This window comes from Accipiter gentilis, chromosome 10 (assembly GCF_929443795.1).
Source record: "Accipiter gentilis chromosome 10, bAccGen1.1, whole genome shotgun sequence".
Classification (NCBI taxonomy): domain Eukaryota; kingdom Metazoa; phylum Chordata; class Aves; order Accipitriformes; family Accipitridae; genus Astur; species Astur gentilis.
In genome coordinates this window covers 4,015,420-4,070,916 of record NC_064889.1, presented here as the reverse complement: position 1 = coordinate 4,070,916, position 55,497 = coordinate 4,015,420, and the positions used below count along the sequence as shown (strand labels likewise).

The following is a 55,497-nucleotide window of genomic DNA, read 5'->3' as shown; positions in this document are numbered from 1 at the left end:
ATGGGCTGAGGCTGCCAAGTGCCCTGCTTCGAGGCCGTGCCCAAAATCCTCCTGCCGAGATGTTCCCAGGCGAGTCCCGGGAGGTGGCCGGGGCAGCCGAGCCACCGCTCGGAGCGGCTCGCAGGCTGATGAAACCCATCCAAAGGCTCATCAGGAGCCCAGGAATATCACTCTTGCAACATGCCGTGGGTTTGAAAGCCCGTGGCTCCGGTGTTGAAGCCTGGCAGCCGGTCTTGCTCAGCCTCGGCACGTTTGGACGCTCTGACCTTGGGAAGTCCCGGGACCGGGGCAGCCTCGGGGATGCTCCAGACACGCTCCCTGCTCCTTCGGTGAGCAGGACGCGGGCATTGGGTGGTTTGCCTGCTCCCTGCCTGTGGGAAGGCAACAACCCTAAAGTCAGTGACCCATTAAATATCCGAGGCAGCCCCACGGCACGGCTTCTCCCCAGCACCAGGGCATGCACAAGAGTGGAGGAGCCTCCCGGACTGTAAGAAAAGGGCTTTCACAGGAATCCCATGCCTCAGAGCAGAGATCTCTAGGCTGGGGTTCCCCTGTGAGCTTCCCGTCCTTTCACCGCCTCTGCGTCCTGCCATTCCAGCCCGGAGACGCAGCGCCCTGCCCGGGTTTGTTCCCTGGGCGCCCAGCTCCCATCACCTTTGGGGACAGCCCCAGCATTCCCCAAAGCCTGCTTTGGAGGAAGAGGAGGACAGCAGGCAGGGCAGGGAAACTACCTCGCTCGGTGCTTCGCGGTGAGGAATAGACCTGTGGTCTTGAGAAAGGCTTGGATGTGGCAACAAGCGAGCCCAGGGAAGCTGGCAAGCTGCCCTGTGCTCCGGCTAGCAGCGGCCGCGCAGCTCCCGGCCACAGGAGCACCGTGACGAGGACGCACACGCGGGAGCCAGGCCCACGTCGGAGCACCCCTCACCTCCCTGGGCTCTAAAATCAAGGCAGGTCCCTCTGCGGGACCTGCTCCCACCATGCACCAGCACGGCGTCCCTCCGAGGACGGTACCGGAGCTTGTCTCCCAAAGCCTCCGGAGAGCAGGAAAACTCTCTCCTCCTCCCATAGCAGGGAGCAGCCTGGCCAGCACAGCCTCCCAAAGCCCTGAGCCCCCCAGCCAGGGAGGATGAGCCCCTCCAGAGCTCAGTCCATCACCCTGCAAATCAATGGAGCCACCTCCCCATCCTCCTCCAGTGCCGCCCCCAGTACCTCTCCGGTCTTCAATCCCCCTCCATTTGGCCTCAATTCCTAATATCACGCGGGTGGCACACCTTTATTGGCTGGCACAGCATTTGGCTGCTCCCATGCCCAAGCCAGGCTGATTTGGGGCTGCCTGGGATGGGCAGCCAGGGGCTGGGCAAGGATAACGAGTTCCAAGCTTTCCAGCTTCTTGGGGAGCTGGTCCAGTTGGCGTGGCTGTGATGGCTGTTCGCTTGCAGGACCCCGGTGAGATTGGGGTGCCATCCTGCTGGCCAGGGGGTCCCTACATCCCCACGGACAGTGCTTCCCAGCCCCTTCCCGCTACACGGGGAAGCCACAGCTGTCAGGGAAGCTGGCGACGAGCTAAGAAACTGCATCCTTTGAAGGTGAAGATCTTTTAAGGCTTTTCCAGCAGCCATGCCTTACCCCACAGCACTCTCCATGTCGGTGGTTTAGGGTCACAGCAATGCTTGGGAGCTGCCCCAGTGCCAGGTTCTCCACCAGAGAGAGTGGTGCCAAGACCTGCTGCATCCTCCCACAGCAACACCCATCCCCAGGGACCTGCTGTCCCGGTGGGGAAGTGGCTCCGTTACCAGTGTGGACCAGTGGCCAGGCTGGGGAGGGGGCCACAAGGTGCTGTGCGGGGGCTATGGGGGTGCTGTGCCTGCCTCCCTGGGGTGAAGGAGCCGGGGGGGTGGGGTGGGGAAGTGTCTCCGTGGGATCCCCAAGGGATCAGCGAGGACCGGGAAGGGGAAGCACAAGGGGGACAGGGAGAGCACCCCAGGAGGCTGGAGGGGTCCCGGGAGGGTGCTGCCGGAGCCGGCTGCCGGCTGGGCTGGGGCTGTGGGCTCCTGCTGCCGGCGCCTAATGAGCACCATGATGTAATTCTGCATAAGCCTTGCAAGGGATCAGCCCGAGGAAGCTGCAGGTTCTTTGTCGGGTTTGTTTACCTCTTTTTTTTTCTCCTTTTTTTTCCGCTCTGGTTGAGGTCACCCGCTTTGAACCTCAGCAACACGTAGACCTTCCTCCCCTTCTCCTCCCACCCATGGCCGCAGCGTGCCCCCCTGGCTTGCTCCCGAAGAGAAACCCTCGACCACTCTGACGCTTTCCGCACTCACAAGAGCAACTGGGGGTTGCATTTCTTGCTAAACTTGTGGTTCGGCTGCCTCAGAAATGCCACCTATAGCCACAAATGAACTTGATGCGATGACTAAGGAGGCAGCTCTGGCTTGCGCAGCCCCTGAGCTTTTTTTGCTGTCAAAGGAGCTGGGAGAGGACGGGTGGACCGAGGCACTGGCCTCTCCATGGAGCCGATGGAGCTGAACATCCCTTTACCTGGACCAGACCCCGAGGCAGTGGCATAACATGGCACAAAATGTTCTCGCCAGGAACGAAGGCTCCTTTGTCCCAGGCAGGACTGCTGCTCGGTGCAAGGAGAAACAGGCTCGCAAGGGTTCAGAGCAAGCAGCAGTTGGTTCCTTCCTCTATGGGCTCTGAGATCGTGGAGGATGGAGGTGGCCTCTGCCAGCTGGGCTGGAGGGTTTTCAGCTCCTTGGCTGCCTTCAGGGCACTGGGGATGGTGATACCTCCTTTGGGAAGGCAGGCAGAGAGGCACGGAGGAGGTGGGAGCATCTCTGGCACTTCCCAACCAGCAGCAGGATCACGGGTACCTTCTGCACCCCAACAGCCCGGCTTACACAGCCGGGGCAAACAGGGGATGGTACCTTGCGTGGAGCCACTGATCGGGAACCATGGGACACAGGGACAGAGGCAGAAGTTGTTCGGGCAGAATACGGCCCCTGGGGGCTGACCAACAGCCTGGGCATTACGGTCCCCAGCCCAGGAGCTGCTCCCCACTAACAACAGACCATCCCAGACCCATCTGCCCTGTTCCCACCTCTAACCTGCCTTTGCCCATCTGCTCCTGCCCTTTCCCTTCCACCGGCAGTAATTGGTGAGACTAGGGGGTGAAGATGCCCAGGAACTGATCCGGCTGAAAGATCAGATGGCAAGAGGGGAAAAAAAGGGGCTGATTTCCAGCTCCGGCTCAGTTTGCAGCCAGCGCAGCAGACCCGTGAGGTGGGACTCATTCAATGGGTCGGGTTGGGTTGGGTTGGGTTGGGTTTGGTTTGGAAGTATGCCATGGGGGTGGCATGTTTCCTGCTGCGTATACCTAAAGCTCAGGAATGGTTAATTTATTTATTTCTATGTGGTTCCCAGTGTGAGAATGGCTCTGAGGCTCTGCAAAGTCCAGACTCTGCTCTCCAATAGTTATCTCTGACATCCATGTGCTTCGGTGCTCATTCAGGCCAGCCTGCAGCTATCGACCTGTGAGCTGCCTACCACCCATCCAGCCCACACAGGTCTCTCGTGGACACACCGAGATGTTCCCAAAGTCTTTAAACCTTTTTTGGTTCCCTCCTGGCTGGGGTCAGAGGTGGGTTCACCTCTCCAGGGTGTTTGCATGGCATTGCTGCTGTGTCGCCGACCCTCCTTTACCCGGTGTGGGAGGACAGGCAGCCTCACAGCTTCGTGGTGAGGTTGGTCATTTTATTCTCCCCTTCTGCCTGCAGAAAAAGCTGTCTCAGGAGAGCTGGAAACCCTTCAAAGTCTTCTGCAAGGCTTCCTGGCTCTGGGCTGGCTCCAGTCCCACTCTGGAGGTTGCCCTCTTCCCTCTAGGATGGTCCAGGGTGGTTTCTCCTCTTCCACTGGGAATCCTCAGCATGTGGCACTGATGGGGAAGAGGACAGCAAGATGGATGAAGGTTTTCTAGAGAAGAACCAGGCTCGGCTGCTGCCAGCGGCACTGAACCACAGACCTGGAGGCCTCCCAAGAGCTCCTTTGGGAATCCCAAGGACCAGGGTGGAAGGTGTCAGGGTTTTGGCGGAAAGAGACTTAACTGCAAGGTTGAAGCAAATGACTTGAACTTCACTCGCAGACTTAACTGCAAAGTTCAAGCAAAATATTTATTTGAACTTCACTTACAGACTTAACAGGCCACTATTGCAGGTTTTACAGATACAATGGAGGAATGCACTATTGCAATTTTAAAAGCAAGAGTAGTACACTATTACAACCACAAGCGATTCACAGACAACCACAAGCACACACGCGTTTACAGACTTAACTCATAAACACTATTCACTTACTCCTCCAGGTAAGGGCTCTCAATCCCAGGGCAGCTACCTCAACCACTGTCCCGATCAAGCGGGGGAATGGTCTCCTTCACAAGCCAATTGTGTAGTTGAAGAAGTCACTCCCCCATTTCCAACCTGAATCTTAGGGGTTTTATCCCCTGACTTGCAGAACGGTGTGTATGTCTATGTCTGAGTGGATTATGTATAACTGAGTGGATTATGATACATGCCTGAGTGGCTTATGTATATATGATATATGCCTGAGTGGCTTATGTATATCTGAGTGGATTATGATATATGCCTGAGTGGGTTATGTGTATCTGAGTGGAGTTTCCCCTTATCTTTCTTTCTTTTGCTGGTCTTTGATTGTTTGAGTACACAAGGTGGTCGTTTGAAGCTGAAGCTGAAACCCTCCAGCTTTTCTTTCCCTTGCTTCCTCAGGCAGCTGAATAGTGGCTGGACTGAGACTCAGGGCATACTATCTGGTAAGGGATTTCAAAGCTCAATTCAGGTTTTGGTTCTTCGAACGGTGCAGCCGGCGCCCTGTTTAGTTTGGGGCTTTTCAGACAACCCAGGGCTAAAGTGTCTACACAGCTCCCCGTGAGTGATCTCTGCAGAGAGACGGGGCCTCAAGGCAACCCAAGGCTGGGTCGCTTTTGTAACCCCCCACGAGTCACCTGTATGCACTAGACACGGTGAAACTTGTTTGTGAACTACGAACCGGACAATCCATACAAGGGGGCAGCATCCGATGGGACTCTCGGCTGTGGTGGTGGCCACCAAGTCCCTGGAGCTCGGAGGCTTTTGCTGTGCCAGTAGGGAGGTCCCTCTCTCGCGGAGATCATCTCTTCTTCTTCCTCTTGGCTGGTGCTGGGTCTCCCGGCTGGGCTCTTACCAGTTTGCTCCACTCCCCCCATGCCACAGGGCAAGTCATGAGCATCGCTGCTGCTGAGCGACCCAAACCGAGTGTGATACGGGCGATAAAAACATCAGAGGTGGTGGGAAAGGGCTGCCTTCCTCCCGGTGGGACATCTTCAAGGAGCTCCACGCAGGAGGGGATGGCACAGGAGACTAATTGGAACTACACGTTTTTCCTCTCCTGGGTGTTTTGGCTCGAGGTCTCACCAGAGGAGAGAGCAAGACCATCGCCTTTATCTGCCAGGGTGGATTAGGACTCGTCTCCTCCAGCCTGCAGAAATGCAGCTTTAATTGCCAAGGTGGGTCCAGGAAGAGGAGACTTCTCTGTTTACTCACATAGTTTCAAGGTGAATAACACACACGTAGCCTGGCTCTGGCTTGACTTTGGTGGGGCTGTCAGAGCGCGAGACCTTCTTCTCCCGGCTCACCCAGCCCTTGGGTTGTCAGGATGGGCAGAAGAAGCTCTGAAGTGGAAGGACGTGGGGCTTTCTGCACCACCCCAGCTGGGGGCCGCAAAACCCTCCTCGTGCCACACAGCAGCTCTTTGTCCAATTTTCCTCTCCCTCCCCCTTCATTCTGGCACACAAGGAGATGCTTTGATGCCCTCACGAGACAGATTTTCCACCGATAACCGATCCTTGTGGTTGCTCCTGTGACTGGCTCCTCCTGAGTCATTCTCCCGTGGGGCAAAATCCCTCTGGCCACCTTGGGAATGGGGATATCTCCTTTCCCTCGTCTCCACCAGCAGCAAATAACCCTCCCCTGCTCCTAACTCCACTCAGGGCTGCAAGCCCTGACCCAGGGCTTTGCCCACCCTTGGCCAACACGTCCCCAGGGACTAACTGCTGCTCTGGGGCTTGGACCATGGTATCAGCATGGGTGAGCAGATGTGCCACCCACCTCACCGGTGGGTTTTTTTGCTCCCCAACCGTCAGCTGGAGCAGATGACCAAGGGAAAACATAAGACCTCAGCGAACAGAAGTTACTTCTACGCCCCTTGTAGCACCCAGCGGAGTGAGCCGGTGATGGTCCTTGTGTGCTGGGTGGCCTTCTCTTCCAGGAATTGCTCTTCTGAAGCCATCCTCAGCCTTCTGCGTCATGCTGTCCTACGGCAAAGGGCTCCACAGCTTAATCGTGTGGAGAAGCATCTCCTTTGGATTGCTTTGAACCTGCCAGCTCCTGGATGCATTCGATGGCCCTAGTTTTTACACAACAAGAAGCAGTGAGTAATCATCCCCTCATTTATCTTCTCTGGACTCATCGTTCTATTACAGACCTGGGTCACGTCTGCCTCTGGTGTCTCTTTCCCAGCCTGTTTCATCACCCTTTGCACAGGAGCCCGAGTTTTGGCGGAGGAGGGCAGGGGACAGCAGCTCTCCAAGGGCGTTTGCCACGGGGAGCTGCCAGGGGAAGGATGCTCCTGGGATTTGGGAAGGCTCCCTTTGCCGGGGCCACGCAGGGTGTGGGGAGACTTGTCTGGGAACATCTCGTGCTCTCCAGCTGCTGGCAATGGGAGGTGGGGATGGCTCCCGATGGTTATTGCTGTACCGGTGAGGTAAGCTGGATTAGTGCAGGGAGGTTGGAAAACAGTTTGGACCCTCTTGCCCAGGCTGGGGCCATATTGCAGCAGGAGCACAAGCGGCTCCTCGCAGAGCCCCGGGGCCATGGGCAGGCAATTACCACCCCGGCGCGCTGGAACGTCTTATTGCCCTCATAAAAACCTCGTTTCACTTGTCGGGCTAATGTGTTTTTTTGGCTGGGGCAATTACAGTCTCATAAAGGGACCGCTCACCACCTCCCTCCCACCGCCACATCCCCGCTGCCCCCAAGCCTTCGGCACGCTCGGCTCTCACCACGGTCTTTGGTGGGGCTTGGCTGCGAGAAGAAGAGCCAAGTTTTTTCTTTTCCTTCCCACAGCAGCCTTCGAGCCCATTTGCTCTGCAGCGAGAATGAAGGAAAAAAAAGAAACAACCCACAAAAAGGCCATTTTTTTCCCCCCTTTTTCGTCTTGCGCCGAACCCGCGGGCGCAGGGAGCCATCAGAGCAGGAGCGCACGGGGTTTTGGCACGGCGGCTGTCTGGCAAAATGCAGCTGGCCCGTCCCATATATAGCGCAGGGGGTGCCGCAGGATCCGGCCCTAGGGAGCCCGCAGCCCACGCGGAGCTGAGGCAACAGAGCCTGCCAAGCTGCCGGGGAGCTGGAGATGAACCTGAAGCCGTTCCTTGACCTGGGAACCAGCCAAGCTGTATTGGCCAAGTGTCTTCTTTATTCCCTTCCAGGCTTTTTCCGTGCCTGGGTGTATTTCCACAGCGCGGAGTTGGGTGGAAAATTACTGCTGATGCTCCGGTGCCAGGTCCCTGCCCCGGCAGAGGTGAGCTAAGGCTGTCCGTTCAGCTAGGGAACTCCTCGCTACGGGATGCTGCTGGGGCTGAAACTCCTTGAAGAAGCAGCTAGGTAATTTAAGAAAAGAAACAGAAAGCTATTAAAAAAAAATAAATCAATTTTTGCCTAGAAATGCTTCTCTGAAGAGATCTGTACATCACAGCCCATGGGAGAGGGGTTTTTGCAGCCCAACAGCTGCCTAGGGTTTGCTCCTCAGAAGTATCATGAGAAACTACAAATACATCCCAAACGGCACAAAGAAGCGGATAAGCTGAAATAGATGATACGCACCAACATCAACAGCCCAGAAACCCTACCGAGGGCCATGCAAAGAGCAGCGGTAAAGAAACGCTTCAAAGCCGAAGAGCAAACAAGCCGTCAAGTTTCAACCTGCGGTCTCAGGTTTTGCAAGAGGCTTTCCAAGCGAGCACATGGCTGGTGTTGCTGCAGGGAAGGGGGTATATAGGCTGGGAAATAAAAGCAAATACCTTCACCCAGAGGGAGGAAGGCAGCATCGGCACAGAACTTGGGGTGACAGGGACCACCCGGGTTTGGTGCAATGACTCGGGGATGGATGGATAGATGGATAGATGGATGGATGGATGGTTAGAGGAGCAGAAGCAAGCCCTGAAGATCTCTTTTCTACTAACCAGGGCATGATTCACAGACCACAACGCCAGTCAGGTGAGACGCTGCTCCTCCAAGGATGCAGAGGGGAACATGGCAATCCTTCTGTTATGGGAAACCCCTGATTTCAACATGCAAACCAAGGAGCCGAGACCTGGGTGCTGCTCTCAGCTCGGGTGCAGCATCCCCACAATCTGGGAGCATCCATCCCAGGGTGGTTCCCCACAGGACTTGCACCCACGTCCCTTGATACCTCCCAACACCTCTCTGTGGGCATTTTCCTCATTAGAGGGTGCAGCAGGGAAGGTGTGAGACCCCCTTGGGCTTTTTGCAAGGGCTGAACGGATGCCTCCGGGCTCAGGGATGCTCGCCCGACGCGGTTCCTGTGCCGCAGGGCTCTGGGGCAGCTGAGCCAGGACCAGCAGGAGGGATGAAGCGTGTCCTGCTTATATCCAGGTCACTGGAAAATCCCCTTGGCTGGGACAGAAGCAGCACATGGACAGCAGGCACCTCAGAGGGTCGAGCCCGGCCTCTCCCCTCCACTCCCACGGCTCTGCACCTCCGACCTTCCTAGTTTTCTTCTGAAACTACCAATTTTGCTAGTATTTGCAAACAGTTTTGGGGAAGTTCACTCTTCCAGCTGGGAAGGGCAAGCCCAGATGTTTGGTGCCCATAAAAAAACCACATCTGTTTGGCAAACACGGTGAAGCCATTCATCACCTCCAAATCCCCTTCTTCCCACGCAGCAATTTTCAGTGCCTGGAAAGGAAAAATAAAATAATAAAAAGAAATGAGTGACGCTCTTGGCTCTGCCACAGTGTTTCTGGATAGAGGCCCGAAGCTGGGGCTGCAGGAATTTCTCCAGCCTGGCATGGGAGAGGATGTCCCACCAGCCAACTGCTTTGAAGTTCAAGCTCTCCTTTTCCATTCCTCTTTTACTGGGTTGGGGACTTTAAGGCTCACCTGGTGGTCCCCAGGTTCCCTCAGCAGAGCTTTTAGTGTGAAAGCCCTCAGTGAAGATGACTAGAAATGAGGCGGTGGTGGAATAAACCATGCTCCCAGTGCCAGGATGACTTTACCACCCTGGGTACCGGAGAGGGACGGCTGCTCAGGGCTTAGGGCTGAAATGACCCTCTGCCCTGCATCTCCCCATCCTGGTACCCACATCCTCATCATCTTACAGGTCATGGAAACCTGTTACAAGGAGGCTTACCCCTGGGGTAAGGAGCCCTCCTTTGGGGATACCTGCTGCCATCTGATTTCCAGCAGCTGGATCAGCTGATGCCTTCAGGGAACCACAGCTTGGCCCCGGCTCAGCATCTCCCCCCAGGCTAAGGGGACTCTCCGACCCCAGTTGGCAGCCCGCCTTGATGCCACCAAATTCCCCAGGGACTTCCCAGGGCTGGCCCGGCTGCGCCCAGCCCCACCAGGGTCGGGGCTGAGCAAGAGCAGCCAGCTGGGGCTGGGCAGCCTTTGAAAGGGGTCCCATTGCATCGGCCAGGCTTGGAGAAGCTGCCCTGATGGCACCCAGGGATCTCCTCCTCCTTCTCTTGCTTCCTTACGAGCTTTTCCTGCTTTGCCTATTCTCCTTTAGCCCCATTCAGCAGCCGAAACTGCGGAGACCATCCCAAAGCCGTGTCCTCCAAGGTGCAGCTAAGCTGGCCCTGCAGTAGGGCAAGCAAAGTGATTACACCCGTAAAACCTGGAACCTGCCTGTGATGTTCCCACCACCAAGGTGAGATCCACACGTTAAAAGCACCCAAGAACCCCTGATCTCTAACTACCTCCCCGATTTATTTAGTCTCTCTCTTTGCCATTGTGCATCACCTGCAGTCACACATTTCCTTTGATTTTCGCTGCAATATAAATGCACTTACCAGGTCTTTTCTTGGTCAAGTGCTTTGATTGCACAATCCCAATGACTAGTGGTATTGAGAAGCTGCTGGAGAGATATACTGGAGAGCGCAAGTTTTGACCAGCCCTGGCTCCGCTCTTCATTTCTGCCATTATATTCCTGACACATGGCTGGCGTGCAAGAACCTCTGGCAGTGGAGCAGCGGCCGCCTCTGCTCTCACCCACGGCCGATGGACAGCAGCTGTCAACACCAGGACCTTCATCCCTATCACCCGTGGAGACTTGGTCAGCCTGGCTGGTGGTTTGAAAGCTGCTGGGGCACACGGATCATATGGCTACAGAGATGCCTTTGACTTAAGAAATCGGGTGAAAAGCCTTGGAGAGATGTGTACACCCAGCCCCTGGAATCTGGTTGCTAAAACATAAAGCAGAAGCCCTCTCGGCCACCAGAAGGACCTCCCTGGGGCCACCCGGGATGGGAACCTCCATGGACCAGATGCTAACAAAACCCAAATGCACAAGCTTTATCCTCAGGCAGGCAATTAGCGGGCTGGGCTTTGCTTATGCCACCTGAAGAAGCCCGGTGGCTCTTGCAAGACATGGCAGGTCCTGGGTTTTCCAGACCTGTCATCAGCTGGCCGGTGCCATACGTAAATCCCAGTCCAGGGAAATCCTGGGTGAGCAATCCCTGTTTGCCATGGTCACAAAACCCAGCACTTTCCCATCAAAGCTCAGCACCAGCAGAAAAGCTATGTTCAGTGCATGGTCCCGTCTGCTCTCTAGAAGGTGATTCCCATCTCACAAGCCCACCTTGGCCTCCACAGGACCTTCTAGCCCCAAGAGGACCTTTCAGCCCCAAGCAATGATGATTTTTTTTTGGAGAAGGCTCCACTGCCCAGTGTAGCAGCGGCTGTCCCACCACCACTTCATGATACATTTTTTCCCCAACACCCTGCAGCAAGAAGGCAAAATTCCCCAGAGCCTTTGGTCCTCCCATCCTACCTCTAGGGCAGCACCACCTCAGAGGCTTCCTGGATGGTTGGTCTGACCTCCTCGCTGCTCCAAACATCGCCTCCGCACGTGCCAAACCAAGTGGGTCAGCGGGTGGCCTGGGGCTGGGTCACCGTGTCCTGCTGGCTTTGCCTCTGAGGGACTGGAGACAGGCTGGGGAGGCAGCACGGGATGCCCCGTAGCCAACCTCGTGGCCATACAGACCAAAGCTTGGAGACACCATCACAGCCTCCATGCTAGGCATGGGATGGGCATAAGATGATGGCATCCCTAATATCCCCATCATCTTCCTCCCCTCCCGGAAAGCGTGGGCAGCACTTGGGGTGGTCCTCCTCCTTGTCATCCAGAAACACATCTTGGTATCACCTGTGAGAAGCAGTTCAGAAGTCCAGGAGAACAAAGAAATCCCAGAGGATAAATCAATAAACTGCTCCCAAACATGGGTTTAATTATCATTATTAATGCAGACTTTGATGGGAGGAAGGAGAGAAGAAGAGCAAGGCCACATGTGGTCGGTGAGGCTGGAGAAGCAGAGGCAGCTCTGATTTACCCAGTTAAGCAACGCGCTTTCGTCTCCAGTTGTTTGCAGGGAGCAAAGATTGAGAAATGGATCGATTGCGCAAAACAGACGTTAACACATTTGTAACCCAAAAAACATGAAAAAAGAAACCCCAAACCCCCGCATTCCTGCAGTGACACCCATCAGCTCCTCCCAAACAGTCGTGGCCGCTGTTGATGTGGGTTCAATGAGTACAGGCAGGAGCTGGCAGAGGAGTGGGCAAGCCATCCCGCCGGGAAGATGGCCATCAGCCGCGGAAGCTGGGAGGGTTTTTTTGGAGTCAACCTGCCCGCCTTGGGAACACCTCCCTTGGCCTTCCCAATTTCAAGGGGCTCTTGCCAACGCCAGCTCAGCGTGGGCGTCATTCCCCCCCTTTATCTGCGGCTTCCCCATCACCCTGGAGGCTACTTCTTCCAAGCTTGTCCCACTGATCCGGCTGGGTGGCTGCTCCCTATCAGCAGGGGCCAGGGAGCATCGCTTCCCTTCTCCCCTCCAGGGAGGCACGCCGAGCCAAGATAAGGATCCACTGGCTCCATCGCTGGGGTGGGGAGGGAAAGAGGCCTCTCCAAACCACACGAGGACGAGGTGGAGGAGACCATCTGCCATCAGACACCCGCTCTGCCAAAGAGCCCGAGGGCATCTCGCACCGCAGCCACCTGCCTCCGTGGCTGTCGGGCGCCCATCGCCTGGGCATGCCTGCGAAGGCAGTCCTGTAGCTCACGGAAAGGTGAAAATTAACATAAAATGAGATAAAACCAAGACAGGAGGTGTGAGAGAAGCGTTGCACTTCGCCAGTCGTTTCCAAAGCCTTTTTCTCTAGAGCTGCGATGGAAGAACACTGATTTTCCTCCAAAGCTTTGTGCAGATTGAGGCCAGCGGAGAACCGAGACCTTCCCGCACGCTTGGGAAAAACCAAACCCATACCCATGGTGTTTTGTGTCTCATCCTCTGCTGGGCCTGGCCCAAAGCCCAGCTGAGGGGGGCCCCTGTCCACCACCTCCATGGCCAAGAGGGACCCTGCTCCTGTTTTCCATCAGCCTGCCCCACAAGGGAAGGGAAGGGGAGATGTCAGGCTGGTGGATCCACATCTGGAGCATCCCACCCGCATCCCTGCGAGGGCGTGATGGGGGAGATGTTGGCTCCGGGGGGATTTGGTGATGCCTGCGAAGCAGGGCTGGGAAGGGCTCATGGGGAAGCACCAGGGCTCACCAAGCGAAGCCGAGAAGCCGGAGCCGAAAGGCAGTCTTCCCCCGGCATGCCGGCCGAGCTGGGACGCGGCCGGCCGGGATTTTCAGCTGCTGAGTGAGCCAGCAAAGCAAACATTAGCAAAGAGCTCCCGAGTCGTGTAAACAAACAACCAATTAAAAGATGAAATAAATCTCCCAGGCACATAACCTTTCTATTTAAACACCGGCCAGACCTGGAAGAGCTCCAGAGCATCTGACCCAGTGACGCCTGTGATCTATCTGCTGAGCTCCCGCGGGATGAAAGTGGTTGAGTTTCAGGGAGTGGCTTTAACTTTTCTGCCGTTCCCCACCCCCCCCTCCCCCCGATTATAATATTCTTTCTTTCTTGTGTTGGTTTAATTCAGAGGGAAAGCCCCCAGCCCCTTTGCTTCTCTGTCCCCTTCCCTGCGTGGAGCAGGACCTGGCAAGTCGCTGCCTTCCTCCCTGTCTCAGTTCCTCTGCCTCTGGAATAGGATTGATGGTGCTGACCTGTTAATTGTGGAATTTAAGGCTGGTGTATGGGAAATGTAGGGGCCAAATTAACCCAGCAGCATTAATGGAGGAGCGGGAAGAGAAAAGGAAGGCTTTAAATGGAGGGAGAGCTCAGCGTGAGGTTTTGTGGGGATGAGGATGCTCCTTCCACAGCAGGACCTCAGGCTGTGGGCGTTTTAAAGTCAGAAATCCTGAAGTAGGCTAAAACCGATGGGTACATGTGGGAGGGATGTTGATTTTTTTTTTTTTTTTTTTCCCCAAGCCCTGTGTTTTGGGAACGCTTATCTTTGCCTTAAAGATTTGGGTCGTTTGGCCTTCACGCCTTATGCTATCAGGACAGAGCGAGCAGGGAGCTGTTGTGTGAAACAGGAGCCAGGAAAAACACCAAGGAAAAACAATGCAGTTTGCAAAACTCACCTTTAGGCAGGGCAAGCTGGGAGCACAGCTTCGTGGCTGTGCCATCCTGGAGCATCCTCCCCAGAGCTGCTCAGCCCTCACCACCACCACGTCCGAATCTATAACGAGAGGGCTGGTGCGAGCAGCCTGCAAACAGCTCCCATCGCAGCAGGACCAAATAAGCACCGTTCGTTTAGTTGGTAGCCAAAGGCGATGCTCAGTAGCCACGTGCTGGGAAGATGAGCAGTAGGGTCCAGGCTCGGGGCTTCTGACCCACTCCAAGGTGCTTGTCCTGATGCTTGCAAGGGTATTTAATAATAAATACATAATAATTCCCCAGCAGCCAGGAGAGAAAACAAACCTGACCATCTGGAGGGCTGCTGCATTCTGCACCACCGAGGTGTCGGTCCAGCCCCCTGTGAACTGTGATACCACCCTCAAGATTTCCCCTGAAGATTTTACTATGGTTTCTGTCCCCTAGAGCTCAGCTGATGGATGCAAGGGACAAGCTCCCGGCTGGCCATCGAGCCCCAAAGCCAGCTCCCTCCTTTCAGCATCCAACACCGTGCTCCCCATGAGCTCCTAGACCCCTCGTCCGCTCTCAGTCTTCCCCGTGCAGCCGCTCTGCTGATTCAAGACAGTGGGGGACTCGCCCCGGCTGGCTTCGACACAGCCTCTAATACCAGGCTTAACTTTAAGCCCAGGTTTGGGTCCCGCAGAGGACAGCAGGCTTCTCCCGGGCAGAAAACAGTCAAACACCCCAGCCGAGGTCACGGCTGAGTTACGCTGACCCTTTCCGGGAACGGTGATGGTGGGGGAATGCACTGTTTTAATCAGGGTGGCTAAATTGGCTTAAATCCATGCACCTGCAGGCTTTTTGTTGCCCAAAACTAGGCGTGGAGGCTGCAGCAGTGAGGACCGCTAAGGGGGAGCATCATTGCTTTTCATGGCTGAACACTTATTTTTCCACATCAGCGTGATGCCAGAGCCTCTTCACGCTGCCAGCGTGTCGGGTCTTGGCCATCCCTCGCCTCTTTTTATTTTTGAAGAAAGAAAACACTTGCTCGACACCAGACTGGAAGCTCTCTCAGCTCTTAGTGACCGTCCTTCATCTTTAACAAAAATGGCTTTTACTGAGGTGCTTGATGTACCAAAGCACCCTGCACTGTCCCGCTACCAGGCTGCCAGTCCTGCTCAAAATATTGGGCAGCAGGGACTGCTGGGCGATGCAGGCTACTTAAACGATTAAGGGGGTGGTGCAGCTTGGACATGTCTGCATCCCTGGCAGGGAGCAGGTACGCCCCAAAGCCCACCGCGACAGGGATGCTCAGCGGTACCCCCCAAAGCCCACCGTGGCAGGGATGCTCGGCAGTCCCCGGCTTCGGTCCTCTCCGAGCCCCCGCAGCGGATGGGGCAACCACCTCCGGTGGCACCAACGCCACCCGCCCCAGAGAGGAATTTATGAGCAGAGGCAGGGGAGGGGGAAAAATAGACCGAAGCCAAGAAAACCTGCCCAGACAGGGAAGTGAAAGCCCCAAAGATAGCACTCCCACTCTTTCACATGGGGGCTTTCAGTAATCACAGCTGCTTTCACTTCTCCTTCGCCCCTCCGCCTGTTCCTCCGGTGGTGGGTTTTGGTTCCTCTCTGCTCCCCCCCCACCTTCCCCCTTTTGAGGCTGAGCCTTCAAACCGCTTCAGCTTTTATTTCCAGTTTCTAAACCGCAGGGGTGCTGCCGGTTCCCATGTCCTGCGCTGGTGTCTGCCCGGTTCCTGAGCCAAAGTCTCCCCTGAGGAGCTGGGGACACGGTGGAGATGGGGGATGATGCTGGAGCCATGCCAGATGGATGCTCTGGGGAAGGATGGATGCTGAGTAAGGGAGGAAGAGAGGGGCGAGCAATTAGAAGAAGAGCAGAAGGTGGAGCTCTCTTTCTCCATGGCTTTTCTCAGCTCTTCGACTTCCAATAAAACCCCAATAAATACAACTTCTTTTTTTTTTTTTTTTTTTTTAAAGAATCAGTGAACAAAGCCAGCGTTGGAGGGAAGAGCAGGGCTTTGTTCTGCTTTTGGTAATTTTAGTGCCGACGCATGCAAGCGCTGGCAAAGGGTCAATATTGACTTTCTGCTGAAGCAACCGGCAGGGTTCATTGACTGGAGGCATACGGGTGCTCTAACTGGGCCAACCTTGCTCCGGGCCGCACCCTGCTTTTGCCCTCACTGCTGGGAAAATCCTTCCACTTAAGAGCAATTTCTTATCTATGCAAAAATGCTGCTGTGAATACAGGGCATCTGAGAGCCCAAATTGCCCTAGGGGTGTGCAGGATGCAGGGGTTCTCCAGGGATGCTGCAGGCAGGAGCTCCCTGCCCTCGGGCAAAGCCAAGAGGTTATCCCCAAGCGGAGCAAGGGCCAGAGGTCTGCCTGCGCCCCCATCCCGGAGCTGAAGGTCTCCCCGATACGCAAATCCACTCTGCAAGCCCAGGGCTGTTATCAGCCACCGTTTCCCCTCGCGGTGGTGAGCAGCCGAATTTTGCCGCCTTTATAAAGGGGCCGCGTTTGCCAGGCGGAGACATGTTCGCGCAGGGGTTGACGTACGCGAGGGCAGCGCAGGCAGCCGTCGGGTCAGGGCTTTCCCCGCCAACCCCATCGTCGAAGGAAGCCTCGGCACAGCGTCAGCTTCCCCATCCACGTGGCCGGCAGGCACATGGCACTGCCTGGCGGAGCGAGGGGACAAAGGGACAATGCTTCCCTCTCTTGCCGCTCATGCAAGAGCTCGCAAGCACTGGGGGCTGCTCCACTGCGGGCTGGGATTGCTCCCAGACCCCACGCCGGCTCCTTATCCCGGGGGAAGCGGTGCAGTTGTCTGGAGGACGGCTGCAGCCCCAGGAGGGTCTGCGGGGCACAGTCAGCGCTGTGCAAACACAACAGCTCGGGCTGTAAATTATTTCCAGTTACGAAGCTTGGCTGACCTGTGCCCGTGGAGTTTGCCTGGAGCAGTCTCACGGCCTCAGAGCTGCAGTGGATTTGGGGGACGGGAGCCCAGGCAAAGTGAGCTGTGCTTTCCTGCAGCGGGGATGGGGCGGTTTCCAGCTATTTTTTCAGGCACATGTTACCATTTTGTCCCTTTTTACGCCTGATCCCCCCCCCCCCCCGGGGCTTCTGCCAGGCACAGGCTGGGCTCTCTACCGGCCGCATTCCTTCACGTTGACGTGGCTTTTCTTTCTTCCCCCATCCTTATCGCACTCGAGTTTGTGAATCATATTTCTCCAAAGCTATAAACCACCCAAGCGACCCGTGTAAATCAAGCGAGACAAAAAGCAGAGCCAAGCACAGGGATTCGGGCCGCTCCGGGGGCACAGCTCTCCTGGGGTAAGACTCTTTTAGCCACGCAAGGAGCCATGCAGAAGTAAATCCCTTTTATAAAGCTTTTCTTGCTGTGCTCGGTCCTCCCAAGGCCACGAATTCTGCTTTCCCTTGTTTTGGCGGTGGGAAGACAGGGAGGCACGCTGCCTGTCCCGGCACGCTCGCCCGCCGTGCCAGCGGCACCAGAGGGAAGATATGGGGCGATTTTCTGGATACCTCTGCTGTCGGCAGGGCTGGTGCCGGGGGGTGCTGAGCGGGTCCCTGGGATGCTCATCCATCCACAGCCCCGTGCAGGCAGCCCAGAGCTGCCACCGGCCATCGATAACTTGCCGGAGGCTGCACACCATCGGTCCGGGGGCTAGGAGAACACCGGGCTCTCCCAGCTTTCAGACTGAGGTGTCTGCAGTTGCACTAGATGGAGCCTGATTTTATGATTCTCCGGGGCAGAGCCCATCTGTCTCTGTATTCCCTCCAGAGAGCCCAGGAGCCTGTGGTTAAGATCAGATTGATCTTAACTGTGATGAGTACACACCTAAAAGTCACCTTTATTCTTCATCCCCCCGGCCAGCATGAAGGCTTTCTCCTGGTTCTGTCCCCTTTATCCTCTGTTTTCTCCCCAGAGAGACAGAAAAGTGAGGTACAATGCCAAAGCCAGGATTCTCAGAGAAGCAAATCCCAGTCTCCATCTGAAGGACAACATGACATCCCACAAACAAAAACCCAAACAGGGTGAGACCCAGCAGGGAACTGCCCTGCTCGGATTATTTCTCTCCCCGCTCCATGCATCTCTGAGCATCTTCAGCCCCTGCATGACTCCCAACAAGTGCAGAAACCCTGAGCAGCACAGCCTCGGGGAATTCAAGCTTCTAATTAAGCTCAATTACTCCTGGAAACAATTTTTAAACTATCCACTGAGGCTGCCGGCCAGGGCAAGAACACTGCACCTGCAAGTTTTACTTGCAAGGTTGTCACCGCCAAAGCCAAGTTATCAGCGTAGTTGGTGCCAAGGAGTCTGTGCCAAGCAATGCCGGGTCCTTCGGCACTGGCCTTATCGCAGGCCGGGGCAGCTCAGCTGCTTTCTAACATCTCCTGAGCTGGGAAGGTTGGCGAGGCAGAAAAATTGATGCAGATGGAAAGCAAAACCAAGAGGGCAGAGGCCAGGACCACCGTGATCCTTTCGCATCCCTTCCTCCGGCTCTGCTCGCAGCACAAACACCTGACGTCCAAAGGGAAGCAGAGCAGGAGCCTCGATGAGACAGCAGAAAGGAGTCGGAATCTGAAAATCTCAAACCATCTCCCCGGCAGAGATACAGCGCTGACCCCTCAGAGAGCCCAGGAGATCCTCGGGGCTACCGATGGCACCCACGGGGCTATGGGACCTGCTGAATGTGACCGGAGACTCGCAGGGAGCCGGATTTGCAGCTACCCTGGGTTTAGTCTAGGAAGAGAGATGCCAGGGAGGTGGGGGCATCATTCCCCTGTTGGATGCAAGCAGCCGTCCATGCAGTACCATCCTGTCGGCTTGAGACAGCGCTGCCATACGTCTGAAGCGAGGGAGGGTTAACGGGGAAACAAGACGGTGGCTGATGCTGTGAAAGGCTCTGCAAAGGCCCCGACTCACCAACAGGCAGGTTAAAATCAAATATATGTGATTTTATAGTGACCTCTCTCACGGCCAGCACTCACCCTGCATCTTTCTCAGCCCCGTGGCCCTGCCACAGGCGTAACGGCGTGGCTTTGAACGGATACGCTGTGAGCTCGGCATGGAGGGATAAAACCCAAAGCCAGTCGTCTACAATGCAGTGGGTTACAAATAGGTGCATCAGCAGTTCCTTTGCTAATAGCAGCGGTCTGGAGCCTGAGACCTTGGAACCACCTCCCTTTTCCGCTCAAAAAGTACTTGCCCCTCACTCAAAGAGAGGTTGTGAGTCGCTGGACTGAGGATGGGGAGTAGGGCAGGGTGGGGGGCTGGAGCACCGGCGAACCCCGCAGCTCACCAAGCTCACCAGGCTTCATCTTTGCAGGAGTAATCCCATGCTGCCATAGTCTTGCAATCTCTCTCTAATCAATAACTAGTCTTGCAATCACTGTGTAAACCTTACAGAAGGAAGATTCGCTTCTCAGGGCTTTATTTGGGTATTTTTAATTCTGCCAGAGCAGGGAAAGCCCATCTGTATGAGCACCCCCACATTCTCACTTGCCACCACCAATTCATCACCCCTCAGCAGCCATCGCCCTCTCCCAGCACCCAGCCCTGCTGTGGTCGGGTAAGAAAAAAAATGCTTCCTGCTGCCCCGCGCTTTCGAAGATACGAAGCAGGCGGCGTCCCCGCTCGCCGGGCGGCCGGCAGCGCCGCGGAGGTGCGAACCCCGCCGGCCGGCTCGCTGCAGGCAGGTGTCAAATCCGGAGCCCCGGGGTGTGAAGCCGCTGCACGCAGGCTCTCGAAACCAGGTGCGTCGTGGAGACGTGACTGCTCGAAAGCCTAAAAGTGGGGAGGTTTTATCACTTCTTTTATTTGAGTTCACATGCCTTTACTCTTGCTGCAGGCTCCCGGGACAAAGGCGTGGGATGGGACAAGCATGTGGGATGAGACGCAACTCCCATGCCAAGTGACAGCGGAGGGACTTGACATCTGGGGAGCCAACTCCTGACCAAAGCACCGTGCTCGGAGCCAGACCATCTGGATGCAAAGCAGCACCACGACATCTCCATCCTCCTCCAGTGCTCCACGAAGCCAAGCAGCAAAGGGATCACAAGTTTGGGATGGGGGCAAGCAGCCAGAGAAATGGGTGCTCAGATTCACATCCGAGCCCAGGCGAGGTTGGGTCTAAGCGCAGGAAAGGAGGAGGGCTGCTGCCTTAGCTGAGCTTTTGTCCCAGCTGTTTATCGCTCCCAAGCCAGTGCTGAGAGAAACAGTTTTGAGCAGCATGAATGAAAGTGCAACGCAGCAGGTTTCACAGGGATGCTGCCTTGGTCATCAGAGATTTTCACGGAAACAAAAAATCAGCGGGCGGCTTCGAGAGAAGAGCTGAAGGAAAAGAAAAAGCACGCAGGCAGCATCTCGGGCCTCCCCTGCGGACCTGAAACATACACAAAACTGCACACAATGGAGATGAGCTTGTCTGCTTTGAGGAATTCACCACTCAACATCTCTTGGCGACCTCAGCAGCTAAGTGGAGCCCAGCTGTCCTGGTTCGGCAGCAGCAAGGCTGGCACTGCCTATTTACCGAACCTGTACAAAGCCCTAGTTTTGAATCAGGCCCTTCGCTCATCGCCCCAAGCCTTGTCCTAGTATGGCATTGTCCCAAAGTCCCCTGCTAAGGCAGACAGGGCTTCCTCTGGTGTCTCTGCTGCTTTTCCACAGCAAGCAGCCAGCGAAGCGTTCCTGCCCCCAGGCTGCCTGCACCTACCTCGCCATGGGTGGGGATGCGTGCCTGCGCTAGGGGTGGAAGCTGCTCTTGCTTCAGCCTTCTGCCTCTGAAAAGGAACTTAACTGTTTCTTCTATTTGCCCCGAAGCATGGGTTTACCCCAAACTGTAATGCTATCATGACCTGCCTCCAATTAGAAATCACAGCAATTATGCAGAGGATCATTTAGCAGCACAATTAGTATCTGTTTCTGCAGCAGAGATGAGACAGACCGGGAGCAGGAGCGGTGTCCTCTACAGAGAAGTTTTCTTTGTGGGTTTTTCAGCAGCTGTGAAAAGTTCTCCCCTCATTCCCTCAGGTTCTGCTCAGCTATACATTTGTGTTGCTGCCCTACATATTTGCAGGACAAAGAATTAGCTCCCTTTATTCAGGGATCTGTAAGTTCTTTGCAGGCCTTAATTGAAGCCTCTCAACAAGCCTGAGAGGCAACTCTGTAGTCTTCGCAGTTTTCTTTCTGCCTGACAGATCAGGCCACTAAGACTGGTGTCAGCTCTGTGTGCGATCAGGCGACCTGGCATAAACTCTCTATCTAAAAATGCCACATTACCCCCTTTCTGCTGAATTATCAGAGCTTGCGCTCTGCAGCGTACACTGTACACCACCTTGCCCACTCTCCAGTGCCAGAAGAAGCTAGGCGATACCTGCCAACGTTTCCAGAGTAGCTTAAGCCAGCAAACGAGACTTGTAACAGATGAACACTCTTATCAAGGACATTGTGTTTTGACCTGGTATGAGGAACCTTACTGTCAGATTTTCTGCATTGCCAAGTCACGGACTAGGAGGAAGGATAAGCAACTCCAACCGCACAAGATATCCACGGCAGAGCCAGAGCAGAGCCCCAAGGTCGAGTTACAGCTGCAACTGCCAGAACACATATTTCTCTGTAAGTAGGAGAAACAAAGTTCACTAGAAAACTCATGGAAACCAAGAAGCTTCTCTTCTACTGCCTTCAATAAGCTTAAAGAAAGATCCTCTGATAGGTGGATAGCTTTCATCATGCTAAGAACATGAACAGACGATGCAGCTCACACCTCAAAGACTTCACTAGCAAAACACAAAGTTCATGACTAGGGTACCACTACGGCCCATCATGTGAGCCACAAGCTCTGCTCACATGAAGATCCTTCTGACTTGATCCCCAGAAGCTCTGAATCCCCTGATCTCTGTCAGTGGAAGAGCCAAAAATGGGAAAGTTCAGAGGTTTTTATTTGTGTGGAATAGATAAGGAAAGCAAACGTAGTCCGATAACCTCTTCCCTCATGCGTAGCCGTCTGAAGGTTGTCCCCATAGGCAGGATGCACGTTCTGTACCGAAGGCCTTAAATTTGACTGGGTCTAGTTAAAAATAAACTCTCTCGGTCAGCAGTGCTCTGCTACAGCAACATGTTCAACAGCCCCAGTTTGCTCCCATTACCCTCAGGAGCAGGATCACGTTTCCAAGGAAAGGCTGGACTGGGAGAGCCCTGGCCGGTCTGGCCCAAGAGGTTACAGGGTTTCCCAATTTTTTCGTGCCAGTCAGTTAATTTTCAAGCCGAAAAGGATCATCATAGGCGAAGTTTGACTTCTCTCCTTGGGAAACACCCACCCTGGCTTTCCACAAGGACCCAGCCTGTTCATTTCCTGATCGGAGCACCCAGATGGGCAGGTGTCATTTTGGTTCACAGTTGACGTCTGCATCCCTATCCAGTCAACAGATACAAAAGGGCAAAGGCTAATTCGAGGACTAGATAGCTTCCTTCAGTAATTTTTTTTTCCCATCTCTGATAAAAAACACAGGCAGACGCAACAATTTAGCAATGACGTTAGGTGCAAACACCCCCCAGAGCAGCTACAAGAGGCAATTCTTCAGGGGCAGAATTAAAAGCTCTCTTTTATTAATTTTCTGGAGGGCAAATGCTTTTTGGACAGTGACTCCTGCTGGAAAGGTAAAGCCAGCACAGCTACGGACCAGTTTTTGGAGAGCAGGGATGTCCCCACACTGTCATGCTGGAAGGGGCTGGCATTATCCCCATCACCAGGATTTGCACAGCACTTTCCTCTCTGGCAGCTCTTGGGGGAACCACTGGACCTGAAATACATTGGCAAATCCTTCTGCAGCCTCCTCGGAAAGGAGTACATGTGAAATACTGGGGGCCAAGTGGCCTAAGGGAACGTTACTCCCTCTCTGTGAGATACCATGGAGTTTTCCCACACTAAAGCAGCATGTTCTTGGCTTTGGTTTCTGAAAGTCTGCAGTGACGTACCACATTTCAGTTTGGCACCAGCTGGAAGACAACCGTTTGACTCTTTCGGTTGAAAAGCACACTATAGGTACGCATGCCATCTTGACTCAGCTTCCTGTTGGTTTTATCTTCAAATCATCATGGAGGCACGCAAATACAATTTACATGCCAAACCATCAGCTCTGCGTTGACAAGTCCCGTTCTTCAAGGATCCTTTTCACGCTCTCCACAATGGTCCACACTTCTGCCATGGCACCTCGACCTGCAGGGTAAGAGCAAAACCACATGGTGAAATCCAGGTCCCACAGAGACAGCATAAGGCACATGCTTCCCTGTCCCAGCACCTCTCTTCTCCACATGCCATACTGCTGTGGAAAATGAGATGCACAACGGTGGCACAGCACAGCAAAGCTCACCAAGTATCCCCACGTGTTTCCTCGTGACTTGCCCAACAGAAAGCAACTGTGGAGGCCAGAGGATCTGCTCAGTCCACCTGGTTCTGCAGGAATTTTGTGGCACAGTTGAATGCCATCAGGGGAGGAGAGCGAGAAGAGTGTTCATGCTAACTTAGTTTGGCTCCTAACTCTTAAGTCTAAGCAGGAGTATAAGCTCCTCAGACAGTCAATGAAGAGAGGCAGGAAACCTCAAAAGGCAACTCATATGACCTTAATAAGTACCTCATGTTCTGAATCATCTCCAGAAGTGTCTGCATCTAACCCCTGACCGCACAGGGACGTACTATCTTAGATCACACTGCCCTGGAGGCAAGTGTGCAAAAGTGCCCCCCAAAAGCATGTGGATAGCAAAATACCCTATTTCACCTCCTTTCTCCACTGTAAACATTGTGTGTGTTTGGTATCTTTTTGAAACGGCCTTTGCCTATAAAAAAGACTTGCCGAATTCATACCATTCTCATGACTCTGCAGTTAGACCCACATTAGAGAAAGCTGTCCTGGATTCACACCAGCTTGAAACTTGGGAGTAATTCTTGGAGAAGACTGAGTGCTGGACAGAACAAAATGTAAAAGCTTTTCCTTTCAGACTGGTTAGTTGCCAGATGAACATCTAATCTACGCTGCGCTGTTGCTTCCCTCTGCAATATTTTTTAAACTTAGGTTCAGAATTTTAAGGCCAGAGATCATTAAATCATCTTCTCCAACCTTGTGTACTGAACTCAGCACTCAGAACTCAGTCCATTCACTCCTGTAATTTGCTTGGGGCTGAGGAAAGATACTTCTTCCACTAGCATTTGTCTCCACTGGAAGATTGAAAAGATGGAGTCTCTGATGATCTTTTGTTCTGCTGGCTAATTGCTCTAATAATTTAAAATACGTGCCTTATTGGTCATCAGAAATTAGTCCTGGGAGGTTTTGTTTTCCTCTTTTTTTCTGGTCTGCTTCCACAGCTAGGTTAGCGAGCGCACAGATGAACAGCTAAACCAGCAGCCTCCAAAGAACAGTAACAACTTGAGGGCAGGCAAGAGGCAGAGGGGAAGGGGAAAAGCCATCCTGACCAGCAGGGAGAGGCGTTTTCTTCTAGGCAGATTACAGGCCTGAATCTGCCCAGACCCTCAGTTTTCCAGTACTTTCCTGTCCCCGAGCCTTGTCTGGGACAGAAGGTATAACTGGATATAACTGAGGATTTGTGATGAAGAATGATATTTTTGGAAGGTCGAGAAAATTGGGTTTCCTTGCAAAGACTCCTTCTCCACTATGCCTTTTTCAGATGTGTAAATCCCAGGAGGTTTGAAGCATCCCATGGATGAGCTGCAGGCAGATTTGGGCCCTTCTGATCTCCTAACCTTGAGGAGAAGAGCTGCAGCTGACAGGTCCTGCTAAGCAGGAGAAATTCCCTGCCTGCCTCTGCACAGTTTGGCAGAGCTACACCCTTGGAGAACATTTCCAAGGCCTGCCTTTGTCCTCCACCACCCACTTCCTCAACATCTTTGGCAATTCACAGCTGGATTTTTAGGTTTAGCAGAGCAAAATCTTGCTAAGCAGCCTGTCTTACAGCACAGCTCATGCCTACAGGTAGAAATCTTCCAGTGTGCCAGGCTCCAGAAACGCAGCCAAGGATGATGAAGGTACCAGCAGTTTGGAAACATTTTTGCAAAGGCAAATTGCTGCAGGCCCATGTGTGGTACAGCACCTCTCAAAGCTCTCTTTATATCATGGCACGTGGATATCATCAAGGCCAACAGCTGGTAACCTACATTTAACTATCCAATCAAGGAAACATTTTAATTATCAACTCAATTTAATTTATTTTAACTCTCTTTTAGCTGGACTTTATGTCTAAAAACACCCATTTACTAAAGAAGAAAAATTAATCAGGTAAAGCTTGTAATGCAGCAACTCAGTGGCAGTCAGAATCTCGCCCATTTCAGGTGAGACCAGCCACATGAGTTGAGGAAGATAAACCTCTTTTACAGCAAGACAAACCACAATGTCAACAGACAAAACTGATGCAAACTGAATTTCTTTTCTTCTGCACCAGATGTGTGAGCTTTGCTACCTTCTGCTTGGATTGAAGATGGGCAAATGCCTTTGTGGATGAAACCCACAAAACCGAAATTAGTGTGGAATAAGAAGCCTTGGGGTGAAAGGCCCGAAAACAGAGGAGAAGAGAGGAAAAAGTGGTGGAGACTATCTTGGGTCTTCAGAGACCTGGAGTCCATTACTGCTGTGCTGGTTTTGGTTGGGATAGAGTTAATTCTCTTCATAGTAGCTAGTACAGGGCTATGTTTTGGAATTGTGCTGGAAACTGTTGATAATGCTGAGATGTTTTCATTATTGCTGAACAGTGCTTACACAGAGTCAAGGCCTTTTCTGCTTCTCACACCACCCACCAGCGAGTAGGCTGGGGGGGCACAAGAAGTTGGGAGGGGATGCAGCTGGGACAGCTGGCCCCAACTGACCAAAGGGACATTCCAGACCATATGACATCATCATGCTCAACAATAAAACTAGGGGAAAGGCTGGCCAGGGGGCTGCTGCTCGGGGACTGGCTGGGCATTGGTCAGTTGGTAGTGAGCAATTGTTTTCATTTGCATCACTTGTCTTTCTTGGGTTTTATTTCTCTCTCTTTGTTATTTTCCTTTTCATTACAATTTGTTATTATTATTGTTATTATTATTATTTTATTTCAATTTTTAAACTGTCTTTATCTCAATTCATGAGTTTTCTCACTTTTACTCTTCTGATTCTCTCCCCCCATCCCGCTGAGGGGGAGTGAGCAAGCGGCTGTGTGGTGCTTAGTTGCTGGCTGGGGTTAAACCACAACAACTGCTTTGCCATAATTAGCCTACATACTGCCAGAAAAATCCTGGCATTTGCCAACAGGAAAATCTTGTTGTGAATTGACTCACAAACACAAGCGGAGTCGAGTCAGATGTGGCTACTACTGCCCCAGCTGTCTGTACCATCCCTCTCCTACAAGCTCCTTCAGGAGTTTGTTCTCACAGTAGAGACAGCTGAACTGAGTATGAAGCAGCTCCCAAATGACTGCTGGTAGAATGAGGTAACTGCTGATCAGTGCTGGTTTACTTTGCCATTCTGAGCTACCAGCCACAGCAATTCACATGCTGCTTCTCATGTAGCTCACACATCCCTGTCATAAGGGCGGCAACCCTCAGCAAAGGGGCAGGGCGGAGCAGCAGAAGGTGGAAATCATGTTCACCATGCAACTCTAGTCCATTTGTGCTGGTGAGTCAACTCACATGGCCCTTTTGCATCTCAGGTCCCCATCTATGAAACAGGGATGACAACAACACAGCTCTGCCTCAGGTGCATGAACCTGCAAGAATAAGCATATGACCCATTAGGAGGCACTCAGCTGCTTACTACAGGAATAGAGATCCTATATACGTACTAAAAAAGATGAAGGGAAAAAATAAAGGACAAAGAAGCTATGCCAGATGGCCCTTCCACTTCTGCCAAAACGTCTGCGCAGAATGACCTCTTTTGGGCGTTTTCCCTTAACATTATTACAAGTACGTAAGAAATTTGATGTAATCAGGTCTAAAATCCCAGCGGGGGCATAATTGTCCAGGATATTTCAACTGATGCCTGAGTTACTTGACTACACTTACCTAACTGTAAATATTTCTTAGTCTTCAGCTCCAAAAAAACACTCTCTAGAAGCCCTGCACCTACCGAAGAATTCAGAAACTAAGCCAGCCCTAGAATTTAACCATGAAGAACATTTTAACATCCTGTCTTCGCTACAGACTGTTTATTGAACTATCTGACAGAATGGTTAAAATCCTGCTGGAGCTGGGGTTGTTAAACAGAAGTACGAGTATGCTACTGTGCAGGTAATAGCACATTTGCTATTATGGCTAGAACTGGGTGACGTTTTACAGACAATTTGTCCAAGAAAATTTTGATTAAAAAGTGAATCCATTCATCCAAATTGCTTGTATAAAAGCCCTTCTCAAAACTTTCCAAAAGTCAAAATACCTCCATTTAAAGCAGCTCCTAAAATACAAATGAGACCATTTTAGTAGTATTTCTTGGCACTGCAAGTTAAGTCTTCTGAAACTGAGCATGACAGCTTTCCCTACCCCTCTTCTTTCACTTCACAGATAAGTCTGATGTCAAAACCCCAAATCAAAACTCAATTGGGAAGCTGAAAAGTAACCCAGGCAACAAACAACAACAAATTTTAAATGCACATCCAGCTACACCCTCAGCCACGTCTGCAAAGCACTTATTCTCACTGTCTGCTTTCTGGGATAAGACATTATCCCTATGTTAGAGATGAAGAACTGAGGCACGATGAAAACAGCCCACAGTCACAGTAGACAGCAAGGTCAGGACAGCCAAATCCCAGGCTGATAACACTCACCGCAAAGCCTTCCTTCTCTTTGATCTACTCTCTTCTTGAATGAGTATTTCTTTTAAATATCAGGCCTATCTAATGGCTCATTTGAAAGCCTGGCTTGCATGGTCTCTTAAGACTACTTAAAAATTAATGAACAAGAATAATAGATATCAGCTAGCACAGGGCAAAGCTTCAGTTTGTTTGAATAAAGCCTGGCCATAAGTACCTGCTGCCCACAGTTCAACATCTTGAAGGCCTGTGGCGGTGCAGCGCCCTGCCCGGGGCCACTCTGAGATCTCAGGATAAGCCATGCATGCTTTGGGAAAACCTCCCATTGTGCTGTTACCTTGATTACAAGGGTGTCAGGCACTCTTTGACCACACCTGGGCCATCTGCTGCCTGAATGGCACATCAGGACCACCCTGATATTCCAGGATAAGCCATGCATGCCTTGAAAACCTCCCATTGTGCTGTTATCTTGGTTGCAAGTGCAGAGACTTATGGGCGCCAGGCACCCCCTGGCCACACCTGGGCTATCTGCTCCTTGAATGGTACATCAGGATGACTCAGCACGAATTGTGGCCAGAATGTAAAACAATGACCAAAGCCAATAATCTCGAGACCCTATAAATAGCGATCCCAGGAGAGACCCTTTCAGCTCTCTGGGGACTGTAGCAGGCTGTGTGACCCAGTATCTCCCCCTGAGCTGGGACACCTCTCAGGGTAGATTTCGTGAGGATTGAAGACTGTCCGTCGATGATTTCTCTAGGACTTAAAGGCCAGATTTTGCAAAGTTTACTGACCATCTGTTGATGAATGTCGGCACATAAAAGTGAGTAATTTGTGAAACTCACAAGAGGGAAATTTTAATCGAAGGTTAACCTCTGTGTGTGTGTATCTGTGTATGTTCATTTGAAGTTTGGTTTGGAACTATTTTGCCTGTCTCTGTGATTTGGTTCAGAACTGTTCTATCTGTCCATGCGCGTGTGTGATTTGATTTAACCTCCAACCCTGCTGTAAGTTTGGGGTGATCCTTGCCATTTTTGAATATTTAACTAAGTCACAAATCTGACTGTAACAAATTCCATTGAATCACTGTGTTAAATTGGCTCAAAATAAGGTACTGTTGAAGTCATACAACCTAATCTTGTGATCTATCTCAAAAATATTAATAAATCCTAAATTGCTGCTAAACCAAAGCTGTGTAACAAAACCTCTTTCACGACAAGGCCACACGGCAAAAGAACGTACATCCCTTCAGGATAAGAGCAGCACTCGTGCAGGAAGAGTCAGAAGACATGCAAAAGGACTGACCTTCATCTCCACACACTAGTTTCTTCACCACACAGGGGATCTCTGTGTAGCCAAAGCCTTTCAGCTGCTCCACCTGCTGAGCTGTGATGGGATGTTCCCACATGGCTGTGTTCATAGCTGGGCAGAAGAGCAGAGGTTTGCTCAGATCCCAAGCACGGATGACACAAGTCTGCAAGAGAAGCCAAGAGGTTCAGCTCTGAGATGGGTTGTCTTTCCTCATTCCTTCTCATCACTTTGCTGCACGGAAGCGCTTTCCCAGCCTGTGTGTCATTAGGGGCCAAAAGCCTCAATCTGTCAGTGCAGCTGGACTAGCCCACAGGCAGATCCACTGGGCTGAAACTAATTTGTATTACATTCCAGCAAAGCTCATCTCTGACAGGCAAGAAAGATGAGGGAAGCAACAAAAAGGATAGATCCCATCCTACTCTGGCATGGGGCCAAGCAAGCAGCCCAATCGCTGGAGCAAACCAAGCTGGAACATGATGCGTGCAGACTGCCAGCCCATGGGGGAGACTGAGAGAAGCTGAGGGGTGGCCACAGATCATATCAGCTATAGAGAAATCCCCAGGCAACACTTCAGATAAGCCAGCCGTAGAGCTAAACACAAAAAGTTGGCAAGTAAGCCTTTTTCAAATGATATGCCAACTGGATCTGTAAGTCCTCACAGGGGGAAGCACTGCTGCTTCCAGGACACAAACAGAGGATAACATGAACACATCTGGGCTGTTGCAGAAGATGCTGGCAGATTACAAACCATCTAGCAGCTCCTGCGTGCTACAGGGAATCATATCTGACTCCTCAGCAACACATAACTTCCAGATAACCCAGTATCACCTCATCTCCTTAAAAAGATAAATGCTAGTTGCTCTTAATGCAATGTCCATCAGTTTCCCTAGGCCTAGCAGCATTTAAATCATGCAAAGGTAACTTCCCAGGTAGCAACAGTCCCCAGTACAGGGTCTCTGCTCAGATCACAGAGTACTTATGAGAATCCTGCCCATCCTTCTTTATGCCCTGTGATTTGAACCCTTCCCAGCACAGGAAAGTCTGCTAGAATCTGTTCTAACCTGCCAACCAGCACCTCCAGCACTTGCTTTGCTTTGCTGGAGCTACCTCTTCCCGCCACAAGGCTCTCTGAAAAGACTGGCAGGAGTTTGTGAAGCCATGCATCCCTAACATCCTTCCTGAGCTCTTCCCCCTGCTACCACCATCAGATGTACTACAATACCAAGGGGACCCAGAAGGATAAGACATTGCTTGTCCCTCCCACAGCTCTTTCTGGCTTCTCTCAGATCTCCAGTGATCTACTCACACAAATGAGGGCTGTTGCTCTGGGTGTACTTTTGTTTGTTCATATGCACTTCCTCTTACCTGAACAGCTAAGTTGGTCATGCAGGGCTCCCTGGCCAGACCTGATGCACTACCCTCCGTTCCTAGTTCTAGCCTCCTTGCATTATTGAGGGGTGATGCACCACAGCAACATTTGCGGATCTGCAGCTTTTTGGCAGATCTTTTGGGTGGCTAATGCTTATGACTTCTCCTAATGAAGACCTAATGACGAGACACAAAGCATTCAGTCCGACTGAAGGTCCCCATCACCCAACAGAGAAGGACACTCTTTTAATACACTTTCTGATCAGCCTTTGAGTCGGAGCACTTTTAATACCAGAAAAACAAGCCTGAACAAGCAAAATCCCCTGTAGCTGAAAATGGAAGGTAAGTAAGTGTGAGCATGTTCGAATTTCTGTGCTATGCAGTTAGGTGAGGGAGGAGGTGAGGTAGCAGGAAGTAAACAATTTTATCTGATCTCACAGGTGTCTTTCCAGATTGCATCTAAAAAATGCAGAGAGGAACTCAAAAGTGAGTGCAAGTGTATATGCGCACGCCTGTGTGTGTACATGCATGACAGAGAGAGGGTGGAGTTAGAAACAAAGAAATAACCACCCATCAGAAAAAGCAGGAAAGGCACAAAGCAGAGACTGGGAAAGAATGGAAGAGCCTGATGGAGCCGAGGAGTGGAAAAAGATGTAGGTCAGGGAAGAAAAGAACAACTGTTTGAGAAGGAATAGGGGAACCATACTGTAGGAAGAGAGAGACAAGCATGTGAAGTGGGAGCAGAACATGCAAACCTCACTGTTCTTGATGCTGCAGAAACATAAGACTTTCCCTGAAAGAAAGGTCAGACAGTCTAACGCTGGGAGGTGAGAGAACTCTCAGGCAGAGCGCCAGTTACTCACCAGCAGATTGTCACAGATGCCATTCGCAAGCTTTGCCAGCGTGTTTGCATCAAGAGGTGCCACCACCATAAGGTCAGCCCACCGTCTGAGCTCAATGTGCAGGACTGGGTCCGAACGACCTTTCCACAGCTGTGGATGAGACGACATGCAGATTATGGAATCCTCACAATGAACACTGTGAGTAACAGTCACTTAATCAATACCACATTAGTAACCACCATGTAAACTTAAGGGGAAAGAATTACTCTCATATCAAGCAAGATCTGAGAGCGTGGGGAACCAGGGACTGCAGCCACAGTGCTCACTTTTCTGATTTTCCCCCCTCCTCCAGTGAAGGCCGTGTTGCAGCTACATTTAGAAAGCACAGTTAACAGACAGCACTGATGTGCTCAGTGCTTTACAAATGGGTATCCTTTCCCCACAAAGACAATTCACACGTCCAACCATGACAGATTTCAACTCACAGGAAAGAGCTTTCACCATATACTTCCCATTCACATAATCCCTCAGCTTCAGAATTGTTCATAAGAGCCCCCCCAACACACAGCATATCTGAGCGGAGAAAAGAGCTCCATCCTATCAGCCAACTGAACCCAGACAGGATAAAGCCAGGGGTCACATTTCCTGAGGAACCCATGTGATTTATAAGCTTCAGATGTCTTTGAAGTGAAGCTGTTTACCAGCTTTTAACGAGGTATAGACCCCTAACTGCACAAGTCTCTTTCAGTTAGGATGCACACCCCTACGCATACTCACAGCTGCAAAGTAAACCCTCGTTAAGTACAGTAGGGAACAGTCCTGTTGCCTTTCTCTAGGATGGATAAGGTTTAGCCAGCTGGGCACTATCCTCCTCTCTTGGCTCTTAAGTGAATATTTCTATTTGCACTAAAGCTCTGAGTTGCTCGAAAGAGTCCTGGTCTTTTCTTAAGAGCACAGTTAACTGGGAAAGTGTCAACAGAGGCAGCAAACAGCATCAGGTGTTCAATCCCCAGAGGACACACACAACCACAGGCCAGCAAGAGGTGCATCAGGGCCACAAACTGTTCCTTCTCTGAGTCACTGGAAACCACAACAAAAAGACAGCATCCGGAAAGCTGGTGCTTCCTGACACCTTTCCCAGCTTCTCCACTCAAGTCTATTTTTTTCTAGTTTTATTTTCAGAATAAAATATCTCACAAACAGACGTGAAGCAGGCTTATTTCCCTCCCTTCTGTCAGAACGGCATGTTATAAGGGTTCCCGTGGTGGTGCGTTTCTTCCCCCTCTCTGGGCTGATCTACGAACTCAGGAAGTCTCACTAGGCCTTAGCATAAGTATAATGAGTCAAGCAGTTAAGTGTCCCTTGACCGTACCAGGAACCCTCACATGGCTAAGACAGGGAGTCACGCAGACTGTCTCAAGGACTCCTGCTACCCAGCGAAAACAAAAAAATGACAGTAGAGATAATTTGTTCTCTCCCGACAACCTTGAGACATCCCAGTCCTCCCCTGACAACCTTGGAGCATCCCGTATCTGAATCTTAAGTCATTCTCCGACAGCCCCAGAGCATTCCTTATCTGAATCGTAACTCACGTGGAACGGTACCAGCACAGCTGGAATCCCAGTAATTTGCTGATGACTAAAGCCAATCACCTCCTGAACCTACAAGCAGTGGTACTGAGACTCTTTGAGGTCTCCTGGACCGCAGTGGGCTGCAACCAGCATCTCCCTCTGAGTGGGACGCCTCTCAGAGCTCGCAAACTTTTCTGTTTGCAAAGATCGGAGGTCTGTCGCCAAAAGCTGACGAGACTTGGGCTAATTCTTTCTGCTCCTTGAGGCTCGACCCTTCATTCATTGAGAAAGATGCCGAAGCATTCAACGTAAATATTTTCACTGAACTTGAGGGGAAATTTTAACTTGCTTATGTATATCTCTTAGTGCCTTTATGGACGTGTGTGTATACTAATCTGAATATTCTATAGCAAGTATATTACAAATTATTGCTTTTCAAATCTATACTTAAATTACTGTCGTGAACTTCAACTGTGAATGAATCTCAGGCTGTTATTATACTCATAATCCCTTTAGATATAAACTGTTGACCAAATCTGGGACTAGGAGTTGATCCAGCTGCACCTAGACTCCAACAGGAGTTTAGAAAGCAAGGGAATCTTCTCTGAACCTCGTGACTCAGCAGGAGGGTCTCCCTTACCCTTTTTACATTCCTGATCTCGGCACAAATAATGAGACATCAATTCTAACTCGATTTTTCTTTGTATATTTCTATTTTACCCTATCTTGTCTTCGGTCTCTGTATACCTCATTTTAGTCTGATTCTAACTTAATTTTCCTGTGTACATTTCATCCATGTATTAAGTAATAGAGTGAACCTTGCCATTGAATTCTGTGAAGTCGCACTTTTATATAAATTCCTATTAAATCATATTTACTAATACCACTGGAAGTGATTCTTTGAGCAGACCAAACCACTCCACAACAGCTCCATGCCTGCCTTCCAGTGTGCCCGCAGACCTCAAAGCCTGACCTGCACCTCTTCTATCACCCCACCAAGGGTTCCTCAGAAATAACTGCCTGGAGCTGTAGCACCCTGGGACCCAGCAGATCTCCACCACTCTCCTAGGTGAGCCAGAAAGCTTCCTGGCCATTGCCATTAGCATGCCTCTCTCCACACAGAAGTGATCCTCACGTGTGAGCGCACTGGCAAGAGTACTGGTAAGAGTAGATCACCTTGTACTCAGATTGGTACTGCAAAGTAGAGATAAAATGTATAGGAAAAAAAAAGATATTTATAAAATGAACCTCTTCATACTCGGGGACTCTCAAAGCATGTCAGCAAAACTGTAGTCAGGAGAAAAAGCTCTTTTACAAGGTCTAGAGATGTTCACAGCCCTGACAACTGAGCTATCCTTTACTGGAATGGCTCTTCTATGTATGCGCAAGAGTACAGATGCAGACACCTCTGAGATAAACACTACCTCCACCAGGAGAACCTCTCTAACTTCCAGCCACCTGTCACACTGGTGCCTGCCATCTCCAGGTACTGGCCTTCCTTCCCACTGCTACATCAGGGTGGCCCTACCAGCACAAGGTTATCGAGTCAGACACCAGCCTGAGATTTAAAGCAATGTAGGTAGTTTTGTGAATGTCAGCAATGCCTGTAGATTCAGAATACATAGTGTTAAGGAGAATTAAGCTGTTGCCTTCATGACAAGTATGACTCACGACAAGCACCAAACACCCTCACCACGACTCTGCAGTGGCTTTCTTGACATTTCCTGATACTCCTCTCAGAGCTGCGGATAGCAGCTAAGCCCAGCGTGGTAAGAGACCACTTCTACCCTCACTGCCTCCTGCAAGTCTGCTAGGGCGGTACAAAATCCTCCGGTACAGTCAGGGCAGCCTTTCTTTTATTCCTCATTTACAGCATGGTTGGAACCACATTCTTTGAAAGCCATATTCCAAAGCATACATTACTAGAACAAAGAAGTGAGTCTTGGCCTGGGATTAAAAAATAAATGCGGTCTCTTGCAGAGAAACTTAGAGGAACGCTTCTATTTGTTGTTCAGCACTTGAACAACTAAGTGAATCTCCCAGGGAGCCTGCTTTTTTTCTGAAGCATGACCCATTGGCCTTCTGCAAGTTGAAGGCACGAGTGCATGACAAAACTACTTGAATTACAAAACATGTGGCTAGTGGGGACAGGACAGAAGCCCTTCCAGTCTCCAAAGGAAGAACAACTCACCTGCCACTCATCTTCATCACTGTAGAGGGTGACAGGAATCTCCTGGGCTTTGTAGAAATGCTTTGCTCTCTCAGTAGTGACCACTTTCACTTCAAGCTAATCAGAAAAGAAAGAGAAAGAAAGACCAATGGTTAGACTTGAGGATAATCCTGTAAAGCTGAGTAGAGCAGGAGGGCTCCAGCCGCAAAGATTTTGAAAGCTATGCAGATTCTTAGAGGAACTTCCCCTATTCACAGCTGAAAGACCAGGCCACCACGGGTACTCACAGGAGCCAAAGACTCATTTCATGCCACCCTAAAACGGGCAGGTGCTGAGTCACCACCCGCCAAACACGTTCACATGGCCAGTTCACAGTGGGGACAGCAGAGAGGACAGAGCAGGTCAGAATGAGATGCAGTTCTGCACAGAACTTCAAAGTGACAGTAAGAAGCAGCAAACCAAAGCTTTGTGAAAGATGCCCTTTAATCTCAAAACACGCCTGCCAAAGGGAGCAGGAGAGCATCTTGCCTCAGTGGATTCCCTTAACCACAGCACAGAGGACTGCTGAGCGGTGGCATGCCTACACGGCACTTGCAGGATCATTCTTCCCACACTCGGAGCCAAGAGGAAGCTCTGTGCCAAGAGAAAGCACTGTGCTGAGTGATCAAAAGAACTGCTGAGGGACAAGTGGGCTAGCTGGGGCTCAGCAGCACCAGCACAAAGCCAGCCCACCTCTGCTGCACAAGGCTTCACAGGAAAGAGTGGCTTTGGAAGAGAGAGAACAGTTTCTTGGTTGAATGGACCACGTTGTGCACCTCCCTCTGTCTCTTTCTGCCCCTGCCCCCACTCTCTCGATGATTTCCTGGTGCCAAAGGTGGAGAGGTAGCTACAGACTACTGGATGCTACTTTTTAAAACCGCGTTAATCAGACTTGCTCCAGCCAGGGGCAAAAATACCAGAAGCAAGTCAGAGCTGTGTCTTCCAGCTATCCTTCCTACCAAGGTAAGCTGTTGGAAAGAGGAAAACCTCTGGGTAGATACGTTCATAGCCCAGGGTTTCTGTGCAGTCAAAACAGTAAACCAGTGGCTTCCACAAAGGAAAGAGACTAGGTGAAAGTGTATGAAGGTTCTCTCCAAAATCTTAGATAAACCTGCCTGCTTCGTTGAAAGCCAGTGCAACCTTCAGTTATATGGTATATACTGGGGAAACCCTGTTATGTCCCTTGGATGTTTATTTGACATACACACTTATGAGGTGCTAAGGTGCCCTATGACATGAGATCCTTTCATTTCCTCCCACAGAAATCTTAACAAGTGGAAAAAGGTTTTTTTTCCTTGGTATCTACATGTCGCATGACCTACTCAAAGCTGTAGCTCTGACAAATGTCACAAACAGCTGCCTGCTGCATGCAGTGAACCGGAGGTGCTCTGCACACACTGGGATCAGCAGCAAAGCACAGTCAGTGTCGAAGTGGCTCTGCACATGCTGATCAGCCATGCAAGACATGCAACTGTACTTCCATCTGCAATTCCTCCCAAGGATGTACCTTATAACCAGTCAACAGATGGGCCAACACATGGAGGGAGTGGTCCAAAGAGACTGGTAATGTGGAAGATGCACTTCAGGCCATTGATTACAGCAAAAAATAACCATTTTCTTTGTTATTAGCCACTTTCGACCACTGTTTGCTCCTTCAAGCAGTTCACAGTGCAACCCACTGCATGGTCCTATTAGCCCAACAGAGAGATGGGGAGAAACCAGCCTCACCAACAACTCCTTCCCACTAGAAAACTGTGACCTGAGGTACAAAACTGATGAGGCACTTAGTCTGCACACTCTTGCTAAAACAGACTGCTGAAAACCTCCAACCTCCAAGAAGCTATCTTCAACAGCAGTGGTTGAAGTGACAAAACATGTTAACCTATCTCCCCAACACTATCTATTTGACTGGGAATGGAGCACTGTTGATTATCTGTACCCTACATGACTAGAATAACAGCTGGGAGCAGTGGAAAATCCCAGCCTTAGCATATCATGGTCAATTTGGTATTTTTTCCCATTTCCTGAAGAAAAAGCAATGGGAAAATATAGCTGCACATAACAGCAATATTTGGTACTATATGTTTGGTTCTTTGCCTCTTCTAAATGTCTGTTCTTTTTCAAGTGACCCTAACTTGGAATCACAGCTGCATTTCTAGTGCTTTTGAGTGTGAAGATCATATTCACAGCAATCAACCGTACTGTTTCCATATTAACTTCACCTCACAGGAAGGCGTTTGGAGCCACACAGTGACACCCACAAAGGTGCTAATGCTGCTCTCTGCCATGCCATGGGCTTCAGTGAGGTGTTAACCTTGCAGCCTGCAAGATACTGTTTATTTGGTGATTTTAAAGAGCAACGTGCAGTTTCAAGGGGCATGTCTGCTCTCTGAAATGGTACCAGTAGGCCAGGTCTGCACCACAAGTTTTCAGCAGTGATGTTTGTTAGTGGTATTCTTATTTTACAGTTAGCCATAACAGTATAAGGATTTTTAGGTGATACAACTCGATCTACCACATGACATATTTTGTCACTTGCTACTTCAATTGTGTCATTATTCAAAATTTTCTAATCTAGACCAGTACCTCTCTAAGGCTAGAGGACACAGAAAAATCCCCAAAAGACACTTTTGTGGTTTTGTTTTGGTTTTTTAAAGACAGTTATGAAACTATCTCTGGTCTTAAAAAAACCCCATATTTCTTCAAAGCATAAGCCCAGGAATAGGGAATAGCTGGCTATCGAGTACTGCATCCAACCCACTACAAGCATAGAGCATACCAGAGGGATGTTCAAGGACTCCAAGTGGTGGTGACTCCACCACTCCCCCAGGAAAGTTGCTCTATTAGTTAAATATTCTCCCTAATTAAGGTTTTCTTCTGGGGTGGGCTCCTGGTTCCCTTGTTCTGAGCAAGTCCTTCAGGTCCCTCCAGCTACGTTGGAAAGAGATCAGTGTTCTCAAGATCACTTTAGCCTACATTGTTTTTTCTTTCTATTTACCTGGCACACCCTCTGTTTGCCTGTGGATATATCCCTGCTTAAACAGTAAAGGCAGTCTAGCCACGCTCAAAAACTCCTTTACGGGAGACAGTTTAGACTAGTTAGAGCTCTTTTACTTGGACCACTTAAGCCAATTCTCCACTGTAAATTTTACTGCCAAACTGCTCTCCTGTGTTCACGCAATATTGTTGGTCTCTGTTAGACGATTCTCCTGTCACAGCCATTTCTGCTTGGGGTAAGGGTGTGTGTACGACTTTTTTTCATCACTTTCTCAGTATTGACAGCAAAATCTTTACAAACAGACTGAGCTTCAGTAACAGCTGCTGCAGAAGAGAATGAGTAGCTCCCCTGTTAAATGGCACCTACAAGCTGATGTAGAGGCCACCTGGCAGGAGCACAATGAAATGACATGATGTTATTTAAACCTAGAAGTCCAGATGACATCCTGTACCTTCAAGAGCAATACATTTTGCCCACAGAAAGGTTTGTCATTGCCTTTATGACTAAGCAATATCCTGCCAACAGGATTTTTGTCATCATATTCCTGCCAGGCTGTTCAAAAATTCTAGGAATCAGCCTGAGACAACGTGTGTGAGTGTAGCACAACTATGAGAGTTACCCGCAGTGTCCTGACGAGACACTATGTGCTGTCTCCCCACAGCACCAGGTGCAAGGGTAATAACCTGAAAGGTGTAAGCTGATGCTGTCTAAATTTCCTAGATCTTCAAAGAGGTTGAACAAAAGGCAGTAAGATGTAGTCACATCCATTATCACCCTCAAGGAGATGTTAAAGTTTAATGAGTGCAAAATCATATTGCCAAGTTGTTCACCAAGAATCATTTTAGCCAAGACATCAATTTAAACTAACAACTCTGGTTCAACGCTCTGACCACATCTCCTTTGGTATCAAAGCCTTCCTCTGCTCCTGCCCTGCTTCCATCGATGGCTTTTTAAAGTTCTGTTCCACCAGTAAAGAAATTGATGCAACAGGCTCGTGCAGGACTTAACAAACCCAATGGAAAAGTTACACTGCCTCAGCAGGCTTTAGGTCAGGCCTTGAAATCACATCAGAAATGAGTAAATAAATAGTTTTAATTAATAAATTAAGTACCAGAAGCTCCTGGACTGGACACTTCACTTTCACTTTTTAAGCAACTAAAGCCTAAAACCAGAGACCACAAAGCCTACAATGGATGTCACAGAACCTATGGGCCTTCACAGAGAATTTAGGTCCAGCCGTCTGCAGTTTTTAATTATAAATCAAATGTTCAGAGCAAAGGAACACATTTGACCTAGATTCCTACAGTGGGTCATGTGCATTCTTCCTGTCACCTGCAAAGAAGGATGTTCCAAGCACCAAGAGCAAAGGAAAAGAAGCAACAGTGAAGCCAATCCAAGAGACAGAGATGCATATCCTTGGCTCTCGTCTGGTCACCCCCCTCCCTTGGTATCATTTTTCTTTGGCCCACTTACTTCAGGCTAGGACCTTTGGCCTCACTAATCATTTCGGGTCAAGTAATAAATTAACTGAGGCCCCTCTTTGCAACCCACAATTCCAGCCCAGCTGGCAGAACCGGTGCCCAACAGCTCGCCACATCTTCAGTACCCTGTTCAGCTTGGATATCAACATAAATGAGATACGCGTCAGAGTTCCTCAGAGATTGCACCTCTTCTGACTCTATGTTATGTATCTACAAGGTAAAGCCTCTGAAATCATGCAAAAGAATATTCATTAAGCAATCTAACCAATATATCTGCACATTTAAGTACACCCTCTTGCTCCTGCCACTCTTTCATTTCACTGCTCCAAAACATTCACTCAGTTTCTTAAAAGCTAAAGGTTTTCTACGTTTTCCTCTAACTTTATTCCACAGCAAAAGTCAGCACATCTCCCTCTCTGATTCTAGTCACTAGTGGCCTCTGCTGGACACCTCTGTTACACCAGCAAATACACTCCAGCAAAAAAAAAATATAGCAGCTTGTATTTTCTATTTCTGTTTTTACAAGAGATGGTTTCCCTTTGTTGGTCTGACAGCAGTGTCCATTTTTGCAAACTCCACGCCTCAACTATGGAAAACTGCAATATCCTAATTAGAGATTTCAAGTTCCAGAAAGCATCACCTGTGTCTGTAGCCAGATCTAATAATTTGACTGACAAGGACATATTCCAGAAAGAAAAGAAAAACAAAGCAAGGACCTATTCAATCATTTTTGAGAGAATTAAGCAAGCTGAGCTGAACAATAGTACTTTCAAATTCCTGAATCTAAATGTCTGCCTATTGAAATATCCAGGAATAGTTACTGCTCTTTAAGCCTGATATAAAGCTAACTCTTAAGTCTAAAGAAGTATGAAATGATAGGAGAAAGTATTAATCAATTTTTAAAACCAGGAGGAATCCTCCCCAAACAAATTTTCTAACTAAAGGGCTCAAAGCCAGAAGGAACTTTTCAACAGAAGCCACATAATCTCTCCTCAAAAAGAGAAACAGGATAACACCAACTTTACAATACTCTACCAATAGATTTACTCACCCCAGTGATTTTCAGCAATTCGGCAATAAGGAGAGGCAGCTTCAGGGCAGCCACGCTTCCAGTCACACCCACCAGCACATGGTATTTTTTCTGCGGCACAGATGAGCTTTTTTCTGCAGGAAACCCTTGTTCTGGCAGGGAGAAGGGCTCCATGCTCCAATCAAACTCTGCAAGCACAGAAAAACAAAGACACTTGACTAATGGTGCCTCCGAGTGAGACTAGCACAGCAGGGTTCCAACTGTTCCTGAGGGCACAGATATAAGCCTGGACTATGCAAGACCCAGAGTAATTCAGTCTGAGGATGAACACTCAGACCCCGATCCGCAACACTTTCAATCATCATCAGACCTTTAAGCATAGCAGTAGCCTACTCCTGTTTAATTACAATTTTCTCTCCGATATCGGTAAACAGAACGCTAAAATCTGCGCAGGCAGGCCACAAAAGTGTTCTGGTAAAGCCCACGGCCCCCAGAACGAAGACATGCTCTCACATGTGGAACATGGTCCAGATTTTACCATAAACGTACCTTTCACACTGACTGCTGGGAAGACACACAACCCCCAGCCGAGTTGGTTTCCCTTCGCACTCTCTGGTGAGTAATAAATACAGGGAGACATTTTAATAATTAAAAATTTTGGGGCCCTGAGGCAAGCATTATCATCTTACTTCCCACTGGATCACTACATATTTACAGCAGCACTAGAAACTACTCCCTAGCAGGCAGGGAAAAAACCCAAAACAGTGAGTAAGAGGTAGAACACAACAGCCCACCAAGTGAAAACACCTTCTCAGGGACATGAAAGTCAGAATTGCTCACTCCCCCACCAGCACTGAGCAAAGCGATCTGCAGGCCGATGCGGCTGCTTCGGAAGGCAGGCCGAGCAAGCAGCTTTAATTCAGGTCTCCTGCCTCCTTCCCAGCTTCCCTGCACTGCTGCCACACGGATAAATCACAACTGACTCTTTTGGTGAGGAAAAGCCTTCCTCCGCAGAATCGACGTGAGCAATCTCTGCTTAATGAGCAATTAGCAAAGGGTAAAATCACTTCTTGAAAAAATCTGAAAAATTAGTTTCTAGCAAAGACATTACACTGGGATTTGGTAAAGTTCATTGAATTTTAGCGACATCCTTGTTATTTGGAGGAAGTTACTTGGAAGCATTTTGGGTAGAAAAAAAAAGGAAGAAAGAGACTTTTATGCTGCCCTTATTTTCAGTACCAACTTGGGTGTTGGAGTGAGGGGGCTGGATTCCTGAGAGACAGAAACTTTACCCCTTCGCTCAGCCCCCGGGATAATTCAGCAGCAGGTTTCATTTAGGATCCTTCACAGGGCGATTCAGATTATGCCCCTGCAGCAGTTAGGTGGAAGTCTGACCTCTGCACCCAGCCATCGAGACACAGGAGCACAGACATCCTTTCTAACCATCTCGCACCCATCCGCTGCAACACAACAGCTATAACACATTCTTTTTCCAAGCTCTGCTTGGAATTAATGTGTTTAACTCGGGGCCCCTGAGGTTTCTCAGTGTGTTTATAAAAAAAATTGCCAGAGTAAGAGCACGATTTCAGCTTGAGCATCTAGGCACTGATTAGCAAGAGTAGTTAGAGAGAAGGCTAAGCAATTTCAACGCTACTGCAACACTTTACATGTTTATCTGTATCTAATTAAAATTAAGTTAATGCCGTCACAGCAAGGAAAACATCCGCTTCCCTTATGATTACTAAGTGACAATTAATTCGCCAAAGCTTCCACATCTTAAAGCCTGGGGAATAAGACATAATTTTTTAATAGGCAGCTTTCAAAAAGGGCTATTAGCGATAAAACAAAAGCACGACGTGCTGGGCCGCGCTTTCCCCTTACCCAAATCCAGCTCTGGGGAATCAGCCAAGAAGCCATTAGAAAGCAAGCAGCTTACAGTCCTACTTATTTATTTTATTAGCTCTTTAATGCCGCAGTTACGCTGAAAACAGCTTCGTAAAGGCCGCTGAGGCAGAGAACAGAACCGAGAAACCCCAGGGATTTCCCAGACACAAACAAACAACGTTTATATACCGGCAGAGAGACACGACGGAGCCCGCTCAAGAGGGGCCGGGCCGCGGCCTACTCCCGCCGAAGCCTCGACCCGCCGTCGCCAAGCAACGGGGGCACGAAACCCCTCCGCGCCCCGGAAGGCAAAGGGCACGCTGGGAAATACCGCCCACCCCCTCCAGCGCTGATTGGTGCCGATTGCGCATGCGCGCCGCGAAGGCGGGCGGCCCCTGAGGTGCTGACATGGCGGCGGTCGCCTTCCCCAGGCCCAGGCAGCCCTTGCTCGGCCCCCGGGGGGACCTGCCCTGCTCTTCTCTTCCCTCCACCCCGCCGGGGCCCCGGAGCGCTGGGTTTGGGCGGTTGCGTCTCCATCTGCCGGCGCCTGAAGCACCGAGAGGGGCTTTTAGGCCTCGGGTGGGGGGTGCTTGCGCCCCTCAGCACCCCAGCAGCGCCGGGGAGCCCTGTAGCAGCAGGCAGGCGGTTTGGCATTCCTCGGAAAGCTGTTTAAGGATCCGAGTTCGCGGCAAGGTTTTAGAGAGGAGGGAGGGCAACGGAAAACTCACTGCTAGGGAGAAAAAAAAGTGGAAGGGAACAGGGTAGAGAAAAGGGGTCCTTTTCGGCTACTCCTGGACCCCCCCCCCCCCCCCCCCCCAAGGAAGCAGCTGTGGCTGACGGATGAGCCCAGGGAGGCGTGAAACCTTTCCCACAGAATTCAGGGCAGCCACAGAGAGCTGGCAGGGGGAGAGGCAGGTTAAGAGGACCGCTCGTTTATTGTCCAAAGGAGAAGCACGACAGGTCGGGGGGCAGCACGTGCCAGGTGGTCCCCAGCCCTTTCCGGATACAGCTTAAAAGCAGCCGCTCTCTGGGCATCCCTCTGATGGTGTCAGCTACAACTAAGGAAGGCTGGAGCTGCAGGGGCACGCCTCAGTGGTCAGCACTCACGCTCACATATTTAGGAGACGCACCGGAGAGGAGGGTTAGATGCTGAAGCAATGTCTGTTAGTTACAGCTTGTTACAGTTATTATTTATGCATCTTATTGTAAATGCAAAAGGTGAAGTCACTTAATTCATCATTTCTTAGACATGGATGACAGCACGTGATTTGGCATAGTAAGTTTTAGGCTAGCTATCAATGAATTGCACAATATTTAAACCTGATTAAGTACATAATAGGCTCAGCAAAGGATTACTTTTCTCCTTACATTTTATACATATATATATACACACACACACACGCACAGACAGGCATTTTATCATTAGTTGCATTTTAGTCTTGTCAAGAGATGACTGCCTACTGCAGAGTGACTGAAGTGATACCCTTAAAAAGGAAACTATTCTTGGTGTGCTTTGCTGGAAAAGAGAAGTTCCTCTTTGGGGTGGTTCTTGTGGGCAGGAAGTCACATACAAGCATCACCAGACACCTAGAGGCGACAGGGGGCAAGGGGCTGGGGACTCGCACAGCCCTGGCTAGCTGTGGGCATCAGCAGTGGCACACCGAGCTTGTTGTCTGCAGCGGGCAGGAGATACTTGAGCCAAGGGGCTGGATCAGGTTCCATTTGGGCTGCTTTTCTAGGACTTGGAGAAAAATTTGGCTTATTTAAAGTGCATTTAGAGTCTGAAAAGCATCTCTGAGAAGGAGCTTTCCCTACTCCTGCCCTGCAGCATCCATCAGCTCCCATTTACAAACCAATCTTTTCCAGGGTCTGCTAGTCACCTTCCCAGCTGCCACAGCCCAAGAGGTGTTAGTCTGAGCTCAGCTGCCTCCCGCTAAGGTGCAAGATCATTATTTAAAGCTCAGCCTCCCCTAACTGGGCAGGGATTTCTGCACCGGGAAAAAAACACAGCCATGTTTCACTGCACTTTTTAGAAGCGCAAGTGAGCGGTAATCCTTCCCACCAGCCTGGAGGTCTCCTAAAGAGCCTTAAATTAGTGCATGCCTCAAAAGCTAACAGGGACAAATCTTGGCTTCGCTATTTACATAGTCAGTGAGACTGATTGTATGTGCTTGCATACGGGATGGTAAGATTTGACCCAGAGCCTTACCCAAGAATAGGTCCTCTGAGAAACGCCCTGCCAATTTTCTAGCCGCTTTTCAAAATAGAAGCCTTTAAAAAACAGACTCAGGATGCAGAATCTGGAACAGGACAGTTGTATCCAGCAGGGAAAACCTGTCCTCGCTCTTCAACACATACACTTGCACGCGCGCGCACACACACACACACACACAGAGTGCGCTGGGGCTCCTGCCCAGTCACACACAAATACTGGTCTTCCACGTCACAATGTGAACTACTCATTTACAACACCACACGCTGAGAGAAGTTGTAGATCCTGAGCCAGGGTGTAGATTAGGAATCTCTTGGCTTCCAGCAGATCAACAGCAGGATTGAGGGTTGGTTTGGGGTTTTTTCCCCTCTTTTTTTTTTTTTCTTTTTTTTTTTTTTTCTTAAACACTAAATGAGCCAGCCACCTGCTAGTTAAAAAGCAAAAGAAAAGGGAGAATTCCCAGGATTGCTTGCCCTTGCTGAGACAGTGGCAAGTGGCTGGACACTACCAACTGAAAGAGAAAACTCGCACACATCGGAAACCTGTGGTTCAGGGCTTATTCCAAAGGGGAGATGGGTGCTGGTTGGTATTTTTATCTTTCCCTTTTGGGGGTGGAGGGGAGCTTTTGGCTGATGTGGTTCTAACGTACACCTATCACCACAGTAATTAAAAAACCACCACCATACACTATTTCACAGCGAAAAAGAAGACACGTGAACGTACACTTACTACCACGCACAACAAGAGCCCTGCAGGTCAACTCAACGGCCTCTTCAAAATGAAAAATAAAGGAGAAAAGAAGAGCTCAAGACAATAACGGGGGGGAAAAAAAGAAAAAAATCCAAAATTATCTCGTTACAAAGAACGGGAAAAGAAGAACCGTTATGGTACACTTTGACTTTCTGAAATAGCTGCAGAAACTCGGCTCAGCCTTCCTCTTCCTCCTCCTCCCTTCCCCCCCAGATCTTTTGCCCGAGGACAGAGTCCTGCTGCTCACATCTCATTGGAGTAGGTGTAGTTCGGGGTGGCAGAGTACTGCGTCTCGTGCTGCATCATGGCCCCCTGTGCCGCCCCCATCGCCGCGTTCTGTGCTGCCTGCTGGACGTGGGGGTTCTTCCACGCCCCCGTGGTCCACTCCTCCTGGGCTTTGCTGAAGCTCCCACCGCTCCCCCGGTAAAACTTATGCACCTGTAGCAGGTTGGAAAGAGAAAATCCAGAGGCGCTGAGCGACTGCAGCTCACGCTGACCTTCCAGGGTAGCAGCAAGGGCTCCCTGAAGCAACACGGCACCCCCCTCTCTTCCCATACCATAGTGAGAGCGATGAAGGAGAAGACTGCCATCCCCGTGAACAGGACGGTGGGGATCAGCATCACCACAGCCGACCCCACGTTGGTCCCAAAGAAGGAAATTGCTGCAATCCAGCCGCTGCAAGGAGATCAAAACAGCCAGTCCGTTCAACAGCCTGGGGCTTTCCCATCTGGCTCTGCACACCGCAGCCTGCCAGCATCCCTCCCAGCTCCTCAAACTATCTGCCCCAAGGAAAGAAGCGACTGAAGCACCGAGGATGTTAAAAACACCAAGAGGCCACAGCACCAGCCCAGCGGTGACTGTCCTTGCACACAACACGAGACCAGCATCTTCCTTACCAGACACCCCAGCCAGGGATTCCCACCGCCTGGATAATGCTGATCACCAGCTGGGCCATGAAGGTGAAGAAGAAGGCCATGAAGCTGAAGGAACTGTCTGTCCTGCAAGAGAAGGCTCGGTCACTCCCTATACCTCCATCCCTGCTGCACTGCAAGGGAAGGGAGATGCTCCCACATCTCAGATCCTTTCAGGGCAGAAGCAGCTGTGGTTTAGTGAAAGTGTGGTGAGAAGCAGAGCTGCCTGCAGACAGCAGGCACCAGAGCAAAACTAAAGGCAAGGGAGAAACTGTGAGAGGCTGAAGGTGGTGAAGGGGCACCTGGGAAAGCCACAGGGCATCAGACCCTCCCCATGGCTCGGCCAGCTCAGTGTATCAGGCGAGAGGGCATCCGTGTTCAGACACGGCCCTCTGCTCACACTGCCCCACCATCAGACTCAACCTTCCCGTACGGGGAAGAAATACACCCCCAGTTTTTTAGATTTGGGGATACTGCACTGGGGATAAACCTCAGCAGCATGGGTAATCAATACAAGCACCTCAAGGACTCATGGAAAAATATAAAAGAAGCCTCAAGGATGGGCAGGAGGGGAGGGAAAGTTGGCAACTGCATCCTCAACAGTCCCCCTGACGCTGCCCAGAGGCACACATAGGGTGTCTTTATATTGCAGGGTTGGGGTTTTTGGCCCTCATGAAATCCCAAGCACCCTTGCTTTGAAGGTTAGAAAGTAAAGCTAAAGGGCTGGACAGAAAGAGCAGAAATTCCCCCAAATATTCAGGCTATACCCCAAGCTAAGCGCGAACTGTTTAGGAAGGAAAACAAAAAAAAAAAATGGCGATGAGAAGCCAGGCTCAGGTGTGACCACTTACTTGAAAGCTTTGTAAATAGGTCTAAACCAGCAGACATAGGAGCAGGGTGTAAAGAGAATGAGCCAGAGAATTGCCAGTCCAAAATTAACAGCTCCACCGCCTCCAATCAGCCATGCGAGGCAGCCAACGAGATTCACCGCCAAGGTGATGCTGTTCACTGCAAACACACACACACACACAGAGGGAGCACAGTAGCACGTACGCAAGGACGTCAGTGTGATACGAGAGACCCCAATCCCAGTAATGCCCACGTGGGGCTGACCTCCAGTGGATTTGGCCAGCAATGTGTTACCCTAACTGGATTTCCCTTAAATTAAGCTGGCTGAGTCCAGGGAGCATCCCCAGGATGGCTCAGCCGAAGGGGGTCTAACCTAATCTGAGGAGGAGAAGGAAGGAAAAAAAAGAAAAAAAAAAAAGAAAAAAAAAAAGAAAACATCACTCAGAGTTGTAATGTCTTTAGCAGGTCCAGAGCTCGTGGGGCTCCGAGGATGAGAAAGACCCATATCCTCCCACTGCTGGCAAGCCAGGGCACGTTTCCACCAACCGAAGGAAACTGAAGGAATCAAAGTGAAGCTTTTTCGCATGCCTCCAGCTACAGTTTCACTGAAGGAGCTTGTGCAAGAGTTCCCCAAGCTAACACTCCCCGAGCTGAGAGCTGAAGTCCTGAACTCCTGGCCCCCGCCCCACCAGTTCAAGGGGGTGGCATGTTTGCTTCTCCCACCCCTGCTTGGGGTTAAGCTATACAAGGGCTATTACTATGAAGCCCAGCTTAGCAGACACAGGACAAAGCAGAGAAGGCTCATCTGCATTCTGACGCCTCTGATTTTTGAGAATGATTCATTATTTCGACGAGAATTAAAACCCTCCCACCGCCACCCGCAAGAGAGCTGCAGCTGGCAAGAAAAGGAGCTCAGTTGGCTGGGCTGACCGGGCACTCGCTGCTCCCTAGAGCCCCCAAGGACACCGAGGGAACCTTTCAGCCTCTCTGCGCTTGTGTCTGGCTGGCTGGGTGTTTGCGGGGGAGTTGGGGAGAAAATGATCCAGAGAGGAGCTCCAGAGACAGAAACCAACAGACAGGCGATTGGCTCACAGAGCTGGTGCTTGTGCTGTGGGAGAGGCTGGAACAAGAACCGAGCTCTATTAAATTAAGCAGAGCAAGAACAGCCAGATTGAGATGGGGAGGGGATTTAACACCCCCAAGAGAGCTTTTCCAGGGAAGCACAACTTTTTTTTTTTTTTTTTCCCCTCCCCTTTCACAGAAAAGCTACGCTAACCCCCCTGACACAATGGGGGAAGTTACCCCAGGGTCACCTTCCCAATGGGACGTGGCTCCCAAAAGCTGGAGCAAGGCACCGCCCTGGGGGTGCCAGCCTGGCACCGTGTCAAAAGCACAAATGCCCAACCTCTCTAGTGCCAGCTCAGTTCCTCATAACCTGCCTCCAAAGCACAAAGCACTCCCTGGGCACTGATATGCTTCCAAAGTTCAGGGAAAATGCCCGATTAAGTAACTTAAGTTCTTCTAAAGAAAAAAAAAAAACCCAAAAACAACAAAAACCCCCAGTGGTGTCAGTTTGCTCCGAGCTGCAGGCAGCAATCGGCATCATCTTCAGTAACATTTCCACGTATGTTGGGGTGCGATCTGTCCCTCCGGCTCTTCTCCCCACCCAGGGATGGTACGGAAGAGAGAGCCAGGCTAGTTCAAAGAGTTAGAAGATAGTGACGGCTCTGTTAGCACAGCACGGCACACAGAGGCATGCAAGAGGAACAGGCAAGACCCAGCTTTCGGGGAAGCCCTGGACTCCTGTTTTTAGGAGCAGGCACCCTGGCCCTCCAGTCCAAGCGGCATCTCAGCCTCGGGCCACTGCCGAAAGGCTCACGAGGAGCTTGAGGTGACAGAGAAAGCCCTTCCCCAGCCCTGCTGCCAAAGGAAGCCAGCAGAGACTTGGCAGCTCTCTGGTAGGTCAAGGCTGGCAGCTGAGCGAGACGGAAAGGGGAGTAAATCCTTCGGCAGGAGGGTGCTGAGCCGTCTCCTCCTCGCAGTGGGCTCCATCGGGATGTCAAGGTCACCGATGGCCCTCAGATACTGAGCCAGCTCCACACCTCCATCCTGGAGGCTGGAAGGGCCGAAGCCCATGGGATGCTGCAGCCCCCATCCCATCCCCAACAGGTTTTAACAGGAGACACCGTGGCCTGGAGGGGCAGAAGGACTTCCCCTGACCTTGCTCTGCTCTTTCAACCGGTGACTTCCAGAGGAGCAGCCTTCAGGAAAGGCAAACACAAACCCACCCAAGCCCTTCCCCGCCCAGCGACTCACGCATCCAGAGGTAGTAAAGCCGCTTGGCCATAGTACGGTGCTGCGGCGGGATCTCCGCATCAAAGTCCTGGTAGAAACATGGCTTCAAGGGGATGAACTTCGGCAGGGGAGGGAAGTTGTTCACTTTTTCTGCAATAAAAAGTTTCACCAGCATTGGGCACTGGACACAGCTGAAGATAAATCAAGAGGCTTCCTAATTAGTCTTGTTCAGCCCCAAGAACGGATGAGTTTCAAGCAGGAATTAAGGATTTGCCCTCATAACCACCACCAACCCACCCAAAAGCATCAAGACAAATTTAGCCCTCGCTGGCCACGTGGATCCTGCAAGCATGGACACCTGCAACCCCACTGGGGACTAACAAGGTTACATCATGGCCAGTAAAGCCCCAGATGGGCTTCAGAGGCGAGGGGCAACTCCCCGCAGAGACCCCCCCATACCTGCCATGCTGGCACACACTCAGCTTCTCTGTTGCACAGGAAAAGTAGGGGAAAAAAAACCTCGGCGATTTACCAAAGCTGGAGGAAAACGAGAGAAAAAGCGATGTGAAGTGGTCAGGCACCCCCCCGAAGCGCCTTCACCTTCCCCCCTGTGCCAAAATAGCTCAAGGACAGCGGTGTAGGAAAGCAGTTTGCTTTATTTACGTGGATGCTCTACACTGTTCACACATCCAGGCTTACTGCTGGCACCTGGCTGGCAGCAAAATAAATCCCTGCTCCTACGGCCCGAGGCTTACGCACCAGTTAAGGCAGAAGATTAAGACAAGATCCAGCGATGTGGGGCAGGGCGTGGGCTTAACCTCCCACTCCCAACTGACCTACATCCAGCCCTGGGAGAGGGGCCAGGCTGGATGGCAGAGGAAGGGACACAGGCCCACAAATGATGAGGCCAGCTGTGGGCGGTTTGAAATCCTCAAGTTCATTATCTGGCCCAAACCGAATTTTTATTTATTTATTGTTTTAATTTATCTTTTTGCAAAGAGTTTCAGCACAGGGAACTACCTGGCTGCCCTCTGACAGCATCGCAGCTCCCATCTCTGTAAGCCGGAGCCAGAAACCGGGCCAAAAAGGAGCAGGGAAGTCAGCTGAAAATATCAGCTAGAAAAAAAATAAATCAGCAGTGATTGTCACTAATGAGTCACTTGAGTGCCAGCTTAACGATTACTCACGTCATTTGGCACCTTGTGCGGTACCTTGCAGGTGGGAGGGGGGGGACCTCAGCATCCCAGGATGGTCCCAGGCCATGCCACGCTCAGCCCCGTCCCAGCAGCAAAAATTAAGCAAAATTAAGGCCAAAATTAAGAGCTGAGGTTTTAAATATAAGCATGAAGACAGCCACTCCACATATCCCCACCTGCCTGCAAGGCTCTGCCAGGTGCTGCCTGCAGGTTTTGCCCTCTCCCAGGCTATTTCGGTCAGAGGAACGGCAGCAACGAACACATTTCTCGTGACGTGGGGTCCCAGGGGTCAACGTTTCAGGCTCTCTGGAGGATTTGGGGGGGGTCTTTGCTAGGGCAGCTCCCCCTGCAACCATCACCCAGCACCGAAGACACCGGATAGGCAAAGCAAACCCCCGTGGCTCGCCGGCGTGCCGTCTCCCGACACCCCACGGCAGCCCACGGACAACTCCATCCTCCCGGCGCTATAAATACGAGCTGCCTGCCTGCGCGGCTGACGTCTCCCCAGGCAGCGGCTCGACGACGCGGCCCCCACCCACGCGTGCCGGGAGCGGGGACACGCGGCCAGGCGTGCCCCCCCCCCCCCACGACCCGACACCTGCCTGGGTGCTGCGAGAGCTTTGCAAAAAACAAGGGATTTTTGCAAAATTCGGGGTTTTTTTGCAAAATTGCCGGAGGGTCGCAATTTGAGGAGGACTTTTTCAATACGGGGAAGGCTTACAAAATTTGGGGGGGTTGCAAAAAAAGGAGGGGGGGGGCGATTTTGCAGCGTAACACACGGGCGATTAACACCAAGGAGAAATCCCAACAATCTGCCCCCCCCACCCCACCCCACCCCGCGGGTGCCTGGGGTGCCAGCCCCGCGGTGCGCTGTTCGGTGTGGGTTTAGGGGAGGGTAAGCAAGGCTCGGCCTCGGCGCGGATTGCTGCCCGTGTGTTTCCACGGGCGAAGGGCCGCGTCCCCCACGCACCCCCCCCTACCCCCCCCATACACATACACACGCAGCCGGGCGCGGGCCTCTCACCCGCGGCCTGGCTAGGGGACAACGGCGCCTTGCCCCACGCTCGGTCCGCGGCGGCAGGCGACTGCACCCACGCGGGTGCGAGCGGCCCCGTGGGTGCCTCCACCCCCCCCCCCTCAGTGGGCTGCAGAGGAGGGGGGGGGGGGGGGGGGGTCGGTGCAGAGGGGCCACCGCCCCCCTCGGGAGGAGCAGCCGACCAGCTCTCCCCCAGGCAGCCCCCCTCCCCTCCCCATGGCCCCGGGACTCACCGGCGTGGCGTGACCCGTCCCGTCCCGCGGCGGGTGGCGGCGGCCGGCCGGCCGCCTGGCGCTGCTCCTGCCGCAGCAGCCCAATTCTCGCGAGATTACGGCGCCGCCGCCGGCCGGGTTTATGGGGACGCCCCGAAATCTCGCGAGAGCCGCCGCCGCCGCTGTCCAGGGTCCTGCTGCCGGCCGGCGGGGAGGGGTGGGGGCGCGGGGGCGGGGCCGAAGGAGGGGGCGGGGCCCGATTGGGTTTGGGGGCGGGGCCCGATAGGGTTTCGGGGCGCTCTATGGGGTGCAGTTATCCCTACCTAGGGCAGGGCAGACCCTCTGTCGGGCATGGGTATGGTAAGATCCACATGGAGAGAAGACCCAAAGTGGGGCAGGGGCTCTGGGGGACAGACCCTGGAAGGGCAGGCAGGCCCGGGTCAGCACGGGCAGGACCAAATTTAGGGGGACCCCCATGGCCACACCCTGCTGCTCTCCAGGCTGGGGTCCCGCAGGCCCAAGCTGGCCTGCTGTCAGCTCTGTGTCACAGCTGTCACACAGCGTTTTGGGACTATTAATACTTTTTTAAGCCACCTTACTCTTCCTGTAACCAAGCACGACGGAGCTGCAGCAGCAGGTAACCCCCAGACACGGCTCACACGCACACTCTGCGAAACACACAGAAACTTGCTCACAGGGTGCGGGCTGTTTGCCGTCGCCAGCAAGCGAGGTCTGGGAAGTTGGTATTTTAACGAGAAAAGACCCTAAGAAAATCCAGGCGCTGCAGCGAGCGTGCTGGTGATACAACAGGAGTTATTTCTCCCTCTGGGTTGCCTCCAGTCCCGCTCCCAGGGCTGCTGGAGGAGCTGCCGTGCTGCTGGTTTTCTCCCATCTCTCAGCTCAGCTGTGCAGCTGCAGAGCTGCTCACTGGGACATCTAAAATCCCACGTCACTTTTTCCAAGAGCAGGAAGTTTCCCGCTGTCCCAGGCAGGTCTGAAGCCACCAGTCCCATCGCCTTGCCTGGGTTCCCACGGTGGTCTGCCTCACACCCAGTGCTGCTCCATGCAGTAATTAATTAACGGCTTGAACAAAGGCCAGAGGATACATTGATTGCTTTTGCCAGCAATGCCGAGTTTGGGATGCAAAGGGCAGCGGAAGGGACTGGATTGACTCACAGGTGGGCTGGGACAGGGACAAAAACCCCAAATCAGCCTGAGGACTCCAACCAACGCGAGGAGGACTCTGTAGGCAGCATCCTTTGTCCTCAGTGTCATCACAAGGAGCCCCGCGCAGACGACTTGGACTTCTGCCTCAGTACTTGCGAGCGTGTCAGTGCAGTGTCATGAAACTGGCTTTACTGGAAAACTAAATGGTCCTCCTTTCCCCAGGTCCAATCTCAAATGTCGGCACACTATCATGCTTTATTAGGCGCGGAGAGTCAGCGAGGACAATGTCCCACTGTGGCAAGATGTGAAGAACAGGGCAGGGAAGCAGCTAAATCTCTCTTTACACCGGTGAGCCCTGGTCACCAAACACCCTCGCCAGATGAACAGCATCGCTCTGTGGGGATGCTAGGAAGGAAAGCTGGCAGAAACGGGGAAAACACCTATTTCACAGATGGTAAAATAGAGGGAAGCAGGAAAATAAGCATGCCGCAGATGACCCCATATCTGAGGGCCCAGCTGTCCGCTCTAAGCACCTTCTGGGTCTTGGACCCTGAGCTGTTGTTCCCTGCAGAGAGCGGAACCCCCGCGCATCCAGCTCCATCCCCTGCGCGGGGATGCGGGAGAGCAAGGGGAGGAACATGAACAGCAAGTGGAGAAACAGGAACAGCAAGTGGAGAAGGGGATGTGGTTGTGGATCCCCACTCTTGCCAAGCGCTGCTGCTCGCCCATGTGTGAGACCTCACGGGGGTGCTCTGAGACTTGGAGTGCTGCGCTGGCTCTGCCTGTACAGCCCTGCCTGCACAGCCCTGCCTGCAGGCATCTGCCTGCCCGCAAACCCCAGCCCTGCTCCCTGGGCAGGATTTCTCAACAGACTCGGGTCAGTCCCAATTTCACCACAGCTCAGCTGTGAGATCCCAGCCTTGGGCCCAGGACGATGGGAACTGCTTTGTGTCCCTTATTGCTTGTCTCCTGAGCTTTCTCCGATCTGGATTTGCTCCCTACCCTGTTCTTTGCCTGTCTCAGGTCCCCCAGCACCTTCCCATTTCATTGAGACTTTGGGGATGGCCAACTGCAGAGCTGTTCCTTGCCCTTGGCACCACCACGCTCCCATCTGTCTGCAGGCTTTACAAGAAGAGATATTCAGAAATCAAAGGGATGTGTGCTCCCATTGCTCATGGGGGATGTTTGGGGAGCCAAGGGGATAACACAAGACCAGGGTAAAAGCCTTGCTGCCCAGTGCCTGTCCCACACTACCTGAGCAGGGCAGGCTGAGGAAGACGGTCAGGTTCAACCAAGAGCCCAGATCAACCACCAAGTCCACAGCAAGCAGACAGGTTCAAAGCCAAGCCACAAAATCAATCTACAGGTCAGGGTCAGGGACAGGGACAGGGACAGGGACAGGGATACAATCCGTGGGTTGGGGTCCAGAGCAGCAGCAACCAGGCATGAGAATGGCTGTAGCTGAGCCAGAAACCAGCCACAACACAGCTCAAACTTGGACTAAATGACCCGGGCTGAGCTTTAATAGACCTCCTGGGCCACGGGCAGGGTGTGGGTGGGGGGTCCCAGGTAGGACTGGTCAGTACCATTAGGGTTTATTAACGCCCTCAGGGCCCTTACAATGTTCTTCTGTTTGTTGTGCTGCAGCTTTGCAAAGGGACTTGTCTCATAACAGGGTTCCCACCCACCCACCCCTTTTTTTTTTCTTTTTTTTTTTTTTTTTTTTACTGTCTGCCCACTCAAAATGAAGATTATCTTGAGTTTTGTTGTTTTCTGTTTATGGTAGGGACAAAGGGTTTCTTTTGAAGACTCAGTTAGTAGGGCCCTGGTTCCACCCTAGTAGAATGCTCCTAGGGTTCATGTGGCATCTTGAGACAGCCCCTGCACCCCAGGGAGACTGGGGTCACATCCTCTGGGGACTGGTCCCAGGAAGCAGCAGCTCCCAGACCCTGGTTAGGATTGGGGTAGGGGGTCCCTGCAGCCGCGGCACCCTGGGGGTCCATCTGCATCCCTCCCTGGGGCTGCAATCAGCCCAGGCATCAGCCTGCTGCCGAGTGCAACGTGATGAGTGCCTGAGACCTGAGCCGGGCCGATGTGACGCAGAGATGGACGGTGGCGCCGAGACTTTCCTTGTATCAGATGCTTCGACTTTCCGACCCACTCCCATGCAGGGCCACCTTGGATGAAAGAAAAGATGGAGAGGGCAGGTGGAGGACAGGGGCTCGGGTTACTGCTCCTCTCCAGCTGCCCTGCTCTCTCCATTGGAATATGTTTCTGGGGTTTTTTTCCCCTTTCCCAGGCTTGGCCGAGGCCACTGTCAGCTCTGGCTTCATGCTGTCCCCTGCAAGCCCTCTTCTCCCTGCTGCTCTGGCAAATGGCCTTTCCAAGCTCATCCTTCCTGCAGGGTTGGGGCCAGGCAAGAGCGCCCCGTAGGGATGGGGACCTCCCACCCCGGGATGGAACCCCCATCCCTGTGGGGTGCTGGCGACCTGTGGCACTGGGACGTGGGACGCTCAGAGAGAAACTAATGG

General features: G+C 51.5%; 2 protein-coding genes across 4 annotated transcripts; both read right to left on the bottom strand.

Moving 5' to 3' along the window:
• Nucleotides 1-19,539: 19,539 nt before the first annotated feature.
• Nucleotides 19,540-43,121, bottom strand: PPCDC (phosphopantothenoylcysteine decarboxylase). Its single transcript, XM_049812572.1, is given in 8 exon segments — nucleotides 19,540-23,073; nucleotides 28,950-29,118; nucleotides 31,187-31,315; nucleotides 34,928-35,023; nucleotides 40,476-40,642; nucleotides 41,004-41,066; nucleotides 42,528-42,630; nucleotides 42,632-43,121. Coding segments are annotated over 8 exon segments (930 nt in total). The 5' UTR covers nucleotides 42,749-43,121; the 3' UTR covers nucleotides 19,540-22,987.
• A 1,972-nt stretch (nucleotides 43,122-45,093) lies between these two features.
• SCAMP5 (secretory carrier membrane protein 5) lies at nucleotides 45,094-51,947 on the bottom strand. 3 transcript variants are annotated; one of them, XM_049812573.1, is made up of 7 exons: nucleotides 51,821-51,947; nucleotides 49,815-49,892; nucleotides 49,377-49,505; nucleotides 47,063-47,219; nucleotides 46,197-46,298; nucleotides 45,858-45,975; nucleotides 45,094-45,738 (listed from the first exon to the last, which is right to left on the bottom strand). In XM_049812573.1, the coding sequence occupies exons 2-7, from the start codon at nucleotides 49,819-49,821 to the stop codon at nucleotides 45,544-45,546; spliced, it is 708 nt and encodes a 235-aa protein (XP_049668530.1). In that variant the 5' UTR covers nucleotides 49,822-49,892; nucleotides 51,821-51,947; the 3' UTR covers nucleotides 45,094-45,543. The 3 variants fall into 3 exon arrangements, with proteins under 3 accessions (XP_049668530.1, XP_049668531.1, XP_049668532.1); XM_049812574.1 differs by lacking the exon at nucleotides 51,821-51,947 and adding an exon at nucleotides 50,728-50,870; XM_049812575.1 differs by lacking the exon at nucleotides 51,821-51,947 and adding an exon at nucleotides 50,376-50,420.
• Between the last annotated feature and the right edge of the window lie 3,550 nt (nucleotides 51,948-55,497).

Excerpts from the sequence above, each read along its gene's own strand:
- SCAMP5 (XM_049812573.1), bottom strand. Across the intron at positions 47,220-49,376 it reads GCTTTACTACCTCTGGATGC|TGAACAGCATCACCTTGGCG; the intron begins GTGAGTCGCTGG and ends GTGTGTTTGCAG. Across the intron at positions 45,976-46,196 it reads ATCCCTGGCTGGGGTGTCTG|CGGCTGGATTGCAGCAATTT; the intron begins GTAAGGAAGATG and ends ATCTCCTTGCAG.